Raw genomic sequence first — 72089 nt, 5'->3', positions numbered from 1 at the left:
AAAATGTTTGTTAACATTTATTTATAAGAGTGCATGTGTGTGTGTATATATATACACATATACACACACAGACGCATGTGTGTTTGAGCTTTGGTTTGAGGTGCCCACCCTAATGCAATAGGCTGCGCACGCCTATGATTGGGGCACTGTTGCTGGAGGACATCATTGTGTTCCATCTTGCTTGGTGACTGTTAATTTAGGGATGGCTTGAGATGTTATGTCATGGTTGGCATTGGATGGACAGGGGTTGGACCCAAGAATGATTCTGAGGTCGTCAAAAAATATAATTGCCTCTAAAGTTTTAGACATTTCAGTTTTGAGATTGTAATACCTTGGAAAAAGGTGAAATAGTTAACATAAAGCACTAGCTTCAATATTTACAAAAATGTAATTTTATTCAATTGAACATACAACACTGCGAATTTTAGTTTAATTATTTTGCAGCCAGCAAGTGGAGCGCCATGCTCCTTTTCACATGATATACAGTACAGGCTCCTTTGTCTTAGTGCTTGTAAATTACATATTCAGCCAGCAGGTGGACCTGTCAGCTCATTTTCACATGCATCAGAGTAGTGCAGTTCATAGCCATGTGGCTAAAAAAAAAAAACATTTAGAAAGCTCTATATAGTGCAAGTGACTGACCTCAAATATATTTTACAATCCTCATACAATATAGTGTTTCGGTTTTTAGTTAGTCAATTATTAAATTAGGCTTTTCTCTTTCACTTATTAAAAAAGATGGACACCTAAATTCCATAAATCACAGCATTACTAGTCCAGATTTCAGTGGAAGGTCCCCAAATAAATGATAGAATTCTTACTGTGCCCTAGGCCTAGGATATAGTTTTACAACCCATAGTCAATTACTGAGATTACAGTACAGGAGTGAGTGACTGACCCCTCCTTCCCGCCATATAAATTATACCATTTTTATTGTGCCGCAGGATACAATTTGGTCATTTTTGTTGCTGTCAATTATTTAGATTACTTTAGGGTTTTCTAATTCACTTACAAAGAGAAGATGGCCATCTGCTGCCACACCATGTGTTCCTTCCTGGACGCACAGCCCACACAGCCATCCAACTCAGCAGCATGGTCTCCTGCAACTTCCTGCCCAGGCTGCTTTCTATTCAGGTTGCAGATGGTACTATAGGGAGGAGATGAAGTGGTTCAACATTAATCCCTACTTTTATGTAAGGTACATTACTGCTTAGCCATGCAGGTGCAGTGGAAGATGGAGGGTAGATCACATCAAGGTGGTAGCCATCAATCCTTTAGTGGCTAGCTGAAGTTGCTGTTCACAGTGACAACTGATAGGAACAACATAGCTGGGGACCCTGGGGGGGAAATGAATGGTGCAGAGAGGCAGGCATGACATTGACAAGGATGACAGATATAATGACAGATAGAAACTAGTTATTTATGACAGACTCCTTATTTTAATGCATTTTTCATTCATATACTATGGCCCCATCAGAGGATTCTCTGGTTCTCTGGTGGACCAGTATACCACCAATTGTAGAAAGACACCAGTCCAAATGTGCCATGACTGTGGCAGTCAGACAAAAAAATTTGCTTTTACAGTGACTAACAGTCAATGGAAAAATGCACGTTTACTACAGTAGAGAATTGCATAAATGCAGTGGCAGTCCATTGTGTTATGTGCCATTGCTGTGGCAGGAAGTGTAGAAAGCACTGTTAAAGTAGACCAGTCAGGGAACAAAAAGTAACTCTGGGGAACTCTGTCACATACTGGTGATGTTGGTCGTGTCCCCAGGACATCCGGACACCCCTATTGGGAGCAAGCTGTGTCCGGGTGGGGGCAAGACCAGCCATCTCTCTCAAGTATTAATGAGTTTTCTTTCCTTTGAATGCTGTTTTTTTGAGAAATTACAAGAACACTAGACAGTTGCATAGCCAAGAATACTATGCGTAAATATGAACATAAGTGCAGGAGGAGTTTCTCTCTGCTTATGCGTAACATTAAACAATTATATAGAAATGAAGGACCATTGGTCCCAAACAATATCATATAGTTAGATAATAAATTGTCAGAGCCCTGCCTGGAGATGCAATATGTCCTGTTTTGATAAAAAAGGCCTTTTGGCTAGGGGCTCTTGAACTAGCAAGAGCAGTACAGTCGTCCATAGGACTAAAAAGCAGGGTACTGCTCCTGCTCAAGGGCAAAAAAGGGAAGCGATGCTAAGGCGGAGAGGGTCAGAAGAGAAAAATAAAAAAAGAGGAAAAGGGAGAAGAGAAGGAAGAAAGGGGTGGGGGGGAGGCCACGTCTGTCCCGGACATTCACTATGCAGATATTCACTCATAGTGTTGAATTACAGTTCTATAAAGCGTATAGGTGGTTGTGCCTGTGGGAAATAATCTAGCCAGGGCTGTCAAGTGCGAAAAATGTATTGTGTGTTTCAGTTAGTATTGCCATCAGTTTCTCATTTACCAGGGTACCGTGCACTCGACTTTTTACCTCGTCAAAGTTGAGAATTGGCGTCTTTCACGCTTTTGCAATGGTTTGCTTCGTGTCCAAAAATATATGGGTCACTAGAGTGAGCTCTCGTTTGGTAGCACCTTCTATCGGTTTGTGTAAGAGCGCCTCCCAGGGGTCTTTCTGCAGGTTTAAATGTAACACCGAATTGGCCATGTTATAGACCCTTATCCACAGTCGTTTAAAAACCTTAAGGCATGTCCACCATATATGCTTCATGACTCCTAGGTCTGTACATCCCTTAAAGCATGTAGAGGGGTAAGAAGGGAGGTATTTTGGAATTCTGTCCAGAGTAAAATACCACCGAGACAGGACTTTGAAAGAGTTTTCTAAAGCTACTAGGTGATAACTTCCAAGGCATAACTAAATCAATTTCCTAATTCGTTGCTGTCTTTATCAAGCAATGCAAAGAGAAGTGAGAATTTTCAAAAGCTTGCACTAAAAAATATCTAGTTAGTCAGTTAAAAGTATCACCTGTAACTTAATTTCTCTACTATAAAACAGACATGCAATCAAAAGAAAAAGATGGCTTTCATTGTGGTTTCAAGTGAAAAGCATGTCATCTTGTAACTATCTTTGAATTGGCGCAACTATAAAAATATTATTTTTTATTTATTCATTAAAATCATTAAGTGTATTATAAACAATTAGTATAAATATATGAAATCCTTTATTAATCTCGCCTAATCTCCTGCAACATGAAGGTGGGTAGGATTTGCAGTCCCAGCACTGAGAGATTGTTTTGTTGCACTGTAAAAAGTTTGAGATTTATATTTTCGAAGAGGCAAAGCATGTGAAGACACATATAGCAAGCTCTAACCATCAACAAGAAGTATTCACATCAAGCACAATCATTTTCTTCATATAAAGTAGTTGTATTAGTAGCACATCTATTGATTCATTTTTTTTGCTCTGCAAAATGTTACATTGTATGTACACACACATCATAATTTAGCCACACCTCTTTACCAATGACCGTTTAGACATGCCATTTTTTTTTCCCACACAAATGCACCTGCTGCTTTGTTGCTGTTTTCTTACATGTCCCTTTTTCTCATCTTCCAGTGTTGGGAGACAAGTCTGTTGAATGAATCTGCATACCTCTGTCCCAGACTCTCCTGTACCCTGGCTTTAACAAATCTACATTACCTTACCAGATATCGTGGCAAACCTTTGTGTGGTCCAGTAAGGTATGTTCTTAATATCTATTGCAAAATTGAATGTGCCATTTCACACTGATGCGCTTTTGTGCAGCTTAAATGCCATTTCACACTGATGCGCTTTTGATGTGTTTCCATTGACTTGACTTGACAATGGAAGGTGCCTTATTGGTGTGCTTTTGAAGAACTGCACCAAAGATGCATCATGCAGGACTTTTCAAAGCAGAGTGCACCTGCAGTGTGAACAGTTACTGTCAGGAAAGGCTTGCTGGGAACAGTAGTTCCACACAAAGTGGTGTGCGGCTGCGGATGCCTACGCACATGCGCGAGGGCGCACATACACGCACATGTACGGGAGAGCGTGCGTGCGATGCCCGGTGCCAGGCAGGTTATTTAAACTCAGCTGTTACACTGAAGTTTTGCTATCTGATCTACAGCATTCCCTGTGAGTTACTTGCTTATCTGATCTGTTCCTGTGATTACCCGGCTTGCCTTGTGACTATCTCCGGCCTGTCCACGACCTTGCACCTGCCTTATCCTGTGGTTCATCCCTGCCTGCCTGTTACCGATCCGGCTTGTCCAGTGACTCTGCTCCTGTCTCCTGCATCTGTTCCAGTACTGTCTGTCTGTGCATGACCCGGCTTGCCTGAACTTCCTGCGATCCAGCCCCTGAAACCTCCTCTTTGCATCCTGTGTGTGGCTTCCTAAAACGAGCCTGCTCCAGTCTTGAGCCAAGTCTGCTGTCTCCAGTCTGCTGATCCCCAGCCACAGCATCATCCGGAACTCAAGACCTACTTCCCAGCTGTTGATCCTGCCAGGCACTCATGCTACTCTGCACTCTCACGCTTTCTGTCTACTCTACCGGGGGCTGCGAGTCAGGGGCGTAAGAGAGGCCTTCCTCTGTATATCAGGCTCATCTACTAGGATATAATGAGGAATAGTTTTATTGCGCTGTTGTTGCCCAGGAAAAGCATGGCAAAAGCACACCAGTGTGAAATGGGCCTCAAGAAATGTACCCTCTGTACATAAATGTGACTAAGATGTTTGCTGAAGACGTCTGGATGTGATAAATTGTGTAGAGGTGTGACTTCCGGTAGAGACATAATTTCCACTTAGTGGGACACACGCTGGCTCTAGGGCTAGAAGGAGCAGCAGGGTTTCCCATATTTATCTAGTTAGTTGGCCATTCCAGGTGCAATAGGGGCACATCATACCGTGCGTGAATTTCTTTTATGGTCATGGCCCTAAGACTGAGACAAATGTGGATCACATAAACACGTGACAAGACTCACAACATAAATAGACCTGAAGTGTGGCTTTTGGTCGTCTGGTAGGTATGGCAAGAAAAGGGGCCATACCTAAGATAAGTGAGCGTTTTAGGTTCCTCAGAGGGGTGTCGCCCTGTGACTATATAAGGTGGCAAGAGGCATGAATCACTTAAGGAAGCTAAAAGCAATAGTTTGGATTCACACTAGTGCGAATTGGATGCAGTTTTCCAGCATCCAATTCGCAATAGCAGGAGATTGTGACTGGCTCTCTATGGAGCCGATTCACATATCTCCGCAGTGGCTCCGGTGCGATTTGCAACACTATGCGTCTTTTGGTCCGTTTCAGGTCAAAATTCAGCCAAAATTTGGGATGAAATCAGAGCTGAAATGGTGAACGAGGGTGGACTGGACTCCTGCTGTGAGTTAGTGTGTGCACATATGTGAACCCAGTAGACATGTGCACTGCCAAAAATTTTGTTCATTTTTGTTTTCGTTTTATTCATTTTTGGGGGTTTTTTTTTCGTTTTTTGGGTCATTTGTTATAATCGCAATTTGTAAATTCATACATTCGTAAATTTGTACATTTGTACATTTGTAAATTTGAAAATTCATACATTTGTACATTCGTAAAGTCAAAAATTCGGAAATTTGGAAATTCGAAAATTTGAAATAATAACTAGAAACAGAACAGATGAATAATAAATAATAATAAAACATTTTTATTATTATTATTGTTATTTATTATTATTAACTCATTACGTTTCATTTGTTTAGATACGGCATTCGTTATTTTGGATAATTTGTAACTTCGGAAAATTTTCTATTTGTTACATTCACTAACAGCCAAATTTGAAAGGAAATTCCATTACTAATAATTTAATAGTTAGTAATAGTTAAGTTATTATAAGTTAATTATTATTTCAGATTCCCAAATTTTTGAATTTAAGAATTTACGAATGTGTGAATGTATGAATGTATGAATTTACGAATGTACAAATATTTGTAAAAATTCATTAAACGGATTTTCGTTAATTTGTATATTTCCGAATTAATGATTTTGTCAAAATTTGTTAAAAAACAAATTCGGAACTAAACAAATTGCAAATGTCTAGAACCCAGCCTTAACCAGTTAAGTTGGTAAAAATACATGAATTCTGTATTTTGTCTTTGCATGAAGTTCTACATGAAAATTCTGTGCTTACATTTTGAGGTCTAATGCTGGCCATACACTATACAGAAAATCGGCCGAACACATTTTCGAAAAACGAACGTTCGACCGTGACCGCAAACGATCGTGCCATCATATAATGTCCGATAAATTGTTCAGTGGACATGAATAAATAATTTTTTGTTCGTTTTTTTACATATACCTAGTGCAGACAGTTCGGACGGGAAACACATTAACCTTGCAATTTATCGTACGTTCGGCAGAAATTTTCCAAACTTCCCGTTCGTTTTTTTCCCACAAAAACGTCACAAACGATTATCGATTTGTGCCCATTAACTTGCCGAAAAACGAACGAAGTGTCTATACGAACGATTTTTCGGCCGATTTTTCGTATAGTGTATGGCCAGCATAACATTTGAATTAACACATCCCAAAATATAGTGTGCAGTTCACCACTAAAGCCTAGTACACACTAGTAGCTTTAATTCATTTAACCCAGCTGGCTGAACAAAAAAAAAAAACTGAAGGGCTCTGGAGAATCCGCTGTACTAACGATCCAATCTTAGTACTGTGATCTCCCCCACTGATCTATTGTGTTCTGACAGGGGGGTGGCCACTCTGCCAGAACACGCCAGTCAGTGCTCTCAGCCATTGCCCAGCTTCTTTTGACCCAGCTGGCTGCACATATTGGCCGAATGTCATTCCGGTTTCTGTTGAAGCGGCCAATGCTTCCCGATTTTCGGCCCTTAACTGTATTTCTAAACATGCTAGATGGATGTGTGGGAAGTTTTCTTTTGCTGATTTAAGTAAATTCCCACCATTCAACACCATCAATACCTAATTGTCTTGACTGTGCATTGACTGGACTTCTTTAACATCACAGATGCTTATAAGGGTTTCCCATTTGCATGTTTATGTTGAAAGTCAGAATCTTAAGCTGGGTCATTAGGACCAGGCTACTACTAAAATACAGCACTAACTAACGTTATTGCAGAGTTGCGTGAGGTTGCAATTAACTATATTAGTGACTGGTAGTTGAATAAATAATCTTCTTACAGTATTATCTTTTATATAAATTTGGTTTCTAAATACGTCATAGTTTTTGTAAGCAGATTTCCACATTTTGGATAACAAACATACCTGGAAACAAAACTGTGGTGTGAATAAATTGGTGAATTTTATCTATTTCATTTTTGTGTGTGTTTCTGCTGTTACTGCCAAAGTCCCTGCATTAAAACGGCAGCTTAAAAAACACAAATACTGTACACAACAAAAATGCTTCTTGCAAGAAGCTGAATTCCTCAGGTACATTGTTAACCCCTGCTTATGGTGATTTACCATGATTGACAAGATCTGTTCTCTCTTAGGATAAAGTGGTGGCTGGCTGCTTGAGGTAAATCATTAATACAGCATGTATCTAGAATGTAGGCAGGTGCCTAATGCCATTTGTATGCTGTATTTAAGGGTTGATGTTCGATGATTGAAGGGTTAATATGCTGTGGTGTCCCTGCCATTTGGCCTGTGGCACTTCCGGTAGCAGGGGTATTTAAGTGGGAAGGGGCTGGGCCAGGAGAGGTTGTTGGTCATGGGAGTGAGAAGGACCATATACACAGAGATGAAGAGTTGCATCTAAGTGGGGTTATGCCATGGTGGAACCCTGAAGCAGGATTGCTAGTGAGCCACGTGACCAGTTAGAAACGAATACAAGCTAAAGGTATGAGACACCACAGCATAGCCTAAGTCCAGCCTAATAGTTAAAGAGTAACATCACTCTGTTTCTAACCAAGTGCAGTGCACATGTGATTGATGGAAGAACTGTAACGTGGAGATTAGGGATGAGCCGAACACCCCCCCGGTTCGGTTAGCACCAGAACCTGCGAACGGACCGAAAATTCGCACAAACGTTAGAACCCCATTGACGTCTATGGGACTCGAACGTTCGAAATCAAAAGTGCTCATTTTAAAGGCTAATTTTCATGGTATTGTCCTAAAAAGGGTTTGGGGACCCGGGTCCTGCCCCAGGGGACATGTATCAATGCAAAAAAACTTTTAAAAACGGCCGTTTTTTCGGGAGCAGTGATTTTAATGATGCTTAAAGTAAAAAAAAAGTGAAATATTCCTTTAAATATCGTACCTGGGGGGTGTCTATAGTATGCCTGTAAAGTGGCGCGTGTTTCCCGTGCTTAGAACAGTCCCTGCACAAAATGACATTTTTAAAGGAAAAAAAGTCATTTAAAACTGCTTGCAGCTTTAATGTAATGTCGGATCCTGGCAATATGGATGAAAATCAGTGAGACAAACGGCATGGGTACCCTCCAGTCCATTACCAGGCCCTTTGGGTCCTGTATGGATATTAAGGGGAACCCTGCACCCAAATTAAAAAAAGGAAAGGCGTGGGGCCCCCAGGCCCTATATACTTTGAACAGCAGTATACAGGCGGTGCAAACAAGACAGGGACTGTAGGTTTGTTATTAAGTAGAATCTGTTTGTAATTTTGAACTGGTACATTTTTAAAGTGTAGCTCCAACCAAAAAATCTGTTTTTAAGCTTTTTGGAAAACATAGGGAAGGGTTATCACCCCTGTGACATTAGTTTTTGCTGTCTGTGCTCCTCTTCAGAAGATTTCACCTCACTTTTTGTCCAAAAGACAAATGTTTTTTGAAAATTTGGGGTTTTTAGTGAAACAAGGATTGGTGATAAAGCATCAGTGGAAAGTAGAAAAGTTCTTCCCATATTAACTCTTACAGGAGAGAATTTCCCTTCCTAGGGGTAGATTTCATCTCACTTCCTGTTGTCTCCTTCCGTTTGCAAGTAGGAGTCGTTTGTAAGTTGGATGTTTGAAAGTAGGGGCCTGCCCTATATACTCAGCAGAAATTTGGGCCTTAGGTGTTGTTGTGGCCTCAACACTGTAAGCCCTCACAGGGCCCTGCTGTGAAATATTAGATCAAGAATTGTAATTACATGCCCCTGTTGAACAGGGCCAGAAAAATTGGGCCTTTGGTGATGGTGGTGCTGGTGCTGGTGCCACAACACTGTAAGTCCTCACAGTTACTCTTGGTGGGCGCTGTAACGGGCCCTGCTGTGAAATATTAGATCAAGAATTGTAATTACGTGCCCCTGTTGAACAGGGGCTGAAAAATTGGGCCTTTGGTGGTGGTGGTGGTGTTGGTGCCACAACACTGTAAGTCCTCACAGTTAATCTTGGTGGGCGCAGAAACGGGCCCTGCTGTGAAATATTAGATCAAGAATTCTAATTACATGTCCCTATTTAACAGGGGCTGAAAAATTGGGCCTTAGGCACTGGTGCTGGTGCCACAACACTGCAACCCCTCACAGATACTCTAGTTGGAACGCAGGAACGAGCCCTGCTGCAAAGTATTGCATCAAAAATTGTAATTACACGCCCCTGTTAAACAGGGGCTGAAAAATTGGGCCTTAGTCACTGGTGCTGGTGCCACAACACTGCAACCCCTCACAGATACTCTAGTTGGAGCGCAGGAACTAGCCCTGCTGCAAAGAATTGCATCAAAAATTGTAATTACATGCCCTTGTTAAACAGGCGCTTAAAAATTGGGCCTTAGGCACTGGTGGCGGCGCCCAGAACCAAAAATGTTCTTACAAGCTATCAGCATGATCATTGAGGAGAAGAGGATAATTACTCAGCATAACAGGATAGTCACTCAGCATCAGCATAGGCAGTCTTTGAAGGGATCTGACATTTAAAAAAAAATTATTCGGTTACATCAGCATCAGGTGCTTGGTAGCTGGTGGTGATCCAAGACTGATTCATTTTTATGAAGGCCAGTCGATCGACCGAGTCGGTGGACAGACGCACCCTGTGATCGGTTACAAAGCCTCCAGCAGCACTGAATGTGCGTTCCGAAAGAACGCTGGATGCAGGACAGGCCAGTAGCTCTATTGCATACTGTGCAAGCTCTGGCCAGTGATTCATCCTCAAGACCCAGTAACCCAGAGGATTTTCGGTGAGAAAGATGTCCAAGTCAGATCTTGCCCCTAGGTATTCCTGCACCATGTAAAACAGACGCTGGCGATGGTTGCTGGAACCAATCATACCTTGGGGCTGCGGACTAAAAAATTGTCTGAACGCATCGGTCAGACGGCCGCCTTCTCCACCGCTCCTTCTTTGACTGACCGAAGCCTCAGCAACACGTTGTCCAGAAACAGGAGTTTGTAACCTTCCAGTCTCTGGGAATGCATTGCACAGACCTTTCTGCAAGGCCTCCCGAAGATGTTTCATCCTCTGCTCCCTCTGCAACGGCGAGATAAGGTCCGCAACCTTACCCTTGTAACGTGGATCATGGAGGGTTGCCAGCCAGTATTGGTCCTTCTCTTTGATACCACGAATACGAGGATCCTTCCGCAGGCTTTGCAGGATCAGGGAGGCCATGCAGCGTAGGTTTGCTGGGGCATTTAGTTCGGAGTCCTCTGGGTCACTAAGGATGACATGGTCCGCAGCCACCTCCTCCCAGCCACGTACAAGTCCATGTGTTTCTTGGGACTGATCCCTTAAAGAATGCTGCTGATGCTGAGTGCCAGGCTCCACCTCCATACTGACACAATCCTCCTCCTCCTCCTGTGTGATCGGCGGGCACGCAGGAACACTGTCTGGATAAAAGGGACCTTGAGAGCTAAGGAAGTCCTCCTCTTCCTGCCTCTGTTCTGCCTCAAGTGCCCTGTCCATTATTCCACGCAGCGTGTGCTCCAACAGGTGGACAAGGGGGACAGTGTCACTGATGCATGCACTGTCACTGCTCACCATCCTTGTGGCCTCCTCAAATGGTGACACGACAGTGCATGCATCCCTGATCATGGTCCACTGGCGTGGGGAAAAAAAAAAACAAGCTCCCCTGACCCTGTCCTGGTGCCATAGTCACACAGGTACTCATTGATGGCCCCCTGCTGCATGTGTTCCACCTGGTGGGCATGTCACAGATTAGGCGGTTCTTGGGCAGGTTAAACTCCTTTTGGAGGTCTGCCAGCCGATCACTGGCATTATATGACCGGCGGAAATGCACACAGACTTTCCTGGCCTGCCTCAGGACATCCTGTAAGCCCGGGTACCTGCCCAAGAACCGCTGCACCTCCAAGTTAAGGATGTGAGCCAAACAGGGCACATGGGTCAGTTGTCCCTTTCAGAGGGCAGAGAGGAGGTTGGTGCCATTGTCGCAAACCACCATTCCTGCTTTAAGTTGGCGTGGCGTCAACCACCTCTGAACCTGCCCCTGCAGAGCTGACAGAACCTCTGCCCCAGTGTGGCTCCTGTCCCTCAAGCACACCAGCTCAAGCACCGCATGGCATCTTTTGGCCTGCGTACTTGTGTAGCACCTTGAATGCCTACAGAGCACCGCTGGTTCCGAGGACAAAGCACAGGAAGAAGCCATGGAGGAAGAAGAAGAGGAGGGGGTGGAGGAGAGAGGTGTGTCACAATCATTAGTAGTAGCATTTTGGAGGCGTGGTGGCGGAACAACCTCCAACATTACTGCACCTTGTCCTGCATCCTTCCCAGCTGCCAGCAGAGTGACCCAATGCGCCGTGAAACTTAGGTAACGTCCCTGTCCATGCCTGCTGGACCATGAGTCAGTGATAATATGCACCTTACCGCTGACCGCCCTGTCCAGCGAGGCCAAAACATTGCCTTCCACATGCCGGTAGAGAGCCGGAAATGCCTTCCGTGAGAAAAAGTGGCGTTTGGGTACCTGCCACTGAGGAACCGCACATTCCACAAACTCACAGAAGGGGGCAGAGTCTACCAACTGAAAAGGTAGCAGTTGAAGTGCTAGCAATTTTGCCAAGCTAGCAAATAACCGCTGGGCATGTGGATGGCTGAGAGCGAACTTCTTTCGGCGGAGCAGCAGCTGGGGCAGGGAAATTTGCCTGGTACAATCTGACGTTGGTGTACCGAAAGCAGATTGCCCACAAGTACTTGGCTGTGACACACCTAATTCTACACCTTCATTCCTCTCAGTGCAGGTCTCAGAGAGGACTGAAGGTATAGTGGGGTTGAAGATCTCAGCTGATGAGGAGCAAGGAGAGGGCCTCTTTGTTCTTTGGTATGGGTCTTTTAGAAACGCTTGCCAACGAACTGCATGGCAGGTCAACATATGTCTGGTCAAGCATGTGGTGCCCAAGCGGGAGATGTTTTGGCCAAGCGAGATACGCTTGAGACATATGTTGCAAATAGCAGCGGTGCGATCTGATGCACTCGTCTCAAAAAAGGCCCACACCAAAGAACTTTTAGAATAACGCACAGAGACAGCAGCGCCCTGCACATGCAGAGCTTTGCAGTATGATGCAGTCAGTGTGCTGCCCTTAGGCTGGCCCCTGGAGGGCATCCTGCCCCGTTGGTGATGTGCCTCCTCCTCCTCTCTCCTATCAGGCACCCACGTTGAGTCAGTGACCTCATCATCCCCTCCCTCCTCATCACTGGAGCAAACCTGGCAGTATGCTGCAGCAGGGGGAGCATGACTGCCAGATTGCTGTCCTTCTTGGGCACCCCCTCTGTCCGTGCTCACGTTACTGCCTTCATCTAGCTCAGTATCATCATCAGAGCCTTCTAAATGCTGGGCATCCTCCTGGAGCATGTACCCAACACTGTGGTCAAACAGTTCGAGGGACTCCTCAGGAGGACATGGTGGGGCTAGGGAAGGAGTCACTGATGCCATTGAGCCGAGGGAAGAGGCCGCGTTGGCAGCTGCTTTGCCAGACAAAGTACCCTGAACATTAGTGAGAGAGGATGAGGAGGATGAGGACGGCTTGGTCATCCACTCGACCAAGTCTTCCGCATGTTGCGGCTTAACACGGCCAGCTGCCGAAAAAAAGGCCAAGCGTGTCCCATGGCCACGTGCTGATGAGGATGCACCGTCTCCATGACTAGCACTGTTGCCTCTAGACACAGAGCCTGCTTGTCCTCTATTATTGGCTTGTGACTGTCTGCCTCTCCTTGTTGGCCTTCCAGACATACTAATGGCCTGTAGCTGCACTAAGCTGGGATATATATATATGTATATATATATATATATATATATATATATATATATACATACACACACATATACATACACATATACATACACTCTGATACTGCAGCTAGAAAAATCAACTGTCTGCCTGTAGTATGAGAACACCACCAACCTTCTACAGGTAGCTTTAGCTGAACACTGTGCAGAGGTGGCACTACACTAACGTGTAAATAATTTAGCTGCCTGCGGTAGTGATAGGATCAGGAAAACACCACCAACCTTCTACAGGTAGCTTTAGCTGAACACTGTGCAGAGCTCGCAAAAAAATAACTTGTAGCTTATTTAGCTGCCTGCGGTAGTGATAGGATCAGGAAAACACCACCAACCTTCTACAGGTAGCTTTAGCTGAATACTGTGCAGAGAACGCACTACACTAATTTGTAGTTTTAGATGAACACTGTGCAGAGGTTTCACTAAACTAACTTGTAGCTTTAACTGAACACTGTTCAGAGGATGCACTACACTAACTGTAAATAGTCTAGCTGCCTGACTGTGGTACTAATAGGATCAAAAGAACACTAGCAATTTTCTTCAGGTAGCTGTAAATACTGTAACAACAAAAGCCTGCCTGTCAGTAGCAAGATAACAGGAACGGATCTAGCTAAACTGAACACAGTGTATGTATATATATATATATATATATATATATATATATACACACACACACACACAACACACACAACACCTGGGATGCATATATATACACAATACACTGTAAGTGCAGCTAACTCACTGACTGTCCTGCCTAATCTATCTAACTTAAATCAAATGACACTGTCTCTCTGTCTATCTCTCTCTCAACGCCAGAACACACACTACACAGGGCCGCCGTGCAGGCGGCCTTATATAGTGTGGGGCGTGTACTAAGTCCCCTGAGCCATAATTGGCCAAAGCCTCCTTGGCTTTGGCCAATTACAGCTCTCTGTTCAGACGGCGCTGTGATTGGCCAAACCAAACCAGTTTGGTTTGATTGGAAAAGAGGATGAGATTAAGCTTCTACACTGAATGAGAACAGGGAACAGATGTAAACCTTTATGCTAACCTTCTGGGTGAAAGACCGTAAAAAGTAAATGGAAGGGGGAGCAGTCAGTTTAGGAGAGAAGCTAGTGGTGGCTGATGAAGGAGGTTCTGTCGGAGGGGTGGATTGATGGCTGTATGGTATACCCTTCTAAGTGGCATGGACCCTGTGTTAGAACCCACTGCACTGCAGAATCCTCCTATGGGATGAGCCTTGGCTACTGGTGTGTGAGGCCTAGCAAAGTATACAGAAGCTTCACTCCATGCCTTCGGGCTGAAGAGTAATGCCGCGTACACACGATCGGATTTTCCGACAACAAATGCTGGATGTGAGCTTGTTGGAAGAAAGTCCGAGCTTGTTGGCAGAAAGCACTTACTTCGCTGTCCCACTTTAGTCTCCTGTCACACCATCAGCACATGACTAGGCCTCACTCTGAATAAGTCCTAGTGTCCTTTCTTGATAGCCTTTTGCAGGCTGGGGTCTTCATTATCCCTCTGTGGTAGCAACCAATTTGATTTAGAAGAATAAATGTACTTGATGGACTACTGATCCCAGCAAGTCCGATTGCAAATCATGCCTGCCCTCCTGGCTGCAGTGACTTGACACATAATTCCCACGGTCTCACCCTTTGGGTCTACATCCAGCTCCCCTGGCATGTCTCTTCCAGAGCTTTCCACTCACCAACACCTGGCCTGGATCCCTCCTGGATGACTTAACTCCGGACGTGCTGACCAACTGTCCTTTCTTGCTCCTGTTACAGGACACCTCTCCATGACCGTGTAAGGAGAGGCTCCCTCCTAGCTCCCAAGCTCCCCACCTGAGGTCCACCCCCCCTCAGAAAGGGGGTTCCCTCAGACACAACAGTCTAACACTCCAGCATCCAGTTCACCCAGCTAACAACTCCTCCCCCAGCAGGCTGACCGTTATATATCTAGGAGACCTGCCCCCTGCCAATCCTAGTTGTGGATTGGTCAGGGCTCCCACATACACCCCATATCACTCCAGCTCTCTGCCCTGCCCCTTTTCCAGAACCTTCTCCCTGGAAACAGACAGGAATCAAAGTACATGTCAGTCACCTGCTGCTATACTAAACCACTCCCTGCCCCCAGATCAAAAACAAACAGCATAGGCCTGCCTAAATTTATATGCGCTGGTAGCTTACCCAAAAACCTACACTAGCACCTACCTATCCAGGTAGCGGGTGCTACATATTAAATTACTGATTTTCCTTATTAAGGTAGATCTATAAGATCTTTTTACCAGTCCCATCTCCCCCTATCCCATGTCCTCCTTCAGTCCCATCTCCTCCATACCATGTCCTCCTCCATGTCATGTCCTCCATGTCATGTCCTCCATACCATGTGCTCCTCCTCCTCCAGTCCCATCCCCCCATCCCATGTGGTCCTCCTTCTCCAGTCCCATCTCCTCCATCCCATGTCCTCCACCTCCTCCAGTCCCATCCCCCCCATCGCATGTCCTCCTCTTCCAGTCTCATCTTCCCTATCCCACATGCTACTCTTCCAGTCTCGCCTCCCCTATCCCATGTGCTCCTCTTCAATCCTCATCTCCCCATCACATGTCCTCATCCTCCCGGGCCTCTCCCATCACATGTCTTCCTACATTCCATGTCCTCATCCTCCATCCCATGTAACTCTCCTCCAGTCTCATCTCTCCGATATGTCGGTCCTCTCTCACAGTGTCCTCCCTCTGTAGTCCATATAACCCTGTGGTGCCCTCAGTACAGCCCTGATTCAGGTGATAGACCTCAGTGTACAGTCCCTCCTTGGTACTGGGGCTCACCTCATGCTCTCTCCGGACACACACCTCAATCGATCAAACTTCCATATTCAATCTTCTAGCTACAAATCTCTCACCCCACTGGAGCCTATTGGCCTGACTCAACAAAGGGGGCAGTTCCGCATGGTACACTAAGCGCGCATGATTGGACAGACTAATGCGGTGGCAGAGATTTGTGGTTGTGGGAGAGATGTTAGAGAGGGCCAGGGGAAAGAGAGAGCGGTGGGGATTGAAGGTGTAGCGGCCAGAAGAGAGAGCAGACAGGCCTGCAGCTTTTATTTCAATGACTCAGCACGGGACACAGCCATCTCAGGTCAGCTTCATTAAATTAGTGGCAACTATGTGGGCAGCGTGGGCTGAAGGGGCAGCTGCTTTGGGCTCCACAACAATGACTGGGCCCAGTGCAACTGCCCCTTTTACCCAGCGTTAAAGACGGCCCTTGTGGGGCCTGGGCCCCTTACATGTGTATGGGCTGTGCCCCCCTGATTGAGGCCCCGATTCTGGCAAATGAGAGGAGGTTTTCCAGCTGTCGCTCCCCTCACCCGCCCTTGTTGTAGGCAAATAAAAGCAACCTCTGCTCAATCCATCAAAGCCACTCCCCAATGTGTTTCATCCCACCCCCTGGCTTAATCATGGAGCTACATGATTAAGCAATGGGGGGGCGAGTCAAAACATGTTGGGTATGTGGCTTCGATGGATGTGTCATGTAACTGGCTAGTGAGCCTGACGTGAAGTGCCTGTAATAAGTCCAGTAGACTGCATGATAGCAGTTGTCAACAGGCTGATGTGGCAGCAGGATAAACTGGTGGCAGATGAGCTGGCACTGAGCTTAGCTGGTGGCAGACTGTAGATGGGCAGCAGAGAGCAGGAACCAAATGTGAGTTTGCTGGACTGAAGGAGCTATAGCAGGCTGGATGAGCAGGATGCCGGGTCAGACGAGCTGGTTCGGTAACAGTCAGGCAGATCAGGCATAAACATCAGGCAGCAGGCTAGTGGGGTCACATGCCAGCGCCAGCAATGGAGAGGCAGGTCAGATAAGAACAGGAAGCAGAAGCAGAATCCGAGGACAAGCCGACGTCAGGGCAGGTATCAGACAAGAAAGGTCTGGAGCAAGCCAGGTCAAGATCAGAGGTTAGACACAGGAATCAGGAACAAGCACACAGAAGCTGTAGACCAAACAGCAATCAGCCAATGCTGCAGCCTTGTTTATATAGCCCGCCTGGTGGTATTAGTGACAGATGTGCACATGCCTATGCCCACGTCTGTCCACTTCTGCCTGGCCCATTGCCAGCCTGCGCATGCACATACATGCGCCTGGAAACTTCATCTGTGCTATGAGCAAACCTTCCCTGAAAATTTGTCTAAAACATGGCCAAGTGAGGGGTGCGATAGCCAGGCAACCTCCTTTCATTTTCACTACATGTCTTGGGTCTTGGCGAACCAATCGTCAGCCTGTACCCTTACAAACCAGCGGCTTCCTTTTTACAGGACTTCCTAAGCCTGTGGGGACCCCGGAGCATTAACCTTGGATCCCAGTATTCTGGGTTTAATGACATGTGAGTACAGGGTATCATGGCCCTTCCCCGAGGAGGCTTCATCATGGTGCCTTTCATTTATGGTGTACTGAAGCAGAGAATGGTTGCAGACGTCATCACGCCAGCACCACTCTCTGCATCAGCATAGATTGCCTATTTCAGAGAAGGGATGAAGACACAGCAAGTGTGAAATACTTAAGATTCTCTGCAAGACAAAGACTAGATTCACTGGAATAGGTGATAGTATTATATACATTTTAAAGTGACACTGCACATGTATCCTAAAAACTTCTCTTCAAGACAAAGTAAGTACAACTAAATTAGTCACAAAGCAGAAAAAAGTAAGCCTGGCAAGTCAGCACTCTTTATTACAGAAATGAGAGATGACACCTAAATTGCATATTTTTAGCAAAGCACATTTTCATTCTTCACAAGTTTTATTAATGTTCGTCTAGTTTAGAAACAAGGAATGTGACCTAAAAGAAAATGTAGATTTTCTTTGCACATATTTTTCCTGTACTATATTGCCTGTCTGCAGTAGCAGCAGAGAATCCTGACTGTGCTCCATGCAGGTTTGAATCATAGAGCAATGTCTCGTCTGGGAGGGGTGTAAAATAACAGAGACTTTTACTGATGCACAATATGTACAAGATTGTTTTACGTTTTGTGTAGTAATATATTTGATTTTTATTATGTTGCAGTCTGGAGGTTTCTTTATTATTTCCGCCAGTAAAATATGGCTCTTATTTCCTATCCTAGATATAGTGGCAGCCAGAGCGCCGTGTGTGATTAAAATGTTGTTTTTTGATTTTGCAGAACAAACATTTCAGCATTTTAAAGACTCAATTTGTATTCTGCATGTTCTCTATACGATTAACTTTTCATCAACATCCATATCTCCAAAAAGTCAAGAGTCCTGAATCTCAGAGGTATAAATGTGTAACATGGGGGAACAGGAGTCTCAAGTTAGGACAGAAGGAATGAAAGTAAAGGACTTTACTTGGAACTAAGAGTAAACCTAGGTTCACACTAGTGCCGTGTGTTTTTCAGTGTGCTTTTGATAATTTTTTTTTAATACATATTTATGATTTGTGCAATTTTTTTGTGCAAGGAAGAAACTGGTTGTTAAAGCGGTAGTAAACTCTATTTTTAAGTTGCACCTACAGGTAAGCCTGTTTGTAAGCTTACAAACAGGCTTACCTGTAGGTATAATGAATATGTCCTAAATGTGTAGGAGATATTCACATCAGCAATAGCCGATGAGGTCACCTGTGCATGCGCAGTGATGCTTTGCAATCAGGGCATACAGTATGCCATAGTATAATGCCTTGTGGTGGACAGGGCTCCCACGTGCATGCGCAGGTGTGACATCATCACTGCTTCTGCCATTCCAAGAACCAGAGCTTACAAACCCAGAAAGAAGACCAGGTGAAGAGTGAAGCGCCAGGGAGCGGTGACAGCGATGCGCTGGAGGGCTCCATGTGCAGGTAAGTCTGTCATAATTTGCTAGAATGCGTGCATATTAGTACATTTATACTTAAACCTGCGGGGGGGCCCAATTTGTTTTATAAATATTTGCCCTATTTATTGACTGTCTAAATTTTTTTGTCATGAAATTGTTTTTCACGGTATTTTTCTGCCTCTTTTTAACATCCCCTGTGAGCTTGTAGGCAGGTGCAGTGTACATTCTGCACTGCAGGTGGCGCTCAACCGCAGCAGCATTGCAGAGAAAGACGAAGTCAAGAGAAACATTGTTCCTCCTATGGTTTCCTGGGTCACTGGGAAGATATCTGATTGGATGCTGGCACCCCATGTGTCTCTGGTGGCCACCTTGTGTAATGCAGAGTCTATTTAGGACCCTGACTAGTAGGCTTGGCACGCATTTTGAGTGTGGATAGTGCAGGGACAGGTCACCCATCTGTCAGAGACAGCAATCAGTGGCAGGGAGAATTCCAGATGAGTAGGGAAAGAGCAGGGACACGCCATTCTTCCTGGAAGCCGCCCTGTTTGGGTACAGACCAACCAGGCCACATTCCGCCTTTGGGACAGACACTGTTAGTGCACCAAAGACCTACTGCAACACCGTTCGCTGCAACATTCTGTGAGTGTGCCCAGTTTGGTTGTCTTCCTGTTGGGTAGTGCTATATTGAACTTTAACATCAATACAGTTCTGTTTCTGAAACTGGAGTTCTTATTTCCACCGCACCACCCCGCACCCGCCCCCCAAGCTTCTGAATGTTTTCTTCTCCTCCTCACTTTAATTTGTTTGGAACAAGTAATGCATGATAGTTGTGATCATGTGCCCTGCTCTACGCACACTACACTTCCCACAGTCCATAGTTCATAGTCCATGTCATAGTCAATGTCTGGGACAAACAAAAGAGGGTGGCTATGTGTCTACATAGAGTGGGACCATGGAGAATGAACTTAGCCATCCTCTAAAAGAAAGTCAGATCATAGCAACAAACAATGATTTTGAAGGTTTGGAGGAGGCTGGGAGCCTTAACAATACAGAGTTTAGTGTCACTTTAATATCTTTCAGGCACTGTGAGTTAGCCCCACAACCTCCACCCAAAAGGTGTCTCATATTTTTTATGGTACTAACCAGCCTTTCCAGTCATGATAATTGTGGTAGCAGGCCATGTTTTTAATAGTGGGGACACCCCATAAATGGGCTTGCACAGACATGAAGTTTATCTGCCAAAGACATACTTGTGGGTGACTTGATGATTGCTATCACAACCTCAAGGCTCTTGCTTGGTAGGTACTCAGTATTCTTGAGGCAGCACCCTATGCACACAAAAACAATATATGGAGCATCCATAAGAGAGTTTTTGGATTGTATTGGTTCTAAATGCATCAAAGCATGCAGAATTATCTTTTGAAGGTTTAGACGTGTTTGCCTGCTTGTCTTCCTGCTTTCTTAGAACCACACAAGGCCTCCTATCAGTAACTTTACTAGTCAGTACGGTATGCCTTGTGGTGTTCTGCTTTAGCCATATGGATTTCTATTGGTGGACATCAGTGCCAGCCCATCAATAGGGAATGCTCGGGCGCCACCCCCCAAAGCTGGACATTGAAAAAAAAGAGTGGCCCTTTAAGAGCGTCCAGTCACCAGACACTGAGCTGTCCACTAGAAGCTTGACTGCTCAGGTGATTGCAGCTGAAAAGCTTCATTGGGAGGTGTTTGGAGTGTAAACAGGGCGCAGGCCATGCGTCCTGTTTACACTCCCAGTCCCACTCTATAACGAATCATTTATGATTTCATTCCACCCTGTTGCACCTGATTGGCAGGTCCAGAGGACGGTAGGTGGGGCTTATCGTGGACCGTCACTTCCGGTTTCCTCACCACTCGGAGAACAGCACCTTCTGAGTAAATCTACCCCCAGTGATCTCCTGCACACTCGCTCTGTACCCTTCAGCCCTCCGACCCAACCCCCCCACCTCGATTTCCAGTGGCCTGCTGAGAGAAGCTAGAGCCGGAGCACAGCCTATGCTGACACTGCAGAGAGAGCGGTGAGCTGAGCTGCGGTCTGAGGAAAGTTTGTGCAGATAAGCAGGTAGCCTTTCATGTCAGGATACAGAATGGATTTGTTTGCAGGACATGAGATACCGACATGTATGATATTCAATTAACGAACGTACTTATGTACGTCCATATATGTTTGAAATTTGCTCAAGCTCCTAGGCGGAGCAAACGTCAACCTTTATCCAACAGTCTCTTCTCTGAATCAGTTAAAGACTGTTTGGATAAATTGAAAATGCCAGTTCCTATGTCCTTTTTCTTTTTGAGTGCCTGGACCCGCCTCCCCCCTCTGACTCCTCTCTTAGTTCCACAGGCTGTTTGATAGCCTGTGAATCCCTGGGAAAACCCCAATTTTGGTTATTTCTACCACCAGGGGGGCCAGAGTGTTGGAGTGGTCTTGAATGGATATACCCCTGTTGGGAGTTGCCAGAATGATAAGCCCCCGGATTCCTCTCGGGGTCATTATGCCAATACCCTCCAGTATCCGATCTATAATGTCTTGGAGTATCTAAACCAGACAAGGGAAAGAACCGATTCTGTACTGGAATTGAATTCCTGGTACCATTATTAAGGTGTCCCCAATTACTCTAGTCAAACCCTGAGTTGTAATTATGAGGACCTGGTCTCCCTGATGAGTTATTCCAAGTTGGTGGGGAAGTTTCCCAAGTTTTTTATGTTTTTAAGTTTTTTCACAGTCTATATCTATTCAGGTTTGACGTTGATTTGAGCATAGGGCTGTCTGCAATTTTTAACTTGGCCACTGGGTGGCACTTGTACCTTACTATCATGTCCCCTTTTGAATCTTTTATGGAGTTTCCGGCTTTGGTGTGGACGATGGCGGCCGCTGACATTGCCTATATTAATTTTGCTTTGTTGACGCCTGTCCTCTGTCCGGACCTCTGTTATATTTTCAGTCTGTCCCCACTATTTTCAGTAGGTGCTCAGTCATGGATTGTTTTTTCTAATTTATTTACTTTCATTTTAATTTGTATTTATTTGTAAATTATTTGTGTCATTAAGTGTTGCCTGTGTGCTCTGCAGAGAGTGACACAGGCTTACACACATTATTCACTTCTGCCCGAATGTGGCGGTGTTATGTAACGTTATTGATTGATTCTCTGTTGACATTTGTTTCCCTGTTGATCTCTATAGCTCGGCTTTTTTCAAGTGTCAGGGAAGCTTTGACTCCTTTTGATTGATGGAGCTGAGCGACCTTGACTGTGGGTTTGTTTGTGCCGTCAACTTCATTCACTGTTTACTATTTTAGGCACAATGCGCATGTCCGCCGATGCAATGGGACTCAGAGCGAGGCTTGGTTAGGATGGTACAAAGGGAGGTGACGCAGTGCGCCGCCCGTGCCCCTGGACGACGGAACTCTATTACGAAACGTGTAGGGCGGAGCGACACGCTTGCGTCACCTCTCACCACAGTTGTGGTTACCAGCAGGACGGGTTGGTCTGTGAGCGCACCGGCCAGTGCTCCAGACATTTCAGGCGCTTACTTTACAACCATCATGTGAGTGCAATTACTGTTACTTATTTTTAATAAAGGTAAATGGTTTTACACTATTGGAGCCTTTTTATTTTTCATGGTGCATCCATCCTATTGCCGGTTGGTGTCTAAAACATGCCAGTTTGAGTATCTATGCCACGGTAGCTACGTCCTTGTTGTGCCATTATCCCAAGGCTTTCGGCTCATCGGCTGTGGTCCGGAGGAGTTATCCCTTTCAAGCCTTCTCTGATCCTCTGTAGTGGGGGATCATGAGTCTCTGGTAAGTGGCCATTGTTTACTTGTGGTGGTGGATTGAGCACTATCTCTACATACAGCGGGGATCATACAGCCTTTTATGGACTTTTTACTTACTTATCACATTGGTGTTTTAGTTATATATGTGTATGGACTCATATGCATTCACTTATGTATATTAATTATTAATTTTATTTTCACTTATTTCACATTTCATTGTATCATTCAATGTGGTGTTATGTTCACATTTGTGTATCCACTTTGTACATTTGTATGCTATGCATTCAGGGATTTATTGCCGATTGGTGATCATTTATATGCATGTCAATTTTCAGCGCAATTCCAATTTTTTCCAATCTAATATCTACTGTGTTTGTGTTGCGCAGAGGAATTGCTGCTTTTCAACTTGCACAACTATTTAGTTTTGTTATTTTGTTGTTTGTTTCACCAGAGCGCAGTTTCTTTCCCCCCTTTTTTCCCAAATCTATATCTTGCACGGTATTTGCGCAGCAATTTTTCAAACGCATTTTTTTGCATTTAAAAAAAGAATAAACAGTAAAGCCCAATATTTTTGTATAATGTGAAAGATGATGTTCCATTGAGTAAATAGATACCTAACATGTCACGCGTCAAAATTGTGCACACTTGTGGAATGGCGTCAAACTTCAGCACTTGAAAATCTCCTTAGGCAACACTTAAAATTTTTTTACAGGTTACATGTTTAGAATTACAGAGGAGGTCTAGTGCTAGAATTTTTGCTCTCACTCTAACATTTGCGGTGATACCTCACATGTGTGGTTTTAACGCCGTTTACATATGTGGGTGAGACTTACGCATGCGTTCACTTCTGCGAGTAAGCACACGGGGACAGGGGCGCTTTCAATTTTTATTTTTTTTGTTAATTTTACTTTATTTTTTCTAGTTTGATGCTTTCTTTTTAAATATTTTTTATTTATTTTTTTATCACTTTTATTCCTATTACAAGAAATGTAAACATCCTTTGTAATAGGACTATGGCATGAAGGGTCCTCTTTACAAAGAGATATGGGGTCAATAAATCCCCATATCTCATCTCTAGGCTGGGAAGCCTGATAAAAAAAAAAAAAACGATCTCGGCTTTCCAGCCGAGGCGGTAGCATTTTTTCAAATGCAGAGGCTGGGCGTGACGTCATAACATCACGCCCGGCCTCCGAACAATCATAAAGACTCCAGGGATTGTATACCCTGATCTGTAATGATGAGCTTTATACCCTGATCTGTAATGCGGAGCTATATACCCTGACCTGTGAGGCTGCACTATATACTCTGTCCTGTGATGCTGAGTTGTATACTCCTGACACTATGGGTGGAAGCAAGTGGAATATAGGGGATGGAGTGGGTGGATTTTATAGGGTGTGGGCCTTATGAGAAGTGGGAGTGGTCAAAAAGGAAGGGTGGGGTCTGGCGCCCCCCCATCCTAAAATTTCACCAGCCACCACGGGTGGGCATACAGTCTGTAGTAAGCATCCTCTTCTGAAACACTTCAGACCACAGATTAATTTAACCAAACCTCAAGCATTTTTTTTATTCCGCGCTCTTTCGTTTACTACATTGCCTAAGATTGCAATTCTATCAACAATATAATCATTTTTAGCATCTGATCCCATTGCTAGGCATGTGGCCTTGCAGACTTTATTACATATGAATATGGTCACTTCTTTGCAAAACAGGACAGGCTGTAGGGAACACAGTAGGATAGACTCCACTGCAGGGTAAAAAATGGAAGCAAATACTGCGCCTATTGCTATAAACCAAAAGTGTATTCTTCCTTTGGATTTTTACTGTGACGCATATTGGTCAGTTAGAAGTAGTCTTCATTGTTCTGTCTTCCAAAGTTAAAATCTGGCTGGTCACATTCCTTGTTATGTGGTACTGCACATTGCATGAGACTATTGTTTTTTTGTCTTGAAGTGTATATAAACCCTAACAATGAACTTCTCTTATTTGCTACCTTTTGGTTGGCTAAATATTTCATCAAAATTTCCTTGGTAAATCTGTTCAATAGGTGCAAAAATAACTGTTGATTTTGGCAGTAGTCTGTGAGCTGATAACTTCCTGTGCTCTCTGCCTGAACAAAAGGAGCGGTCATGGAGATGAGAAAGGGGGAGGGGTGAATGGGGAGAGGTCTATGTTCTTTGGAAGGCCCCAGGGCATGGGGTTCTAATATTCAGCTGTGGGCAGAGGGCACAGGTGTCCCGACCAGGGCCGCTGCCCACAGTCTGTCAAACCCTATGAGAGTCTGACAGCTGCTGTGACTGGATGGGGCTGGGCGGTGCACTCAGCGGTACTTCCATTTAGGGCAGTATGCGCCCAGGGACAATGCCCAGAAAGTAGACATGTGCATGACGAAAAAAAATGTGTTTCGTTTAGATTCCTTAATCTAGTTATTTTGTTTAGGTAAATTCGGTCGATTCATTCAATGTATATTCGGGATTCGTATTCTTAATTCGTTTCTTTTTTTTTAAATTTACCGATTTTTTTTTATCCAAAGCATTCAAATCGATAAATCTAGAATCGGTCGAAACGAAAATGTTATATTTTTTTCGATTTGAATGTGGCAAAGTGAACAAAAGATAAATCTTCAAATGATTACAATGACTCTTTAAATCACCTTTGGCTTAACAAAAACAGCATTATTTGGAAATGGTACTCTAATAACACACACAGTGTTTGATTTCAGAAACATGTTTACAGTTCGAATCCAAATGGAATTCGATGTCAAATTTGATTCGAATTTCAATTTGAATTTCAGAAATTTGGATGGATCTCGTTTCATTACTCAGAGCATTCGGTAAACTTGGTTTATACTGTAATTCGGGTATTTGGATATATCCAAAACTCTGAATAATGAAAAATTTGTTTGAATATTAATTCGGAACAAAACGAACTGCACATGTCTACCAGAAAGCAGCCTGCTTGCATTCTGGGCATTCGTACATGGGCACATGCTACCTTAAACGTACATACCACTAGGCGTACTACCCTGCCCTGTCCAGCAAATGTCAGACTCTCAGTGGGGCTAGATAAGAGACCTGTGCCCTCCGCCCACTGCAAATTACCGGAACCACATGCTTTGGAATTCAAAACCAAAAATGCACTGTGTTGGTCATGTCAAAGAGGAAGGCAGGAACACAATTTATTTCTGGCACATGAAAAATTATTTTTCTGTACTTGCAGCATTTTTAAAGAGATAAGACAAGGGAATTGTGCACGAATTACAAAAATATAAAACATATGCTTTTTTTTTTAATTTGCAAAGGTTTTTTTCTGTATTGCAGCATTTTTAAAGAGAACAGATATGGGAACTGTGCATATATTGCAAAAATATTGCAAAAATATACAAAGCTTGTTGGTGGACAATTTATACAATGGCCATAGGCCTGGGAAAGGGCATCTTTTTTTTTCCCCCAAATGCCCGTGCCCAGGTCTATGCCCCCTTCCTACTCTGAATCCACATAATTTTTAGACTGGATTGCTGCTGTAAACCTATCAATAGTCATTTTTATCAGTTTCCATACTCCTCTGTGAGGAGCGGTTGCACCAATTCAGCCCAGCGGCTTCTGGGCCACCTTTTAAATGATGCCATGTTTTCTAATTCAGCCAGGCAGTCCTCAATGTGGTCGTCTGGTAGCATCGGCTGTAAAAAGTCACCAGCACAGATTCTACCTTCGTTACCACTGAGAGCAGCGCCAATCATTTCTACTATCTCAGAGGGTTCATGTCCCTCTGTGAGACACCTGCTCTCCACTGTAGGCTCACCAATAGCACTTGTTCCCCAGGTTTAGACTCCCTGACTCTGGCAGATCGGTTCGCAACCCCCCTCTGGATCCTCGCTAATGGTTTATGCCCACGTTTAAGCACTTTGCGATTTTTGGCTACCCTGTAGCATAGAGTATGATGTAAAGCAACTCGGGGAGAGCGCATATCTTCCGCAGGATGCTGTGGCTCACCACTCAACGATGTGACCTGTTCCCTGAAGGGTATCAAAGGAGAGTCTTTCCTCTGAGCACCAAAGAAATTACTTCGGGAACCCCCAAGACAAGTCAGGCCCAGAGGGAGAACTCTCTGCCTCCAATCCTACAAACACCTCCAGGGGATCTAGGTCAGGTTCACACATCTGACAGATTTCTATACTGTTTACTTCCTGCAACACAGTATTTAAAACTTCATATGGAGGTTTCTCCTTTTTAGGGGAGGCCCCTGAACCTTTGAACTTTTGTTTACACAAGTCCCAAAGTCTCGCCCAATTAGCAAATTGTGGGGTAACCCTGGGATCACCCCAACTCTCGGTGTAGCAGTTCCTGCGGTTGTGGACAGGGTTACATGGGCCATTGGATAGTCCTTGACAACCCCATGTACCGAGACCACTCCAATCTTTTTCCTGGGTATTAGATTTCCCCAAAACCTGTCCGATCGGAGCAGGGTAACCCCACTCCCTGAGTCAAGAAGTGCAACAACCTCCTGCCCATTAACCCGCATCACACTCTCAAGTGGGCTTAGATTGTTCATGGGACCAGTGGCAAAAGCAAACCTAGAGCCATGTCACATTCCATTGTCTCTTCCCGCCTTGGACACTGGGCCACCATATGACCCAGTTGTTGGCAGGACCAACAACGAACCTCACGGGGTTCCCGTTCTCCTTGCCAACTCTCAAGAGGGTTTGACTTTAGGGTGCTCCTAGCGGGAGTGTCAGGCACTCGAGCAGTTCAACCGGTGCCATCTTGGCGCTGGAAGTACTTCCTTAGAATGGGCTAGCTCTCCGGTAATAGAGGGACTCTCCTGGATGCTTTCTGCGCAACTGTAGCGCTCAACAGCAGCAGCCACCTGATACAGGGACTGAGGCTCGGACTGAGCCACCCATCAGTGCAGCTCCTTAGGAAGACCCTGCAAAAAGCGATCCAGCGCAACTCCCTCTACAATCTGAGTGGTGGTCTTCTCCTTTGGTTTCAGCCAATTCTTGAACAGGTGCATTAGACGATACCGTTGCACATGGGCAGGCTTAGCTCTGCCAAAGCGCCAGACATGAACACGGTTTGCCCTTAAAGCCACAGCCACTCCCAGCCTGGCTAGGATTTCTGCCTTAAGCAGTTTATAGTCCCGTGCTGCTTCAGAGGCCAAATTACAATAGGCCTGTTGAGGATCTGCAGTCAGGAAAGGAGCCAGCACATCCGCCCAGTCTTTCTCAAGGAGACCTTCCCTTGTTGCAATCTTTTCAAACATTGCCATATAAGCTTCCACATTATCTGTGGCTGTCATCTTTTGCAAAGTCTGCTGGACTGCCTTCCGGGGGTCACTCTTTACAGCGGGATCGCCTTTCATCATTTCAGCCTGCTCGGTCAAAGCCTTTTGCAGTCCTGCTAGCTGTTCAACCAGGAAGCGGTTTGTTTCCTGTTGCACAGCAGCTGCCTGGGCATTAGCCATTGCTAATTGTTTAATTAGCTCCTCCATGGCTTGTTCTGAAGATTTCACAGCCTGTACAGCTTTTACCCAGGACATGAGTTTGGCCTGTACCCCTCAAACTGCCCAATGCATAGCTCCACCAATTTGTAAGGGATCGGGGGGTGACAAGCCGGCTCAGACAGTTCAGTCAACTTAGAAGGCTTTATTCAGCAAAAAGCAACAGAAAATTGACAAGCCTTGTCTTTATAGGCAGTTCAAACAACACAAAAACTCTTCTTATCAGTATAAGACAGTCCTTTTAAATAATGCTCAGCATCCCAGCCACAGCATATAACATAGCAAAGTCCCAGTTCAGGCAAGCTCACCCAGCAGGATGAAGTCATAGATAACAAGGGTCCTTCCAGCTTCAAGCTCCTCTCGGCTTTGATAGCCCCATAGCCATCTCTCTCCAAACACACTTCTCCACTCTGGCATTTTCAACTCAGCTGGAAATAAGCAGGTCTGAAGGGGAAGTACCTGCCCTCTTCAATTAACCCCTTCTTAACCCTGCCCCAGCCTGACTCTCCACAATATGTTTTTTATTTTACAATGCCCTATGCTTTAAGAAGTACACTTTTACATCTTTTTTTCCTCCCACTAATAGATTTAAATTAATTCCACACATACCCATTTCCAGGCGTTAGTGTATTATACTGCCTCTATTAATGTGATTTTAGCAGTCGTGCGTGTCTAACAATGTAGACCAAGCAAAGAGCAGATCTAATGCAAGCTGTGTCTAAAAACTTGTCTGATTGCCAAACTATATGCAATCACGTGGCCTTGAAGTAATGCACTTCATGGCCATGCGGGTATGGATAAACAAAAAAATGCATATGCTGCATATATATTTCAAACCAAGACTTTTTGTGAGGAGACAAAACAGAACTTTTAAACATGAGTCAAAGCAAAATAAAAGATTTCTCTCTCGCTCTCTCTCTCTCTCGTGTTCCATTTCTATAGAAAGAACGCTGTTACATAATGCATTGAATAGAGCAGGAACTGTCAGTAACCTATAACAGATAATCAGATTTCAGCTTTCTGTAGTTCAATATGTTTGGAACAATCAAAGACATTTGTTTTTGACTGCTAAAATACTGAACATAAAGGTTCTTTATACTTGGATGATTAAAGCTGAACTCCAGGCACAAAAACTTTTATTTAAATTTATTCTTCAATAGTGACAAAGGATACAAATCCACTGTGTGTGTGCACATAATGCTTTTGTAAACTCAGATGTTACCTTTTAAATAATAGTGACATCATCACTGAGCTGCACATAGCCTATCTAGAATGTGTTGCTGTGGGAGAGACCCAAGCAGGACCTCCAGCTACAGGCTGCCGGCAGAAAACTACACAAACACTTGATCGACAGAAATCTATCAATTACCCCACCACCCCATCCATACCAAACAGGCTGGATGGACAAATTTCCTCTGCACCCCTGCACCCGTGGCTGTCAGAATACCCCACCAGTGACTGCATCTAGTTGGAAGCAGCCATCATTTTCCTAACAAATTTCCACTCGGCTCCTTCAGTTTTCAGGAATTGAAGAATGGTGGACAGGTACGGACAGGGCCACCCATGGCTTAACTTTTGGCTAATTAATCAGGAACCAACTGAAATTCACTCAAAGCATGGTTAGCATCCCTCTTACAAGCATCCTCAACCTTTTCCCTCTTTATTTATCATGGTTCTAAGTGTAGTATCTAAAAACATTTATTAAGAATCCAAAACAATTGGCCACTCACATATTGGAGGATAATAATAGGCTCATCAGTATAGTAAGAGACCTCAGTTCCGCTATGAATAGCCGAGCCGTTGTGAGGGATCTGCAAGCCAACTAGGAGAGGAGGGAAGCCACCCACTCAGTCCTCAGGGCAGCGATGAAAGGCAGACGCTCTGATGGAATGCAGTGTGGACCACAGCGCCAACAGGAAGTCATCATCAAACAGGAAGTGTGCAACGCATTTCGGAACATGAGCAAAACACAGATGGCTGTGCACGCTCCTTTGCCAAGCTATTGGCTGGAGTGTGGAAGGCTATCCCAAGACCCCCCCATCTTTTTCAAGCATATCTTGTTTTTCAGTAGACAACTGTTGTTATGCTTCTTCCTGAACAGTTCAGGGACACAGCAGAAAACCTTCATGCAGCCAAGGAAACAGTGTGCGCTGTGATTGGCTGAAATAAGTCCAACACACAGTGTTCATGGGAGTTGCAGTCCTGGTCGGCACCAGTCCACCTAGTACTCCCATGAACACAGCATGTTAGATTTATTTCAGCCTCCCCCCCTCCTCTCAAAAGTGGCTGGCTTCCCTCCTCTCCTAGATGGCTTGTGGATCCCTCACATCAGCTCAGCATTTCACAGCGGAACGATGGTCTCTTACTATATTGATGAGCCCATTATTATTCTCCATTATGTGCGTGGCCAATTATTTTGAATTCTTAATAAATGTTTTTCGATACTACACTTATGCTGCGTACACACGATCGGAATTTTTCGTCGGAAAAACCTTGGATGGTTTTTCCGACGGAATTCTGCTCAAGCTTGGCTTGCATACACACGGTCACACAAAAGTTCTCTGAACTTTCGACCGTCAAGGTACTAGAAAAGGGAAGTTCCATACGAAGCGTGCCACCCTTTGGGCTCCTTCTGATAATCTTGTGTTTATCTCGTGTTAGTAGAAGTTTGGTGAGAGACGATTCACGCTTTTTAGCCTTCATTCTTCTAGCATTATATAGAACAAAAGAATGAGCTGCACTAAAAGATCCAAAAATATACAGCGTGACAAATGTGCTATCTCCATTATGATTGCTAGTTTTACCAGACCAAGTGCTTCAGTCTCGTACTTGATTCTGAGCATGCGTGGTTTTTGCGCGTCAGAATTGCATACAGACGAATGGAATTTTCTGAACTTTTTCCGACGGAAAAATAGAGAACCTGCTCTCAATCTTTTGCTGGTGGAAATTCCGCCAGCAAAAATCCAATGGAGCATACACACGGTCGGAATTTCCGGCCAAAAGCTCACATCGGACTTTTGCTGGCAGAATTTCCAATCGTGTGTACGCGGCATTAGAGGCACTTTTTCCATTTTTTTCTGTATGTATCCACCTACAGAGTTTTCTTCAACTCCCAGGATCAGCTGCCATTAGTGGACTATCGTTTTTATCTCAGTGGATTTACTACTATGGACATTTCCAGAGATTGTGGCTGATCTGTATCTTTAGGTGCATACTATTTTATTTTTTTAAGATCTCAGAAATAGCTTTACTGATAAAAATAAACAAAACACTGGCAGTCCTAACATTTATCAAAAACTACTGGAAATGCAAGAGTTCAATGGATACACATTACTGGTTTGCTGATGTTGGTAAACCGCGGGGAGTCAGGAATTTGCAGGAGTTTGCTGAAGAGATACATGTATGAATGCGATCACTTTTCTTGTGTATACTTGTTACTCCCTCTTTCCTTGCCCTTCTGCTCCTAGTAAGCCTCATACAGATGACCATTTCTCGCTCCAGCAACTATCAGACTGGGAGATGATAGTATCCATCAGAGATTTGGTGCGATGCTGGATACTGTTCACTTCATGCAATCAAAGCAGAAAAGGTTGAGTTTATAAAATATTTACATTCCACAGTGGGAAATATGGTGTGCCTTTGTATAAAAGATCTTATACTCTTTAACTGGGTAGTCTTGATGCTCTTAAAAAAATTTTACACTACCACTAATCCTGATCTCCAAAAACTGATATTTGAGAAAAATACAGTAATAAAAATTGTGATGGCTATATAGCATTATATTAGATACTCATAGAAAAAAAAGTGTATAAAAAGCCAGCATAAATAGTCATAAGCAGGATCATGGTTTTTACTTCCTCTGGCTTGAATTTCAAATGACACCTTTGCAGTCTTTAGGTTACACCAACAACATTCTGGTAGGCTGTGTAACAGCTGCCATGCAAGTTTCTTTTATACTTGCCAACATTTTAAACCATTTCCGACAACAATGTTGCTGAACTTAGGCATCTTTTTATTGCTGTGCACTGTTCTAATTTGGAAATCCTAAAACAATCTTTGCCTAAGGCCCCTTTCATGCTACCCGATCAATGGTCTATTCATCCCTATGGACCGGTAGGTGTAAATAGATTTGTGTCTGTTTAACATCCGCCTACATCCAATCTAGTCCACTAAAAACAAACAGAAGGGGATCTGTTCAGCCACCCGCAGAGCAGGCTCTGTCCGTGTCCACTATGCGGACATGGACATGTCATCCACCGGCTTTGCTCCATGTGAAAAGGGCCTACGTTTTATATGCTTATCAATTCTGTAATATGCACAATAAAATCTTTAATTGCTTGTCATCAACATAAAAAAATCCACAAATTATAAATATCAGAAAACAAAACCTACATTTTTATTAATTCGGTCATACTGAAAACAGGGATGCTTTCGGTGACAAATATTTCCATAAATGAATCTCCAAAATTTAGGACTATGTCTTTTCAATAAGGAAAGTTGTCCATTATAGTTTGTGTGGTAAGGCTTTCTATGAGAGGCTGTTAGGCTGGAAAACTTCAAAGAGAACTAAGGACAGACATTGGGATGTGAATGACTATAAGCCGATATGCACATTTTTAAATTCTTTTAATTTCCTTCTCTAGCTAACCGAATTTTCTTCAGCTTCTGAGAACATTGCTTCAAGGAATGTAAATATGTATTGTGGGGTGAACTGCTGCTACTTTGTATTAATCAGATTACCCATAAAACATAAGACATGCACACACATTTCAAAATGGAAAAGAAAGGCAATAGAGCCAGACCATCACTTGGAAAAAGGCTCACCACCACTGAAAATTACCGAAGGTCAAACATAGGGTGTTTCATTTCTTGTCAGAGATGTACACTTGATGCCCCTCACACATGAGTTGGAGGATCACCTTTCACCCACAGATGTTGCCACATTTTGCACTGTTTTAAGATATAGGATTCTCAGCCACATACCTGAGTTTTTTCTGCCTTAAATATCTCCTTTGTTCTCCATCTACAGTACATTTCCAAATCAATGCCCTCACTGTCCTCTAATCCCACAGGTATACAAGTCTGGTGTGCCATATTCTTCTAAATCTTTCCTATGGTCACTAACACCCAACTGTCCACAATCTTATTAGCCAAATGTTTTTGCCATCCTGGAATACTCAGTACAGTAACGCAGCTCCTACCACCCACAGTGCAACCTCAAATTGCCATGGTAGGTTACATACAATAAAAGGGTTGAGTTTAAAAGGTGTCAAACCACTTCCATATTCTAACAAAGACTCTTACAGCTGAATTTCAACAAAAACTGTTTATTTAGTTTTGGATACTGATAAGAGCTTTTGCTGCCAAATGCTTATTCCTGCTACCATTGTTTAAATTGTTTCCTGGCTGTGGTGTATGCAACTTGCAGTGTACAAGCTCAGCAACTGTTAAATGCAGAGAGTTGGAGCTGGGTGCTGGAAAAATGATCATTATCAATGACCACCCAATAGCTGAAGAAACATGATGTGGGTCTGGAAGAAAGATTTTAGCTATTTGCAGAGGCAATAGAACAGGGTTTCTCAACCAAGGTTCCATGGAACCTTAGGGTTCCTCCAGAGGTTGCTTGGGGTTCCTTGAGCAATGAGCAATTTTTGCCTCTCAGATAGGTTGCCATTGACACCATTGATATTTTTAGCTATCTGTAAGGGGGTAATTCTTCTCAATGTACACACATTCTTTCCACTGAGTATCAAACTAATAGTCATAAGCTGTAGATATAGTACATGTTAGCAGGGGTTCCCTGAAAGAGGAACATGTTTTTAAAGGTTCCCATTTGTTGAAAAGGTTGAGAAAGGCAGCAAAAGAGTGACTAGAAGGAGCATGGACCCTGTAGGAGTGAAGTGAAGGACTCAAAACTGTTACACAAGTTTACAAGCATACTGCTGCCCTACACAACCTTAGTTCTGCATTTTCTATGAGACTTGTTGGTCAAAGTCACACTTGTTATACAGAAACAGGAAAGCTTGGTAGTTTTTAAAGATTTTGAATTCATATTCTTATTGCTTTCACGGAAAAGTCCATGGTTCACAGTGGTTAATGGTATAATTAAGCATTATGTACTTTGATAACACCCCATAAATATATAGTAAATAAAAATGACACATAAAAAAGTCATAAATATAGGTCGCAGGTCCTGCACACTGTGAGATTGTAAGTTAATCTTGCCCCAGGCTTTTATGTTGGATGTATCTGAGACCAACAGGGAGATTTCACAGCGGCTTCTAAGCAATAAAAAAGAATAATGATTTAGTAGTTTGATGTAAGTACTAATGTACTGACAGCGCAAGGTACAAAGGTTCTTCATGCACATGATAGGTCACTAAACCCGAATATTATTCACTTCTAAAAATGTAAGAGGCGGATAGATAGGACAGAAAACGTTTAATAACTACACACATGCTCGAAGAAAATAACACTTTCCTATACTCTCAGAAGAGCTACATGTTTGATGTGGATCCTCTAGAATGAAACTGAAATATTATTCTTTCCTGGTTATTACACAGAATATATAACTTTAGCGGGGAATACTTTCTTCTCAACAGCACTGAAATTCTTGAGGCTATTACAGTGTCTGATGGACAAGTAGACAGGCTTCATTAAAGGGCCAGTAAACAAAAAAAAAACATTTTCATGGACTAGCGTATGTAAATACAGTTTTGATAATATTCATATGCAGAGATTAACCCTTAACCACTTCAGCCCCGGAAGAGTTGGCTGCTCAGTGACCAGGCAATTTTTTGCGATACGGCATTGCATCGCTTTAACTGACAATTGCACGGTTGTGTGACGCTGTACTCAAACAAAATTGACGTCTTTTTTTCCCCACAAATAGAGCTTTCTGCTGGTGGTATTTGATCACCTCTGTGGTTTTTAGTTTTTGCGCTATAAACAAAAGAAAAGTGACAATTTTGAAAAAAACACAATATCTTTTACTTTTTTCAATAATAAATATCACACATTTTTTTTTCAGTTTAGGCCAATATGTATTCTTCTACATATTTTTGGTAAAAAAAATCGCAATAAGCGTATATCGATTGGTTTGTGCAAAAGTTATAGCGTCTACAAAATAGGGGATAGATTTATGGCATTTTTATAATTTTTTTTTTTTTTTTTTACTAGTAATGGCAGCGTAGTAATTATCGGAACTGCGATATTGCGGCGGACAAATGTGTATGTGTTTACATACACAGATCCCGGTTCTCGCTCTGTCAAGAGCGATCGCAGGTGCCCAGCGGTCATCGCATCGGCTCCGGGCACACACTGTGGGTGCACGTGCCCCTAGTGGCCAAAAGGAAAAGTGACGTAAGGTAACGTTGATTTGCCCAGCCAAGCCAACCTGCCACAGTAAAACTGCGGCGGCTTGTCCGGAAGTGGTTAAGGAGATGCTGGAATATTAGGTTCTCACTGTTGGCCTCACTGTTGGTGCACTAAATTACAGCTCAGGGGCATCTGAATGCAGTGGGCCTGTGTGTCAGAACATAAGTTCCCTTTCTCAAGAAAAGTAAATGACACTGCCACCAATGAAGCTGGGGAAAGGGGGTGTAATTAATTTTAAATTAATTTTCCCAGCTTTAATAGTGCATTGTTAATAAATATAAATAAGGATGAGCCTGCGGTTCGAGTCGAATGTAAGTTTGACTCGAACATCGGGTGTTCGTTTGCTCGCAAACGAACCGAACATATGGGTGTTCGTGGCAAATTCGGGCACCGCGGAACGCCCCATAATGCACTGCGAGATTGCAGTGCATTGACGTCTGATGATTGGCCAAAGCATGCACCTGACCTGCATGCTCTGCTGTGAGAGCCATAATTGGCCAGAGGTAGGGTGCCTTTGGCCAATCATGGCTCAGGGGGACTAAGTCCACATCCCACACTATATAAGGCTGCATACATAGTAGCAGTGTATAGTGTGTGGACGGAGATAGATTAGGCAGACAGGTTAGTTAGTGACGTGCAAGCAGTGTATTTAATATAAATATTAAAAAAAAAATATATATATATATATATATATATATACACACGCACAGTCTATAAATATTTAAGGGGAACTCCGCACCAAAGTAAAAAAAATGGCGTGGGGGTTCCCAGGCACTTCAGGTCTGGTATAGATTTTAAGGTGAATTTTAAAAAAATGGCGTGGGAGTCCCCCCCCTAAAATCCATACCAGACCCTTATCCAAGCATGCAACCTGGCAGGTCAGGATAGGGGGGACGAGCGAGTGCCCCCTCCCCCTCCTGAACCGTACCAGGCCACATGCCCTCAACATGGGGAGGGTGCTTTGGGGTCCCCCAAAACACCTTGTCCCCATGTTGATGGGGACAAGGGCCTCATCCCCACAGCCCTTGTCCGATGGTTGTGGGGTCTGCGGTCGGGACGGCTTATCAGAATCTGGAAGCCCCCTTTGACAAGGAGGCCCCCAGATCTCGTCCCCCTATGTGAATGGGTATCGGGTCACATGATGTCAGAATGGGGCAGGGTCACCCAGTTACATCACTGGGTGGCCCCGCCCTTGCCTATATAACAGCTGTCACAGCCAAGAGACAGCAGTCGGCGGAACACCTCCCATCGAGGCGGAGGGTTTTTTTTCTATTTTTTGGGTCCATCAGCGCCGTGATTGAGGATGGATGGACATCGCCTGACACTTTTTTTTTTTTTTAATAAAGGTATTGTCGTTTTTAATTTTTTGACACTTTTTTGGTGAATGGGTAGGGGTACAATGTACCTGATCCCATTCACATAGAGGGGGGTCATGATCTGGGGGCTTGTTAAAGGGGGCTTCCAGATTTTGATAAACCCCCCCGCCCACAGACCCCCACAACCACCGGGCAAGGGTTGTGGCGATGAGGCCCTTGTCCCCATCAACATGGGGACAAGGTGCTTTGGGGGGACCCCAAAGCACCCTCCCCCGTGTTGAGGCCATGTGGCCTGGTACAGTTCAGGGGGGGGGCACTCACTTGTCCCCCCTATCCTGACCTGCCAGGTTGCATGCTCGGATAAGGGTCTGTTATGGATTTTGGGGGGGACCCCACACCATTTTTTTTTATTTTGGCGCGGGGTTCTCCTTAAAATCCATTCCAGACCTGAAAGTCATTTTGCTGCGGGACTGTAATGAACATCGGAAAGATGCGCTACTTTACAGGCAGACTAAGGGGACCCCCCCCCCCCCCCGGCATGATATTTAAAGGTGTATTTCATTTTTATTGTTTCACTGTAAGCATTATTAAAATCACTGCTCCTGAAAAATCGGTTGTTTCTTTTAAATCTTTTTTTTATTTATACATATTCCTTGGGGCAGTACCCGGGTTCCCATACATTTTTGGCAATAACTTGCATATAAACCTTTAAAATGATCACTTTTGATTTTTCATTTTCGTGCCCCATAGACTTTAACGGTGTTCGCATGTTCGCACATATTTTTTTCCTGTTCTCATTTTCTGGTGCAAACCGAACCGGGGGGGGGGGGGGGGGGTTCGGCTTATCCCTAATTATAAATATTGAAGAGTCACCGATTGCCGAAGTCAAGTGAGGGCAAAATGGCCCTCACCTAGCTCTATGCCCTTGGAGGACCGGAGTGATGCCCCAACGTCACTTCCGCCTCTAGGGCTTAAAGGAATTTTTTGTTTCTTAAAGTCAAAATTACTTTTTGATTTTTGACTTTAAAGGTAAATGAGAGATCTGGGGTTTTTTTGACCCCATATCTCTCAATAAAGAGGACCTGTCATGCTTATTCCTATTAAAAAGGGATGTTTACATTCCTTGTAATAGGAATAAAAGTGATAAAAAAATATTAAAGGTACAGTGTAAGCAAATGCACACGTAAGTTGTGCCCCCATATGTAAACGGTGTTCAAACCACACATGTGAGGTATCACCATGATCGTTAGATGGAGAGAAATAATTCTAGCACAAGACATAAACAGGTAACCTGTAAAAAAAATTAAAGCTTCGCCTATGGAGATTTTTCAGTACCATAGTTGTTGCCATTCCACGAGCGTGCGCAATTTTCAAACATGACATGTTAGGTATCTATTTACTCGAAATAACATCTTTCACATTATACAAAAACATTGGGCTAACTTTACTGTTTTGTTTTTTAATTCATTAAAGTGTATTTTTTTTCAAAAGAATTGTGTTTGAAAGACTGCTGCACAAATATAGTCTAACATAAAATATTTCAACGACTGCCATTTTTTCTCTAGGGTCTCTGCTAAAAAATATATATATATATATAAAATGTTTGGCGGTCCTAAGTAATCCTCTAGCAAAAAAATACATATTTTTACCTGTAAGCAACAAATGTCAAAAAAAGGCCTGGTCTAAAAGTGGAGATAGACAGTTTAGCACTACAAACAGTGGCGGCCCGTCCATAGGGGGTGCATGGGTGCCGCCCCCCCCCCCTCCAGGCTGACAAAAAAATGCCAAAAAAAAAAAATGTAAAGTTGGCCCTGTAAAAAAAAAATACAAAAAAAAGTCCTTAAGTGTGCTGTGTTCGGACGCCGGACACAGTGCGACACCGAACACAGTGCACTTATGGGAAGCGCCATGTCTATGCAATCACGAGATTGCAGAAGCGGCGCTTCATTTGCGGGAGTTTATCCCGCTTGCGCCGCTTTCCGAAGCACTGAGTAGCTTCCGCCCGGCGCTTGTAGTATCTATTACTGCGGCCGGGTGGTTTGATTGACATCTGAGTTTGATGTCACTTCCTGTTTTCTCTCTCCCATTGCGCCCGGGAGAGAGAGAACAGGAAGCATGAGAGGAGCGGACCCCTCCATCGCCGCTGTGGAAGGAGACACCGCAGGAGAGGACAACACACAGCAAGGTAAGTACCGATGTGCTCCCGCGGAGAACGGGGGGGGGTTTGTGTTTGTGACTCAGGCTGGCTGCATTATTTGATGTGACACAGGCTGGCTGCATTATTTGATGTGACACAGGCAGGCTGCATTATTTGATGTGACACAGGCAGGCTGGCTGCATTATTTGATGTGACACAGGCAGGCTGCATTATTTGATGTGACACAGGCAGGCTGGCTGCATTATTTGATGTGACACAGGCTGGCTGCATTATTTGATGTGACACAGGCTGGCCGCATTATTTGATATGACACAGGCTGGCCGCATTATTTGATGTGACACAGGCTGGCCGCATTATTTGATGTGACACAGGCTGGCCGCATTATTTGATGTGACACAGGCTGGCCGCATTATTTGATGTGACACAGGCTGGTCGCATTATTTGATGTGACACAGGCTGGCCGCATTATTTGATGTGACACAGGCTGGCCGCATTATTTGATGTGACACAGGCTGGCTGCATTATTTGATGTGACACAGGCAGGCTGCATTATTTGATGTGACACAGGCTGGCTGCATTATTTGGTGGGACACAGGCTGGCCGCATTATTTGATGTGACACAGGCTGGCTGCATTATTTGATGTAACACAGGCTGGCTGCATTATTTGATGTGACACAGGCAGGCTGCATTATTTGATGTGACACAGGCTGGCTGCATTATTTGATGTGACACAGGCAGGCTGCATTATTTGGTGGGACACAGGCAGGCTGCATTATTTGATGTGACACAGGCTGGCTGCATTATTTGATGTGACACAGGCAGGCTGCATTGTTTGATGTGACACAGGCAGGCTGCATTGTTTGATGTGACACAGGCTGCATTATTTGACGTGACACAGGCAGGCTGCATTATTTGATGTGACACAGGCTGGCTGCATTATTTAATGTGACACAGGCAGGCTGCTTTATTTGGTGGGACACAAGCTGTATTATTTGATGTGACACGGGCAGGCTGCTTTATTTGGTGGGACACAGGCAGGCATAGGCGTGCGCAAGGGGTGTGCCAGGTGTGCCTGGGCACACCCTAATCCTAGGGTTGGCAACCTGTCAATGGTGGGCAGGTGACAGGTAAACCAAAACCCTTCCATGCCGACCCTCAGAACCAGGAGAGGTGGCGTGGGTGGAATTTAGTGGAACCGATCTGTATTTTCCTCCTGCAGCAGTTGAAAGTAGGCTTCTCCTCTGCATTTTGTCAACATTCAGTTGCCACAGGAGGAAAATATAGGGGATCGGTACTAATATATGCCACCCCCGCCACCACTTATTTCCCTGTTCCTTTTCCTTCTGTTGCCTGGGTCTCACATGTGCTCCCTTGGTCCTCCTTCTTCCCATTGTTTAGGGATGGAGAGCGGGGAAGAGGCTGGTAAATATGTCAAATGCATATGTGTTGGAGCTTTGAGGTGCACACCCTAATGCAATAGGCTGTACACACCTATGCAGGCAGGCTGCTTTATTTGGTGGGACACAGGCTGCTTTATTTGATGTGACACAGGCAGGCTTCTTTATTTGGTGGGACACAGGCTGCTTTATTTGGTGGGACACAGGCTGCTTTATTTGGTGGGACACAGGCAGCTGCATTTGGTGGGACACAGGTGACTGCATTTGGTGGGACAGAGGCGGCTGCAGTTGGTGGGACAAAGGCTGCATTTGATGGGACACAGGCTGCATTTTATTTGACACAGGCTGCATTTTATGGGATACAGGCTGCATGTAAGGAGGGACTCCGGTGGGGGCACCTGATATAAGGACGGACTCCACTGGGGACACCTGATGGCATCTGGTGGCAGGCGACGTGGCCAGTGACACACTCAGGGCTCCCACTGATTCTGCATTATGGTGAGTTGAATGATTTCATTTTATATTACAATGTAATAATAGAAATAATGCGCTTCAATCATCCTGACACCATAACAACCATGGTGCCGGGATGATTGAACTGCTAACACCAGGTGTTTGGAATATCTTTATCTGCTGATTGTTAAACTTTCTAGAATACACAGATTTCTATTGTTGTGTAGGATCTGGGCCTGCTGTCCCTCCATCCCTCTCTCCCTCTCCCTCCATCCCTCGTTCATCTCAGATGCTAACCACACCACCTTAGAGCTGCGCCCACTATTTTGCTAAAACCATGCCCATTTTCACCAAGTGGGAGGGGTCAAAAAGGAAGGATGAGGTCTGGTGTCCCCACATCCTAAAACTTCACCAGCCGCCACTGACTACAAACAAAGACAAAGGCAGAAGTGAAAATCACACAACTTCATGAATATAAATCGCATCACTCTTGTATCTAAGAGACACTCCTTCAGATCCAGCAAGTCTCTAAAATCAGGATCTTTCACTCTCAGCCAACAACTGTTCTGATGCTAAAACTTCTAAATTTCAGGCAGCCTTTGACCAAAAGAATGCAGAGATGGAAGCAGAAGCCTCAGAAGCTGCAAGCAATAAAGCACTGATGGAAGCAGAAGCTGCACACAAAAAAGCAGAGGCGGCATGCAGAGCAGAGATGGAAGCTTTTGAGAAACTTTGTGAGCACGCCACAGCCTCGGTAAAGTTAAAAGTTTTAAAGCAAGTTGTTATTAAAAGTGAAGGACATAGCAGTAGACACTCAGATGCATCATATGCAACATATTCTTCACACTTTCTCCTAAAACTTCAGTTCCTAGCCACAGCAGCCGTATCCCTCAACCAAGGTCAGTATACTTTACCTACCACCTCTCAACACAATCTGCCTACTCATTCCTCAGAACACTAGACCTTTGCACTGCAGCAAAGTGTAGGCGCTGGTATGCACATAATAGACCATACATTCTACCATGAGGCTAGTCAATCATCTCCTACAACACTGCTCCACAGCTGGAACCCAATATGGCAATTAACTCTGAGCCAAGGTCAGGTATGAACGCCTTTGCACCACCATACCTCCTAAAGTCAACCAATCTCAGCACATGAGCCAGTGCAACCGACTTTGCTCCACATGCAGCTGTGCATCCAAAGTCCAAAAACACAGACATGTCACAGTTTGTTAAATATATACTCCACAAAGAGCTAACCAAGATAGGTCTCACTATGTTTGATGACAAACCTGAAAACTACAGAGGTTTGAAATCCACCTTCAAAGCCACCGTCAGTGACCTAGATGTCACAGCTACAGAAGAACTAGATCACCTTGCTTGGTGGCCAGGTCCTCAACTGCTGAGCGTTTTAAAAGACTCAAAGCTGTTCACACTAACAACCCTGCCACAGGTCTTATTATTGCTTGGGATAGACTTGAGCATAGCTTCAGCAGCTTTATTTAACCACTTCAGCCCCGGACCATTATGCTGCATAAGGACTAGAGGACTTTTTCCAATTTGGCACTGAGTCACTTTAACTGCTAATTGCACGGTCATGCAATGCTGTACACAAACGAAATTTGCGTCCTTTTCTTCCCACAAATAGAGCTTTCTTTTGATGGTATTTGATCACCTCTGCCATTTTTATTTTTTGCGCTATAAACGGAAAAAGACCGAAAATTTTGAAAAAAAATTATATTTTCTACTTTTTGTTATAAAAAAATCCAATAAACTCAATTTTAGTCATACATTTAGGCCAAAATGTATTCGGCCACATGTCTTTAGTAAAAAAAAATGTCAATAAGTGTATATTTATTGGTTTGCGCAAAAGTTATAGCGTCTACAAACTAGGGTACATTTTCTGGAATTTACACAGCTTTTAGTTTATGACTGCCTATGTCAGTTCTTGAGGTGCTAAAATGGCAGGGCGGTACAAAACCCCCCCAAATGACCCCATTTTGGAAAGTAGACACCCCAAGGAAATTGCTGAGAGGCATATTGAGCCCATTGAATATTATTTTTTTTTGTCCCAAGTGATTGAATAATGACAAAAAAAATAAAAATTACAAAAAGTTGTCACTAAATGATATATTGCTCACACAGGCCATGGACATATGTGGAATTGCACCCCAAAATATATTCAGCTGCTTCTCCTGAGTACGGGGATACCACATGTGTGGGACTTTTTAGGAGCCAAGCCGCGTACGGGGCCCCGAAAACCAATCACCGCCTTCAGGATTTCTAAGGGCGTACATTTTTTATTTTACTCCTCACTACCTATCACAGTTTTGAAGGCCATAAAATGCCCAGATGGCACAAACCCCCCCCCCCCCCCCAATGACCCCATTTTGGAAAGTAGACACTCCAAGCTATTTGCTTTGAGGCATGTTGAGTCCATGAAATATTTTATATTTTGACACAAGTTGCGGGAAAGTGACAATTTTTTTTTTGCACAAAGTTGTCACTAAATGATATATTGCTCACACAGGCCATGGGCATATGTGGAATTGCACCCCAAAATACATTTAGCTGCTTCTCCTGAGTATGGGGATACCACATTTGTTGGACTTTTTGGGAGCCTAGCCCCGAAAACCAATCACCGCCTTCAGGATTTCTAAGGGTGTAAATTTTTGATTTCACTCTTCACTGCCTATCACAGTTTCGGAGGCCATGGAATGCCCAGATGGCACAAAACCCCCCCAAATGACCCCATTTTGGAAAGTAGACACCCCAAGCTATTTGCTGAGAGGCATGGTGAGTATTTTGCAGCTCTCATTTGTTTTTGAAAATAAAGAAACGCAAGAAAAAAAATTTTTTTTTTCTTTTTTCAATTTTCAAAACTTTGTGACAAAAAGTGGGGTCTGCAAAATACTCACTATACCTCTCAGCAAATAGCTTGGAGTGTCTACTTTCCAAAATGGGGTCATTTGGGGGGGGTTGTGCCACCTGGGCATTCCATGGCCTCCGAAACTGTGATAGGCAGTGAAGAGTGAAATCAAAAATGTACGCACTTAGAAAGCCTGAAGGCGGTGCTTGGTTTTTGGGGTCCCGTACGCGGCTAGGTTCCCAAAAAGTCTCACACATGTGGTATCCCCATACTCAGGAGAAGCAACAGAATGCATTTTGGTGTGTATTTCACATATTCCCATGGCATGTTTGAGCAATATATCATTTAGTGACAACTTTGTGCAAAAAAAAAAAAAATTTGTCTCTTTCTCGCAACTTGTGTCACAATATAAAATATTCCATGGACTCGACATGCCTCTCAGCAAATAGCTTGGGGTGTCTACTTTCCAAAATGGGGTCATTTGGGGGGGTTTTGAACTGTCCTGGCATTTTATGCACAACATTTAGAAGCTTATGTCACACATCACCCACTCTTCTAACCACTTGAACACAAAGCCCCTTCTGACACTTTTTGTTTACATGAAAAAATTATTTTTTTTTGCAAGAAAATTACTTTGAACCCCCAAACATTATATATATTTTTAAAGCAAATGCCCTACAGATTAAAATGGTGGGTGTTTCATTTTTTTTTTCACACAGTATTTGCGCAGCGATTTTTCAAATGCATTTTTTGGGGAAAAAACACACTTTTTTAAATTTTAATGCACTAAAACACACTATATTGCCAAAATGTTTGATGAAATAAAAAAGATGATCTTAGGCCGAAGTACATGGATACCAAACATGACATGCTTTAAAATTGCGCACAAACGTGCAGTGGCAACAAAATAAATACATTTTTAAAAGCCTTTAAAAGCCTTTACAGGTTACCACTTTAGATTTACAGAGGAGGTCTACTGCTAAACTTACTGCCCTCGATCTGACCTTTGTGGTGATACCTCACATGCAATTGCTGTTTACATTTGACGCCAGACCAACGCTTGCGTTCGCCTTAGCGCGAGAGCAGGGGGGGGACAGGGGTGCTTTTTTTTTTTTTTTTTTTTTCTTTATTTTTTTTTGCTTTTTTATCTTATTTTTAAACTGTTCCTTTCATTTTTTTTTTTTTAAATCATTTTTATTGTTATCTCAGGGAATGTAAATATCCCCTATGATAGCAAAAGGTAGTGACAGGTACTCTTTTTTGAAAAAATTGGGGTCTATTAGACCCTAGATCTCTCCTCTGCCCTCAAAGCATCTGACCACACCAAGATCGGTGTGATAAAATGCTTCCCCGATTTCCCAATGGCGCTGTTTACATCTGGCGAAATCTAAGTCATAAAATGCTCGTAGCTTCCGGTTTCTTAGGCCATATAGATGTTTGGAGCCACTCTGGTCTCTGATCAGCTCTATGGTCAGCTGGCTGAATCACCGGCTGCATTCCCAGGTTCCCTGTTGAGACAGGAGAGCCAGAGAAAAACACGGAAGACGGTGGGGGGGGCATGCATTCCCTCCCACTGATTGTAAAAGCAGTCTAGAGGCTAATTAGCCGCTAGGATTGCTTTTACATGAAAGCCGACCGCTGGCTGAAAAGAATGATACCAAGATGATGCCTAAACCTGCAGGCATCATTCTGGTATAACCACTCAAAGTCGTGAATGGCGTACCTGAAGACAAAAAAATGGTTAACAATAAAGCACAGTAAACAGTAAAGTATAAAAAATTGCATACCTGAAAAGCAAACATGATAAAACATAATAACAATAAAACATTGCAGATTAGAATACAGTAAAAAAGAGCAGAACAATAGAGAGAGAATAGAGAGAGAGAGAACAATAAAACGACAACTATTTTTTTTATTTTATATTTTTTTTGTGTTTTTTTTTTTTTTTTTACACTGTTTTTGTAACTGTAACTTTTATAACGGTAACCGGTTCCAGGTTCGGGTCTCTCAAAATGCAATGGCATCTTGGGAGACCCTGTGAAAGTATGCCTAGTCTGTGCAATGCTGTACCCTACGCTAATACTCAACTAGTGTATGGTAGCGTTCAAAGCATTCACCAATGCAAAGACCAGGATTGTCAGGACAGGAGGGACAATAATAGCGGGTGTCACGCCTATGCAAGTTCTCCCCAATCAGGGGAGAGAGGGGGCAGGGCCAGGCCTGAATGGATACATGGAGCTCTGACTCGGCTTGGGTGACAACCTGTAACAAGCTGCTGGCTGAGGAGCACTCAAAGGAGGGAGGGACTAGAAGCAGCAAAGAGGGACCCGAGAAGAGGAGGATCTGGGCTGTTCTGTGCAAAACCAACTGCACAGATCAGGTCATTATAACATGTTTGTTATTTAAAAAAAAAAAAAAACAAGTCTTTATAATCAGTTTAATATTGCGTACTGTATCCTTGGCTTCCTGTCTTGCCATATACATTTCAAACTCATTTTTTGTAAAATTCTCAAAAAATTCTGAGAAAGTGCTATTGGTATCATTTGGAATTTTTGTACTATTTTCGTGAGTATTGCCAATTTTATCATATTTATCCTACCCATCCAGGAAAGCAGACGGATTGATATTTTCTTTATTTCTGATATGATCTCATTAAGCAGTGGGAAATAATTTGCTTGATACATTTTATCCAAGGAGGTTGTTAATTTTATTCCAAGATATTTTAGTTCTTTCTCCACCCAAGTAAATGGAAATTCCTTCTGCAATGCTATTGCCTCCTTCTCAGTTAAACTCTGGTTCAAAATTTCTGATTTTATTGGGTTAATTTTGAAATTTGATAATTCTCCTTAAATCCTCAATTCTTTCATTAGATTTGGGAGTGATAGTCTAGGCTTAGTTATATAAAATAAAACATCATCGGCATATGCCTCTATTTTGTAGACTATTCCTCCCACCCTCCCCCCCTCTACATCACCACTGGTCCAGATGGTCGCCAGTATAGGTTCTAGCGTCAATACATATAGAAGGGGCGACAACAGGCATCCTTGTCTTGTCTTGTTAAACATCTCAAAGGGCAATGAAATATCTCCATTTATTTTAACATGCGGTAGGATGATTATATAAGCGATGGATCCAATGAGTCATTTTGGGCCCCATTCCTAGGTTTCCAAATGTTTCCATTATGAATCCCCAGTCTACCCTGTCAAGTGCTTTCTCTGCATCTATGGACAGGATTAGATCTTGGGATTACCTACCACTATCTTTTATTGACAATAATAATAATAATGTTCTTATGCCATTGTCCTTACCTCCCCTACCTGGTATAAATCCTGTTTGGTCCTCATGGATCCAATCCGGCATCAGCTTTTTTAGCCTAGTTGCTAGCACTTTGGCATACAATTTTGTATCAGCATTTATTAACAATGCTATAGGTCTATAGCTTGAGCATAATGTAGCATCTTTTCCCTCTTTAGGTATTACTGTTTTAACCGCCCTTAATGACTCTTTCCTCATCTCCTCTCCCTCCTCTAAAACATTTAGATACAGGCATACCCCACTTTTAAGTACACAAAGGGGTTTATTTACTAATGCTGGAAAATGCAAAATCAGGCTCACTTCTGCATAGAAACCAATAAGCTTCCAGGCTTTATTACCAAAGCTTCACTGAACAAGCTGGGGTTAGAAGCTCATTGGTTTTTATGCAGAAGTGAGCCAAATTTTGCACTTTCTAGCTTTAGTAAATAAACCCAATTGTGTACTAAAAAGTGGGGTATGCCTGTATTCGCATAATTTCGGGTCAGTTGTTGCTTAAACTTTTTGTAATATTTAATAGTAAATCTATCCAGTCCTAGACTGCTGCTGTGTTATTTATTGCAGTTCTAATCTCATCTTGTGTTATAGGGTCTTCTAATGATTGTAATTTTTAATATTTTATATTCATAGCTTTGGTAGATTTGCTTTTTTTAGGCATTTATTCTCTCCTTTATTTTTTAGCGTCTTGTGTCTCCTTTTCTCTTACAGAGCAGAGTGCGCTATAATAACTTTGAAATACCCTAGCAATTTCTGTAGTTTCATATACCATCTCCCCTTTGCTATTTTTCATTTTTTTCTATGTAATTTGATGATTTTTTCCGATTTAGAATTTTTGCAAGATATTTTCCTGGTTTATTTCCCCATTTGTATTAAATGAAAGAAACTCATATAAGGGAAGACAAAAAATGACTGCACACCCCGAATGAAAATATCAGAAAAAAGAAATTGTCCCCCAATAAAAGAGATAGTTAAGGATGTATCAAAAAAAGTGTCATATTGAGACTCTTTATTTATAACAAAATATCAAAAATTCAGCTTTAGACATGAGACAGGACATGAACTGTGATACACAGATGATAAAAACAAACTCACTGACATAATAATATATAAAATTAATACATCATGATCAAACACCATAAAAGACTGGTATGTAAATCTTATTATTAATACTGACGCATTTCGACCCTCACGGGTCTTCTTCAGAGGATTTGATGAGCTTTAAAAATGTTAACATGTATTAAAATTCTCCATTTGTATGTGAAAAGGAGACGAGAGAGCCCGCCGCTCATGCGACACCTTGACCCCTCATGGGGGACAATTTCCTTTTTCTGATTTACCCATTTGTATTTCTCTTTTGCTACTTTATTGAAGGCTTTTCTAGTTTCCTGTTCCATCAGTTCTTTTAAGTGGTCCCTTTTTTATTATTAATTTTTGTTGTATTTCGTCCGGACTTTTTTTATGCTTCTATATTTTGGAGTTCTTTTATTGTCCTTTCTAGATCCCTTACTCTATCCCTCTTTTTTTTTGCTCCAATAGAGATCATTATTCCCCTAATATATGCCTTATGTGATTCCCATATTGTGGCCCTTGAGACCTCTGGGGACTGATTCAATAAGAAATATTGTTCTATTTCATCTCTTATTTTCTTTTCTACTTCTATATCTTGTATCAAATCTTCATTCAGTCTCAAATTATTTATCCTTTTTTGAGTCCCCACAGATCTCAACTCCACTGTTACAGGAGTGTGGTCTGAAAGTGATGTTATTTCTATTGATGATTTAAATATCCTCTCCAATAAGCAATGTTCCTCCATGACATAATCTAACTTTGTATACGTATTATGCACCGCAGAATGGAATGTATAGTCTCTTGCCTGCTGATGTTGGGCACGCCATACATCCAATAGCTGACAAAATATTGTATATAAATTAATTGAACATTAAAATAAAAAAAATAAAAATAAAAATGGATGGATGGATGGGTGAATGAGTGAGTGAGTGAATGGATAGATGGATGGATGGATGAGTAGATAGATAAGTGAATGGATGGATAGATGGATAACTCAGAAATCCTGCATTTTCTCCCTGTCAAAGTCTCTGTAAAAACCATATGACTTGTGCTAGCAGAGAAGAATGCAGGTGTCAGAATACAGGATGGATGGATAAACGATCTTGTTCTCCTCTGGTAACCTTCCCACACTATAGAAACCAGCTTGTTCTCTCCTTGCTGGCAACAGTGCAGGCAGACACAAGTCACTGTTTCTCAGTGCTGGGGCTGAGGAATGTGTACTCCATAGAAGGCTGTGTCCTCTCCTCTCTCTCCCCTTTCCCTCCAGCTGCCGACATCTCCTCTTCTCAGAAATCAAAGCAGGCAGGTTGGGGGAAGGGGGCGGGTACAGTATTTACCATTGGCTGAGGAGGCAGCAGAGAGATGGATATCCATCTGCCTCTGAAATTAGCCTATCCAGGGTCTAGCTAAAGATCATCGGCTTCTGCAGCCATAGCTGCTGTATCCTTTCACAAGAAAAAAGAGTCCTCAGCTTCCAGGCAGCATTAGAGAAGATGCAGGCAAGGAAAAAAAAACAAAACACTAACATCTGCAAATACTACCATGTGGATTTTGGAGGTGCTATGGTGGTGCTTAAAGAATTTTGCGGAGGCTTAAGCATCCCCAAGCACCCACCTGGTGCTGCCCCTGCAGGACGGCATACATTAATGTCAGGCAGGCGGTACCTAGAATAAAATATGGATATTGTACGTGTTGAAATACAAGGTATACATAGAGGCCTAACAAAAAAACGTACCCAATAGGGATGAGCCGAACACCCCCCGGTTCGGTTCGCACCAGAACCCGCGAACGGACCGAAAGTTCGCACGAACGTTAGAACCCCATTGACGTCTATGGGACTCGAACGTTCGAAATCAAAAGTGCTCATTTTAAAGGCTAATTTGCATGGTATTGTCCTAAAAAGGGTTTGGGGACCCGGGTCCTACCCCAGGGGACATGTATCAATGCAAAAAAAACTTTTAAAAACGGCCGTTTTTTCGGGAGCAGTGATTTTAATGATGCTTAAAGTAAAAAAAAAAAAGTGAAATATTCCTTTAAATATCGTACCTGGGGGGGTGTCTATAGTATGCCTGTAAAGTGACGCGTGTTTCCCATGTTTAGAACAGTCCCTGCACCAAATGTCATTTTTAAAGGAAAAAATCTCATTTAAAACTGCTTGCGGGTTTAATGTCATGTCGGGTCATGGCAATATGGATGAAAATCAGTGAGACAAACGGCATGGGTACCCCCCAGTCCATTACCAGTCCCTTTGGGTCTTGTATGGATATTAAGGGGAACCCCGCACCCAAATTAAAATAAGGAAAGGTGTGGGGCCACCAGGCCCTATATACTCTGAACAGCAGTATACAGGCGGTGCAAACAAGACAGGGACTGTAGGTTTGTTGTTAAGTAGAATCTGTTTGTAATTTTGAACATTTTTAACGTGTTTAGCTCCAGCCAAAAAATCTTTTCTAAGCTTTTTGGAAAACATAGGGAAGGGTTATCACCCCTGTGACATTTGTTTTGCTGTCTTTCCTCCTCTTCAGAAGATTTCACCTCACTTTTTTGTCCCAATGAAAAATGTTTTTTGAAAATTTGGGTTTTTTTGTGGAACAAGGATTGGAAAGCATCAGTGGAAAGGAGAACTTGTTTTCCCATATTAACTCTTACAGGAGAGAATTTCCCTTCCTAGGGGTAGATTTCATCTCACTTCCTGTTGTCTCCTTCCGTTTGCAAGTAGGAGTCGTTTGTAAGTTAGATGTTTGAAAGTAGGGTCCTGCCCTATATACTCAGCAGAAATTTGGGCCTTAGGTGTTGCTGTGGCCACAACACTGTAAGCCCTCACAGGGCCCTGCTGTGAAATATTAGATCAAGAATTGTAATTACATGCCCCTGTTGAACAGGAGCTGAAAAATTAGGCCTTAGGCACTGGTGCTGGTGCCACAACACTGCAACCCCTCACAGACACTCTAGTTGGAACGCAGGAACGAGCCCTGCTGCAAATTATTGCTTCAAAAATTGTAATTACACGCCCCTGTTAGACAGGGGCAGAAAAATTGGGCCTTAGGCACTGGTGCTGGTGCCACAACACTGCAACCCCTCACAGACACTCTAGTTGGAATGCAGGAACGAGCCCTGCTGCAAAGTATTACATCAAAAATTGTAATTACACGCCCCTGTTAAACAGGGGCTGAAAAATTGTGCCTTAGGCACTGGTGGTGGCGCCCAGAACCAAAAATGTTCTTACAAGCTATCAGCGTGATGATTGAGGAGGAAGAGGATAATTACTCAGGGATAGTCACTCAGCATCAGCATAGGCAGTCTTTGAAGGGATCTGAGATTTCAAAAAAAATTATTCGGTTACATCAGCATCAGGTGCTTGGTAGCTGGTGGTGATCCAAGACTCATTCATTTTTATGAAGGTCAGCCGATCGACCGAGTCGGTGGACAGACGCACCCTGTGATCGGTTACCACGCCTCCAGCAGCACTGAATGTGCGTTCCGAAAGAACGCTGGATGCAGGACAGGCCAGTAGCTCAATTGCATACTGTGCAAGCTCTGGCCAGTGATCCATCCTCAAGACCCAGTAACCCAGAGGATTTTCGGTGGGAAAGGTGTCCAAGTCTGATCTTGCCCCTAGGTATTCCTGCACCATGTAAAACAGACGCTGGCGATGGTTGCTGGAACCGATCATACCTTGGGGCTGCGGACCAAAAAATTGTCTGAACGCATCGGTCAGACGGCCACCTTCTCCACCGCTCCTTCTTTGACTGACCGAAGCCTCAGCAACACGTTGTCCAGAAACAGGAGTTTGTAACCTCCCAGTCTCTGGGAACGCGTTGCACAGACCTTTCTGCAAGGCCTCCCGAAGATGTTTCATCCTCTGCTCCCTCTGCGATGGCAAGATAAGGTCCGCAACCTTACCCTTGTAACGTGGATCAAGGAGGGTTGCCAGCCAGTATTGGTCCTTCTCCTTGATACCACGAATACGAGGATCCTTACGCAGGCTTTGCAGGATCAGGGAGGCCATGCAGCGTAGGTTTGCTGAGGCATTCGGTCCGGAGTCCTCTGGGTCACTAAGAACGACATGGTCCGCAGCCACCTCCTCCCAGCCACGTACAAGTCCATGTGTTTCTTGGGACTGATCCCTTAAAGACTGCTGCTGATGCTGAGTGCCAGGCTCCACCTCCATACTGACACAATCTTCCTCCTCCTCCTCTTCCTCCTCGTCCTCTTCCTGTGTGATCGGCGGGCACGCAGGAACACTGTCTGGATAAAGGGGGCCTTGAGAGCTAAGGAAGTCCTCCTCTTCCTGCCTCTGTTCTGCCTCAAGTGCCCTGTCCATTATTCCACGCAGCGTGTGCTCCAACAGGTGGACAAGGGGGACAGTGTCACTGATGCATGCACTGTCACTGCTCACCATCCTCGTGGCCTCCTCGAATGGTGACAGGACAGTGCATGCATCCCTGATCATGGCCCACTGGCGTGGGGAAAAAAAACCAAGCTCCCCTGACCCTGTCCTGGTGCCATAGTCGCACAGGTACTCATTGATGGCCCTCTGCTGCGTGTGCAGCCGCTGCAGCATGGCCAACGTTGAGTTCCACCTGGTGGGCATGTCACAGATTAGGCGGTTCTTGGGCAGGTTAAACTCCTTTTGGAGGTCCGTCAGCCGAGCACTGGCATTATATGACCGGCGGAAATGCACACAGACTTTCCTGGCCTGCCTCAGGACATCCTGTAAGCCCGGGTACCTGCCCAAGAACCGCTGCACCACCAAGTTAAGGACGTGAGCCAAACAGGGCACATGGGTCATTTGTCCCTGTCGGAGGGCAGAGAGGAGGTTGGTGCCATTGTCGCAAACCACCATTCCTGCCTTAAGTTGGCGTGGCGTCAACCACCTCTGAACCTGCCCCTGCAGAGCTGACAGAACCTCTGCCCCAGTGTGGCTCCTGTCCCCCAAGCACACCAGCTCAAGCACCGCATGGCATCTTTTGGCCTGCGTACTTGCGTAGCCCCTTGAACGCCTACGGAGCACCGCTGGTTCCGAGGAAGAGGCCATGGAGGAAGAAGAAGAGGAGGGGGTGGAGGAGAGAGGTGTGTCACAATCAGCATTTTGGAGGCGTGGTGGCGGAACAACCTCCAACACTACTGCACCTTGTCCTGCATCCTTCCCAGCTGCCAGCAGAGTCACCCAATGCGCCGTGAAACTTAGGTAACGTCCCTGTCCATGCCTGCTGGACCATGAGTCAGCGGTAATATGCACCTTACCGCTGACCGCCCTGTCCAGCGAGGCATGGACATTGCCTTCCACATGCCGGTAGAGAGCCGGAATCGCCTTCCGTGAGAAAAAGTGGCGTTTGGGTACCTGCCACTGAGGAACCGCACATTCCACAAACTCACGGAAGGGGGCAGAGTCTACCAACTGAAAAGGCAGCAGTTGAAGTGCTAGCAATTTTGCCAAGCTAGCATTCAACCGCTGGGCATGTGGATGGCTGGGAGCAAACTTCTTTCGGCGGTGCAGCAGCTGGGGCAGGGAAATTTGCCTGGTACAATCTGACGTCGGTGTACCAAAAGCAGATTGCCCACAAGTACTTGGCTGTGACACACCTAATTCTACACCTTCATTCCTCTCACTGCAGGTCTCAGAGAGGACTGAAGGTCTAGTGGGGTTGGAAATCTCAGCTGATGAGGAGCAAGGAGAGATCCTCTTTGTTCTTTGGTGTGGGTCTTTTAGATACGCTTGCCAACGAACTGCATGGCAGGTCAACATATGTCTGGTCAAGCATGTGGTACCCAAGCGGGAGATATTTTGGCCACGCGAGATACGCTTGAGACATATGTTGCAAATAGCAGCGGTGCGATCTGATGCACTCGTCTCAAAAAAGGCCCACACCAAAGAACTTTTTGAATAACGCGCAGAGACTGCAGCGCCCTGCACATGTGGAGCTTTGGGGTGTGATGCAGTCAATGTGCTGCCCTTAGGCTGGCCCCTGGAGGGCATCCTGCCTCGTTGGTGATGTGCTGCCGCCTCCTCCTCCTCCTCCTCCTCCTCCTCCTCCTCCTCCTCCTCCTCTCTCCTATCAGGCACCCACGTTGAGTCAGTGACCTCATCATCCCCTCCCTCCTCATCACTGGAGCAAACCTGGCAGTATGCTGCAGCAGGGGGAGCATGACTGCCAGATTGCTGTCCTTCTTGGGCACCCCCTCTGTCCGCGCTCATGTTACTGCCTTCATCGAGCTCAGTATCGTCATCAGAGCCTTCCAAACGCTGGGCATCCTCCTGGAGCATGTACCCAACACTGTGGTCAAACAGTTCGAGGGAATCCTCATGAGGACATGGTGGAGCTAGGGAAGGAGTCACTGATGACATTGAGCTGAGGGAAGAGGCCGCTGCTTTGCCAGACAAAGCACCCTGGGCATGGGTGAGAGAGGATGAGGAGGATGAGGACGGCTTGGTCATCCACTCGACCAAGTCTTCCGCATGTTGCGGCTCAACATGGCCAGCTGCCGAAAAAAAGGCCAAGCGTGTCCCATGGCCACGTGCTGATGAGGATGCACCGTCTCCACGACCAGCACTAGACACAGAGCCTGCTTGCCCTCTCTTATTGGCTTGTGACTGTCTGCCTCTCCTTCTTGGCCTTCCAGACATACTAATGGCCTGTAGCTGCACTAAGCTGGGATAGAACACCTGTAATTTTCTTCAAGTAGCTTTATATACTGTAACCAGACAAGCCTGCCTGTCAGTAGGAAGATAACAGGAACGGATCTAGCTGAACACTGTGAGCAGGACGCACTGTACTAAATGTAAATAGTCTAGCTGCCTGACCGTGGTACTAATAGGATCAAATAGAACACCTGTAATTTTCTTCAGGTAGCTTTATATACTGTAACCAGACAAGCCTGCCTGTCAGTAGGAAGATAACAGGAACGGATCTAGCTGAACACTGTGAGCAGGACGCACTGTACTAAATGTAAATAGTCTAGCTGCCTGACCGTGGTACTAATAGGATCAAATAGAACACCTGTAATTTTCTTCAGGTAGCTTTATATACTGTAACCAGACAAGCCTGCCTGTCAGTAGGAAGATAACAGGAACGGATCTAGCTGTACACTGTGAGCAGGACGCACTGTACTAAATGTAAATAGTCTAGCTGCCTGACCGTGGTACTAATAGGATCAAATAGAACACCTGTAATTTTCTTCAGGTAGCTTTATATACTGTAACCAGACAAGCCTGCCTGTCAGTAGGAAGATAACAGGAACGGATCTAGCTGAACACTGTGAGCAGGACACACTGTACTAAATGTAAATAGTCTAGCTGCCTGACCGTGGTACTAATAGGATCAAATAGAACACCTGTAATTTTCTTCAGGTAGCTTTATATACTGTAACCAGACAAGCCTGCCGGTCAGTAGGAATTTAACAGGAACGGATCTAGCTGAACACTGTGAGCAGGACGCACTGCACTAAATGTAAATAGCAGGAACGGATCTAGCTGAACACTGTGAGCAGGACGCACTGCACTAAATGTAAATAGTCTAGAAGATAACAGGAACGGATCTAGCTGAACACTGTGAGCAGGACGCACTGCATTAAATGTAAATAGTCTAGATAGAAGATAACAGGAACGGATCTAGCTAAACTGAATACAGTGTATATATATATATGCAACACCTGGGATGCATATATATACACAATACACTGTAAGTGCAGCTAACTGACTGACTGTTCTGCCTAATCTATCTAACTCAAATCAAATGACACTGTCTCTCTCTCTCTCTATCTCTCAGCACACCGCACACCGGAACACACACTACACAGGGCCGCCGTGCAGGCGGCCTTATATAGTGTGGGGTGTGTACTAAATGCCCTGAGCCGTAATTGGCCAAAGCCACCCTGGCTTTGGCCAATTACAGCTCTCTCTACTGACAGCGCTGTGATTGGCCAAGCATGCGGGTCATAGTGCATGCTTGGCCAATCATCAGCCAGCAATGCACTGCGATGCCGCAGTGAATTATGGGCCGTGACGCGCCACACGAATTTAGCGCGAACGGCCCATAACGTTCGCAATTCGGCGAACGATCGAACAGCCGATGTTCGAGTCGAACATGGGTTCGACTCGAACACGAAGCTCATCCCTAGTACCCAATAACAAGCAACTGGCATCAGTACAGCATAAAGTACAAAAAAGCAACATGCATATACAGGCAAGAGGTCTCAGGAAACGCAATCAAACAGAAATCCCTCTCAGGACCACAAGGATATCATTGTACAATCCCCGAAGAAGCTTAGGAGAGATCAAACCTTTATACATAGGTAGGGCTTTATTAATTAGGTCTATCCACAGTGGCAGATGGGGAAAGCCTGGCACCTTCTATTGTAAGGCTATGTTCATACTATTCCAACACGGAAGTTGCACGACTTCTGATCCAACTTTGCCCTGCGACTTCATGTCCGACTTCCATGCGACTTCAATGAACGGGATCTGACCTTTGAGTTTGGTACCAATCTTGAGGGGGGAACCTCACGCTCCGAAAAAAAAAATGGTGTGGACCCCCCCAAGACCATTCCAGACCCTTCGACTCTGGTATGGATTTTAAGGGGAACCCCCCACACCAAAATAAATAAAAATACCAGACCCTTATCTGAGCATGCAGCCCAGCTGCTCAGGAAAGGGGGGGATGTGCGAGAACCCTCCCGACCATATAAGGCCACATGCCTCAACATAGGGGGTGGGTGCTTTGGGGCAGGGGGCTCTGCGCCCCCCACCCAAAAGCACCTTGTCCCCATGTTGATGGGCAGAAGGGCCTCTTCTCGACAACCCTGGGCGGTGGTTGTAGGAGTCTGTGGGCTGGGGGCTTATCAAAATCTGGAAACCCCCCTTAACAAGGGGGCCCCAGCTCCCAGCACCCTTCCTATGTGAATGAGTATGGGGTACATCGTACTTCTACCCATTCACCAAAAAAGTGTCAAAAATAAATAAAAACAGTACACAGGTTTTTAACAAAGTCTTTTATTAAAAATAGTTCCGGTGATCTCCCTCCACTGCTGATGTGTTCTCCCTCTGCTGCCGATGTCTTCTTCCTCCGGTTCTTCACCCTCCTCCGTTCGCTGCCAATTTCACAAGACACAACTCCATCCAGTTCAACCAATAAACATTTTTAAAAATATCATTCAATCCCATATACACAATCCTTCACCCACAGTTGATCCAGAGGAAGGCGAAAAACCCCAGCAAAGCAGGATCCAATTTGCTACAGCAGGGGAAAAAATTCCTTCTTGATCCCCGAGAGGCAATGGGATATTCCCTGGATCAACTTTATCTATGACTGTTAGTACCCAGTTATATTATTTACATTTAGGAAAGAATACAGGCCTTTTTTAAAGCAATCTACTGAGCTGGCCAGAACCACCTCTGGAGAGAGTCTATTCCACATTTTCACAACTCTTATTTTGAAGAAATATTTCCGTATTTGGAGATGAAATATTTTTTTTCCTCTAGAGGTTAAAGAGTGCACCCTTGTCCTCTGTGATGACCCTAAAGTGAATACCTCAACACCAAGTTCACTATATGGACCACTTACAGTGGGGACGGAAAGTATTCAGACCCCCTTAAATTTTTCACTCTTTGTTATATTGCAGCCATTTGCTAAAATCATTTACAGTAAGTTCATTGTTTTTCCTCATTAATGTACACACAGCACCCCATATTGACAGAAAAACACAGAATTGTTGACGTTTTTGCAGATTTATTAAAAAAGAAAAATGGAAATATCACATGGTCCTAAGTATTCAGACCCTTTGCTCAGTATTTAGTAGAAGCACCCTTTTGATCTAATACAGCCATGAGTCTTTTTGGGAAAGATGCAACAAGTTTTTCACATGTGGATTTGGGGATCCTCTGCCATTCCTCCTTCCAGATCCTCTCCAGTTCTTTCAGGTTAGATGGTAAACGTTGGTGGACAGCCATTTTTAGGTCTCTCCAGAGATGCTCAATTGGGTTTAAGTCAGGGCTCTGGCTGGGCCATTCAAGAACAGTCACAGAGTTTTTGTGAAGCCACTCCTTCGTTATTTTAGCTGTGTGCTTAGGGTCTTGTTGGAAGGTAAACCTTCGGCCCAGTCTGAGGTCCTGAGCACTCTGGAGAAGGTTTTTGTCCAGGATATCCCTGTACTTGGCTGCATTCATCTTTCCCTCAATTGCAACCAGTCGTCCTGTCCCTGCAGCTGAAAAACACCCCCATAGCATGATGCTGCCACCACCATGCTTCACTGTTGGGACTGTATTGGACAGGTGATGAGCAGTGCCTGGTTTTCTCCACACATACCGCTTAGAATTAAGGCCAAAAAAGTTCTATCTTGGTCTCATCAGACCAAAGAATCTTATTTCTCACCATCTTGGAGTCCTTCGGGTGTTTTTTAGCAAACTCCATGCGGGCTTTCATGTGTCTTGCACTGAGGAGAGGCTTCCGTCGGGCCACTCTGCCATAAAGCCCCAACTGGTGGAGGGCTGCAGTGATGGTTGACTTTTTACAACTTTCTCCCATCTCCCAACTGCATCTCTGGAGCTCAGCCACAGTGATCTTTGGGTTCTTCTTTACCTCTCTCACAAGGCACTTCTCCCCTGATAGCTCAGTTGGGCCAGACAGACAGCTCTAGGAAGGGTTCTGGTCGTCCCAAACGTCTTCCATTTAAGGATTATGGAGGCCACTGTGCTCTTAGGAACCTTAAGTGCAGCAGAAATTTTTTGTAACCTTGTCCAGATCTGTGCCTTGCCACAATTCTGTCTCTGAGCTCTTCAGGCAGTTCCTTTGACCTCATGATTCTCATTTGCTCTGACATGCACTGTGAGCTGTAAGGTCTTATATAGACAGGTGTGTGGCTTTCCTAATCAAGTCCAATCAGTATAATCAAACACAGCTGGACACAAACGAAGATGTAGAACCATCTCAAGGATGATCAGAAGAAATGGACAGCATCTGAGTTAAATATATGAGTGTCACAGCAAAGGGTCTGAATACTTAGGACCATGTGATATTTCAGTTTTTCTTTTTTAATAAATCTGCAAAAATGTCAACAATTCTGTGTTTTTCTGTCAATATGGGGTGCTGTGTGTACATTAATGAGGAAAAACAATGATGCCTATTGAAGCAGCAGTGGCTCTGAGCGCATAGCCTTCTCTCAACCTCCCTGCAAGCCCTCCTCCCTGGACGATCCCTCCCCTGTATACCGAACCTGGAAGCGGACAGATGACCTGTGACGTCACGCACGCTCCACACCGGCCCCTAGTCTCTGCCTGGTGGCCACAGAAGGAGCTCCCGGCTGGTAATCCACCTTCTGCAGCCCAGCATCCCTGCAGCGTCACCACCACAGGATCAGAGGGAACACCGAGGACCACATACCTATACAGATGAGCCTTTTATATGTTTTTATCCTGTAAGTGTGTTTTTTTAGCTGGTGTCATTAAACATCATTTGTTAATACTACACTCAGTTGGCGCTTCCTTCTCTACCCCTCTCTCATCCATCACAGAGCCAGCTCTCTGAGGACAGCAGCCGCCTAGCCTACCAGCCTACTTTAACCATTACATTACCGGTTACCACTTAACCCTTGAACTTCCAGCCTGTCCCCTATGGACTAAGTTGCTCAGCCCTTTATATCTCCTGTTATATATGGACTTGTGTGTTTGAGCTTACAGTTACCAATATTCTGTTTGCTATGTGTACATTAATGAGGAAAAAAATTAACTGAAATGATTTTAGCAAATGGCTGCAATATAACAAGGAGTGAAAAATTTAAGGGGGTCTGAATACTTTCCATCCCCACTGTATGTATTTGTACATGTTGATCATATCCCCCCTTAATCTCCTCTCTTCAAGAGAGAATAAATTCAGTTCCTCTAATCTTTCCTCATAGCTGAGCTCCTCCATGCCTTTTATCAATTTGGTTGCCCTTTTCTGTACTTTCTCCAGTTCCCCGATATCCTTTTTGAGAACTGGTGCCCAAAACGGAACTGCATATTCCAGATGGGGTCTTACTAATGATATTTGTACAGGGGCAAAATGATATCTCTCACTCTGGAGTCCATATCTCTCTTAACACAAAAAAGGACTTTGCTCGCTTTGGAAACTGCAGCTTGGTATTGCATGCTATTATTAAGCTTATGATCTACCAAAACCCCCAGATCCCTCTCCACTATGGATTCCCCCAGTTGTACTCCCCCTAGTATGTATGATGCATGCATATTCTTAGACTCCAAGTGCATAACTTTACATTTATCAACATTAAACCTCATTTGCCAAATAGTTGCCCAATTAAACAGTGCATTGAGGTTGACTTGTAAGGGTGAGACATCCTATAAGGACGTTATTCCACTGCATAGCTTGGTGTCATCTGCAAACACTGAAATTGTACTTTTAATTCCAGACCCTATATCATTTATAAAGATGTTAAAAAGTAAGGGTCCCAACACTGAACCTTGGGGTACACCACTAATAACCTTGGACCATTCAGAGTAAGAATCATTAACCACTACTCTCTGAATTTGTTTTTTTAGCCAGTTTTCTATTCATTTACAAACTGAACTTTCCAAGCCTGTAGACTTTACCTTACACATTAACCGTGTATGGGGAACTGTGTCAAACGCTTTTGCAAAACCAAGTATACTGCGTCCATAGCCAACTCTTACATAGTTACATAGTGGGTGAGGTTGAAAAAAGACACAATCCATCAAGTCCAACCTATGTGTGTGATTTTATGTCAGTATTACATTGTATATCCCTGTATGTTGCGGTCGTTAAGGTGCTTATCTAATAGTTTTTTGAAACTATCAATGCTCGCCGCTGAGACCACCACCTGTGGAAGGGAATTCCACATCCTTGCCGCTCTTACAGTAAAGAACCCTCTATGTAGTTTAGGGTTAAACCTCTTTTCTTCTAATTTTAGTGAGTGGCCACGTGTCTTGTTAAACTCCCTTCTGCGATAAAGCTTTATTCCTATTGTGGGGTCACCAGTATGGTATTTGTGAATTGAAATCATATCCCCTCTCAAGCGTCTCTTCTCCAGAGAGAATAAGTTCAGTGCTCGCAACCTTTCTTCATAACTAATGTCCTCCAGACCCTTTATCAGCTTTGTTGCCCTTCTTTGTACTTGCTCCATTTCCAGTACATCCTTCTTGAGGACTGGTGCCCAGAACTGGACAGCATACTCCAGGTGCAGCCGGACCAGAGTCTTGTAGAGTGGGAGAATTATAACTTTATCCCTGGAATTAATTCCTTTTTTAATGCATGCCAATACTCTGTTGGCTTTGTTAGCGGCAGCTTGCCATTGCTGAGCCTATCATCTGCTAGGAGCCCCTGGTCCTTTTCCATCCTTGATTCCCCCAGGGGTTCTTCCCTTGTGTATAGATTGCATTAATATTTTTGCCACCCAAATGCATTATTTTACATTTTTCTACATTAAACCTCATCTGTCATGTAGTTGCCCACCCCAATAATTTGTTCAGATTTTCTTGCAAGGTTTCCACATCCTGCGGAGAAGTTATTACCCTTCTTAGCTTAGTATCGTTCGCAAATACAGAGATCAAACTGTTTACCCCATCCTCCAGGTCGTTTATGAACAAATTAAATAGAACCCTGTGGGACCCCACTACCCACCCCTGACCATTCTGAGTATTCCCTATTTATCATCACCCTCTGAACTCGCCCTTGTAGCCAGTTTTCAATCCATGTACTCACCCTATTGTCCATGCCAATGGACCTTATTATGGGGAACCGTGTCAAATGCTTTTGCAAAATCCAGATACACCACATCTACGGGCCTTCCTTTATCTAGATGGCTGATTACTGCTAATGATACTGTTTTCATGACTAAAATCTTGTATAATGTCCCTTATCATCCCCTCCAAGAGCTTGCATACGATTGATGTTAGGTTAACTGGTCTGTAATTCCCAGGGATGTATTCTGGGCACTTTTTAAATATCTGAGCTACTTTGGCTTTTCTCCAATTCGCTGGTACCATTCCAGTCAGTAGACTGTCTGTACAGTCTACTTAGGAACAGTGGTCTGGCAATTACTTGACTGAGTTCCCTAAGTACCCTTGGGTGCAAGCCATCTGGTCCCAGTGATTTATTAATGTTAAGTTTCCCAAGTCTAATTCTAATTCTGTCCTCTGTTAGCCATGAGGGTGCTTCCTTTGATGTGTCACGGGGATAAACACTGCAGTTTTGGTTACTGAAGCCCCCCGATTCACTCGTGAAGACTGAGGATAAGAGTACATTCAATACCTTCTCCATCTCCCCATCCTTTGTAACCAGATGTCCTTCCTCATTCTTTATGGAGCCAATATAATCTGTCCTCCCTTTTTTACTGTTTACATAATTAAAGAATTTCTTGGGATTTTATTTGATCTCCTCTGCTATGTGTCTTTCGTGTTCTATCTTAGCCACCCTAATTGCACCCTTACATTTCTTGTTGCATTCTTTATAAAGTTTGAACGATGATGATCCCTCAACCTTGTATTTTTTGAAGGCCTTCTCTTTTTTTAAATTTATTACCCAATGGAATGCACTGGCTATTGCCCTTATTTAATATGCTCTTAAAGCGAACCCATCTCTCCTCCGTGTTCTTTGTTCCTAAGATTTTATCCCAATTTATATCCTCTAGCAAGGTTCGTAGTTTAGGGAAGTTGGCTCTTTTGAAATTCAGTGTCTTTGTATTTCCCTTATGTTTCCTATTTGTGTGAATTATACTGAAGCCAATTGACCTGTGATCGCTGTTTCCTAAATTTCCCCATATTTCCACATCCATGATCAGGTCTGTATTGTTGGTAATCAGTAGATGTAGTAACTCTTTATTTATAGTTGGTGTGTCTACCATCTGACCCATGAAATTGTCCTGCAAGACATTTAGGAACTGGCGAGCCTTAGACGAATGCGTGGTTCCTTCAGCCCAGTCTATGCCTGGATAATTAAAATTCCCCATTATGATAACACTTCCCATCCTTGCTGCTAATCCAAATTGTGATAGGAGGTCCGCCTCCCCCTCCTCCCTCAGGTTAGGGGGCCTATAGCATACTCTCAGTATTATTTTCACCTTAACTTCATCCCTTTGGAGCTCTACCCATAAGGATTCCACTTCCTCCCTAGCTCCCTTAGTGATGTCATCTCTCACATTCACTTGTACATTATTCTTGATATACAGGCATACCCCTACCCCTTTTCTACCCTCTCTAGCCCTGCGATAAAGGGTATACACTTGAATGGTTGCCAGACAATCATGAGAGCTGTTGAACCAAGCCTCTGAAATTCCCACAAAATCCAAATCCTCCTCGTACAACAGTATCTCTAGTTCCCTCATCTTGTCCGCCAGGCTCCTGGCATTGGTGAACATTCCACGTAGTTTCGACCGGTCACATACTATCCTCTTATAGGGTGTTCCAAGATTGCAACTAGGACTTGTTACTATACTTACCTTGGGTTTATGTACTTTAGTCAACCTACCACTAATGCCTCCAATACTACCCTCTGGACCAGGGGTATCAAACTGATGGCCCTATAGCTGTTGCAAAACTACAAGTCCCATGAGGCATTGCAAGGCTGACAGTTACAAGCATGACTCCCTCAGGCAGAGGCATGATGGGACTTGTAGTTTTGCAACAGCTGGAGGGCCACCACTTTGAGACCCCTTCTCTGGACTATGTTCTGCACTGACTATCTCTACCTCTGGACCCTCCCCCCTCTAACTTTTTGGCCATCTTTACTCCCAGCAGATCTGCACCCTCCTCATTTAGGTGCAGTCCGTCCCTTCTATAGTACTGAGAAGTCGGCTCAGTCCTCCAGGAACCAAAACCTCTCCTTACTACATCAGCTCCTCAGCCACTTGTTTACTTCCCTAATCTTCCTCTGCCTTTCTGGTGTGGGTCGATGTACCGGTAGTATTCCTGAGAATACTACCGTGGAGGTCCTTTTCTTCAATTTAGCTCCTAGGTCCCTAAAATCATGCTTTAGGACACTCCATCTGCCTCTGATTTTGTCATTTGTGCCAATGTGCACCATGACAGCCGGGTCTTCCCCAGCCCCTCTCAGTAATCTGTCCACCAGGTCCGTGATGTACCGAACCCGAGCGCCCGGTAGACAGCATACAGTTCAGCCTTTCAGGTCTTTGTCCCAGATTACTCTCCCTGTCCTTCTAAGAGTAGAGTCCCCTACCACCAGAAACTGTCTATCCATTCCCTTCGCTTCCCCCCCACTCTCACCGGAGGAGTTCTTCCCCTGGCAGTTAGGAGAGTCCCTCAGCTCCAGCAGTGCTTGTCCCTGACTGGTTTCACCAATGTCACTCAATGGAGCGTACTTATTGGGATGCTCCAACCCAGGATCGGCCTCCCTGGCACTCCCCCCTCTATCGGACCTTCAGCTGACTTTTCCAGTCAAAAATCTGACGGATTTTAGATTTGAAACATGCTTCAAATCTTTCCGACGGACTCGAGTCGAAAAATCCGCTCGTCTGTATGCTAGTCCGACAGATGAAAACCAATGCTAGGGCAGCTATTGGCTACGGGCTATCAACTTCCTTATTTTAGTCCGGTCATACGTCATCACGTACAAATCCGTCGGACCTTGATGTGATCGTGTGTAGGCAAGTCCGTTCGTTCAAAAGTCCGTCGAAAGTCCGTCGAAAAGTCCATCGGACCAGTCCGGTCGAAAAGTCCACCCGTGTGTACACGGTATTAGAGTGATAATTCTCAAACAACTAGGTCTCAAGTTTAGAAGGTTGGAGCGAAACTTCCTGTAATCCAAATTGTGCAGATACTGCATGTCTGAGTTGCCAATGAAAGAAGAAATAAGTGCATGGGATGCCAAATTCTGCCCTCATAATGGAGATGGATTTAAATGCCTTGGTAGAAAATAGTTAATAGGCATATTTAAGCCCAAACCGTGCCCGATGCTGTACATCAGGGAATGTAAAGAGCTCTCCCAGATTTAGATTGTACTACAAGTGAGCATTGGTGGAGATATTCAGGGAGGTTCCATTAGTCCTTTGATTACAAATATGGAAAATGTTATAGGAAAGCCTCAGAATACCAGCACCCCCAGTAGGATAAGGTCAGTTCATGTAAAATAAATTAATCAGCGCCTCATAAGAGTGCATTAGGGCAGCTTGAGCGTCACCAAGGCATTGTGCAAATCTGGGAAAAAACACCCATGAATATGGATCACCTGGACTGTTAAATAGCATTGTAATTTGGGGAAAGCCAAACCTCCTCCTTGAACCGGCAGTCAGAGGTGTATTTAGGTTTTGTGCTGCCCTAGGCCTGACTAAACTTGTGCACCCCCTAATTTAAATACGACCCACCCTTTCCTGTCAATGCCATGCCCCTTCCTGTTTAAGACCCGCCCTGTCATCTCTAAACCACACCCTTTCCTCTTTAGGCTCCACCTTTTCTTCTTAGAGCTCCACCTCTTTCTCTCTGTGCATTAACCACCTCCCACCCAGCCACTGCACATAAACGGCCGGGTGGTCAATTCCTTGTTCTGAGTGGACGTTCAGGATTGTCCCTCAGAGCGAATGCTCGCAGCACGGCCACAAGGCACGCTGCGGCTTGATCCTGTGATCATTATGATCGCAGAATCCAGCTGAGCTGAATCGGGATATGGATGCTGTGATCGGCCCTCCCAAACACGTGACGGCTGTGTCCAATCGCAGCCGTCACAATGTAAAGAGAGATGCATGTCTCTGTGACAGTTCTCCTCACCGAGCTCAGTGCGGTGGGGGGGGGGGGGGGAATCTGCAGATCTGTGACAGCTCTCTGTGTGTGGATGATTTTACACAGAGAGCTGTTACAGATCGCCCCACAAACAGTACACCAAGCACCACTGTCACCCCTATCCCCATACACATGTCTGTGTCCCCATAAAACATCTGTCTGTCCCCCATCACTGCCAACACCAAATAAACACTGATTTAGGTTATTTTTACCAAAGAAATGTAGCAGCATCATTTTTGGTCAAAATTTATCAAAAGAAAATACATATTTGCAAAATTTTATAACAGAAACTAAGAAAAATGCTTTCTTTTTTTGAAAATGTTCAGTCTTTTTTTATTTGTAGCGTAAAAAATAAAAATCCCAGCGGTGATTAAATACCACCAAAAAAAAGCTCTATTTGTGTGAAAAAAACCATAAAAATTTTATTTGAGTACAGTGTTGCATAACCGCGCAATTGTCATTCAAAAAGTGACAGTGCTGAAAGCTAAAAATTGGTCTGGGAAGGAGGGGGGTGAAAGTGCCCAGTATTGAAGTGGTTAAAAGTGGGTACCAAGTGCAGCCTCATCAGTGCCCATCAAAGCAGCCTCGTCAGTGCCCATCAATGCAGCCTCGTCAGTGCCCATCAATGCAGCCTCGTCAGTGCCCATCAATGCAGCCTCATCAGTGCAGCCTCGTCAGTGCCTATCAATGCAGCCTCATCAGTGCCCAGCAATGCAGCCTCATCAGTGCCCATCAATGCAGCCTCGTCAGTGCCCATCAATGCAGCCTCGTCAGTGCCCATCAATGCAGCCTTATCAGTGCAGCCTCGTCAGTGCCCATCAATGCAGCCTCATCAGTGCAGCCTCGTCAGTGCCCATCAATGCAGCCTCATCAGTGCCCAGCAATGCAGCCTCATCAGTGCCCATCAAAGCAGCCTGATCAGTGCCCATCAAAGCAGCTTGATCAGTGCCCATCAAAGCTGCCTCATCAGTGCCCATCAAACCTGCCTCATTAGTGCTCATCAGTGCAGCCTCGTCAGTGCCCATCAAAGCAGCCTCATTAGTGCCTATCAGTGCAGCCTCGTCAGTGCCTATCAATGCAGCCTCATCAGTGCCCATCAAAGCAGCCTCATTAGTGCTCATCAGTGCAGCCTCGTCAGTGCCCATCAGTGCAGCCTCGTCAGTGCCCATCAATGCAGCCTCGTCAGTGCCCATCAATGCAGCCTCGTCAGTGCCATCAAAGCTTCCTCATCAGTGCCCATCAAAGCTGCCTCATCAGTGCCCATCAAAGCCAGTGTGAACTGAGCCTAAGCCTAGGTTCACATTGGAGCAATTTGTCATGCGATTTGAGAGATCAAATCGCATGAAAAGTCGCAGGCTATTGGACGCAATGGCACTGTTCCAATCGGTGCGACACTGATTTTGCAGCATCGCACTGATTTGCAAAAGTAGTTTCTGTACTACTTTTGCCGATTTCAGGGGCGCCTTCAATAGACCTCTGTGAATGAAGCCACACAAATGTCTATCAAGTAGCACCTGAAATCGCACTGTTAGGGGCAACTTTTAAATAAGTTGCTTTAAGTTTATATTGCTTTGTCTAATTATTGCTTCATATAAGAAAGATGACACGGAGTCAGGTATGTCTGTATCACAGTTCTCAGCATAAAGGACTGCTGCCTTTACTTCTTTCAAAGGCCTTTTATACAAACAATAGCATTAGCACAACCCCCCCACACAGGGCAAGGGTAAACAACAACAGGAGTCACCTGGGCTACGAACACAAGCTTCAACACCATGGCAATATAGTTACAAGAAAACAAAAGCAGCTTCAATTGAGTTCAACAGCCAAAAAGTTAAAAACAGATTTACATGTAGGCATCATATTAACTGAGAACTCTAAATTAAATCCCTGACCTTATCAATTTCCCCCTTTGACATCATCCTCTCCTTCCCCCTGGGTCCTCATGAATAAGTTCTAGTCAGTTTTTCCCCAGAGTCCTTTCCCTGACCGGGAGTTGTCAGAGAGGTAGAACCCATCTCCCTAGGTATTACTAACATCTTAAATTCAAGAAGAGGAGTTTAGCAGGAGTGGGTGATGTCAATACACATTGATCAGTATGCCCTGTCTATTCTCCTAATTTTCCTATTTATTTTCCTGTATACACATATATTCGTGATTGTACCTGTGTCCTTTAACAGTGTAATTACCTACATCATAATACTTATTCATCTCATATCCTGAATCATTTGCTACTTTAGGATCATCTACAACCCATTTAAAATTTGCTGTTTCCTCTACCTCTATTACATTAATACCAGGAGTCCATGCATGTATTTGTAAAACAACAATCTGCAACAAACAATATGTAAGTAGATATTTCATCATGTTGTTTTCTCGGGTTGTTTCTTGCAGTGTGATGCGTGTATCCAGGTAGGCTTTCCTTCCAGCTTTACTGAAGTGGCTGTGGTCAGAAGCACTTGATAAGGACCTTCAAACCTTGGCTCCAATGTCTTTCTGGTGTGTTTCTTTACATATACATAATCCCCTGGTAGCAGCGTATGTGTACCTGTTATTGAATTAGGGTCTGGAAGAGAAGAATACACACTTTTGTGGATCTTAGTTAGACGTTGTTGTAATTGTATTACATATGCAGTCAAACTATCACATTGCAATTGCATACTCTGTGGAAAGTATAAACCTAATCTAGGTGCACTACCAAAAAGTATTTCGTATGGGGATAATCCCGTTTTCCCTGTAGGGGTGTACCTTATAGAGAATAAAGCCAAAGGCAAACATTCAGGCCATGGCTTGTTTAACTCCTGCATGGCTTTTTGTATTTTTAACTTTATTGTCCCATTTACTCTCTCCACCGATCCCGAACTCTGTGGGTGGTAAGGGGTGTGAAAACTTTGTTGAACCCCTAACATGGTCATTACATTCTGCATGATTTCTCCTGTAAAGTGTGTCCCCCTATCTGATTCTATGGTTTCAGGAAGACCAAACCTAGGTATTAACTCAGTGATCAGTTTCTTAGCTGTGGCTTTTGCTGTAGCTGTTTTTACTGGATAACTTTCAGGCCAACCTGAGAATAAATCGATACACAAGAGAACAAATTCAAAGGGGCCGCTCTTGGGCATTTGTATGTAGTCAATTTGCAGTCTCTGGAAGGGGTATTGGGCCCGGACCTGGTGTTTTCGTGGGGTTTTTACTCTCTGTCCTGGATTATTCAGGAGACAGATTTGGCAGGCTGCACAGTAGTTTCTCACAGTACTACTGAATCCAGGGGCGAGCCATCCTTGGTTCACAATCCTATACATGGAATTGGAACTGACGTGTGTGGGTAGGTGAACTGCCGCTGCCATTGCTGGGTACAGAGAGGCAGGCAGGCATATTTTGCCCCCTTCCCTCCATACATTGTCAAGGTCTGGTGCTGCTCCCATTCTGACCCACTTATCTTTCTCGCTCTCCCCTGCTTGCTCCTGTAATTTACTCAGCTGCTGCCATGTTGGTTCTGGGATACTCACCTCTACCGCTGCTAAGGTCTCAGGGCTTCCTTCCCCTAGAGCTGCCTGTTTTGCAGTCAAATCTGAAAATGCATTTCCTTTTGCCTCAATTGTTTTTGCGCTCGTGTGTGCCGCTATTTTCATGATGGCCACTCGTTTAACCTTTTGAAGATTGTTCAGGACTCTCTTAATCCCTTCTCCATGTTTTACAGGTGTACCTGCTGCTGTCAGATAACCTCTAGCCTTCCATATGTGGCCATAATCATGCGCTACGCCATAAGCGTAGGCAGAGTCAGTGTAAATATTCCCTTCTCGTCCTTTTAAGTATTCTAGGGCTTGTTCTAAAGCTTTTAATTCTGCCTCTTGTGCTGACATGTGGGCTGGTAAGGGCTGTGCGTCAATTACCTGTGTATCAGTCACTACGGCATAACCTGTGTGATATTTACCCTTGTCATCAGCAAACCTGCTACCATCTATGTACAAAGTGTGCTCAGCGTTTAAAATTGGTGTATCTATAACATGTGGGAATCCCATTGTCTCCTGTTCCATGAACTGAAAACAATCGTGTTCATTTACTTCCTCAAACAGAAGAGTGTCAGTGTCCTCATCTCCTTCCTTATTAGCACTATTATTCCCCCTTGCCAAATCTGATGACTGAAGAGGCAAAAAGGTAGCCAAATTTAAGGTTGTACAGCGCTGAAAAGTGACATTTGGAGGTAAAAGTAAAGTACACTGTAACCTTAATTGCCTAGCCATGGAAATGTGTTTGGGCTGAACTTGAGACAAGATTGCATGTATGTCATGTGTGGTATGCACTACAACTGGATTGTCTAGAACAATTTCTGATGATTTATCTATGATAATTGACACTGCAGCTACCACCCGTACACAGGACGGTGAACCTCTGGACACTGGATCTAATGCTGCTGAAAAGTAAGCGATTGGTCTTTGTTTTACATGTGCCTGTGTCAGAACACCTGTGGCGTGTCCAGTGATCTCAGCAATGTACAGATTAAATATCTTAGTATAATCTAAAATGATAAACGACTCATAAGCTACTTCTGTAAGCATATACGGAACAATTTTTAAACAATCGTATAATGGCTGCATCAAAGCGCTAGCATGTGGTATCCACTGTCTACAGTATGACACGATACCTAAAAACATACGCAATTGTTTGAAATTCCGTGGGGGTAACATTCCCTTTATCACTTGAACCCTCTCCTCAGTGGGATGTCTTGTACCTTGTGATATACAATGTCCCAAAAAGATAACTTTTTCCTGACACACTTGTAACTTTTTCTTATTAACCTTGCAACCTTTTTCTGCCAAAAATCGCAACAAATTAAGGGTGGTGTGCAAGCTTTCAGTCTTTCACTTATCTGTGGAATTAATCCTTCCATAAACTGTCTATTGAAGGCTCAGATCGTGACTGGCAGCTCTAAATCCATTCTCTCATCTGCCATCATACTTTCCATAGACAAGTAAAATTCTGATACAGTCTGTCCTGGCATTTGTTTCATGGGTGATATTGACCCCCTCTCTTGTTGTTTTGCCTGACAGAAAGCTTCTAATCTAACAATAAAAGGAGCCCTTGAGTCTATGTGTCTGTCTGTCTCCAGTATTGCCATCCCCCTCAGCTCGGTCTGCAGGTCAGTCATAAACTGGTTAAACAGGGTCAGAGTCATTTTATGTCTGCATAAATCCTCCCCATCCTGCCAGGTTGCTTCATGTGTATTCATTAACTGTGTCACAAATCTACAGAAAACAGCTGGCTTTACTATAATGCATGTATCAGTGCGTACGGGAGCTACAGTTTCTGAATGAAATTCTTATACTCCACAAACCTGAAAAAAAAAAAAAAAAAAACATTCTCTACCCTTAAGTACAGGATATATCTTGTGTGGTTTACGTTCTATGTCAGTATATGGGGGTGGGATGGTTGAACTAAGATTATTTAAAATTTCAACATTTTTTGTTCTTCTGTCTTTCATATCCCAACCATCACAATCTGGATTATATTTCCACCCCCCTTCTTTTTTCTCTATTTGAAACCTTAATTAAGCATTGAACCTGACTCATCCATTGCTTCTCTAACACCTCTCCTTGTCTGTCCCTTTTTATTTCACTTTTTTTTTTTTTCACTATTTCACTCCATACATCCGGGTCTAAACCCGCTGCTCCTTTCACCTTAAATTTACGAAGGACATCCTTTAAGTCCCGCGCTTCATCTTCCCCACAGATGTTTTTAATTATCTGTGGCACCGTGTAATGTGCTACAATTCCCTGACGGGGTTTTGTGTTCCTCTGGCCCATTCTGACAGTCCAGCCTAGGTGGCGTGTGGGACACTTAGTGTACAATATAAAACACTTAACCAAGTTACACTAGTTCCTCGTTGCCTTTTCCTCCTAGGATGCCAGAATACTAAAAACCTCTCCTAAATGAGATTCTTGAAACCGAATTACTTTATATGCTAGTCAACTGACAAAATATTGTGATCAGACTGACGACTACAACATATACAAGCATTCCTTGAAGTGACCAGGTATCCGACTAGATCTCCGGGCTTTATAGAGACCTCATTCCCCTCCCGTATCTGGGAATCCCTCTCATACACTCTTATCCCTGCTTTATGGAGCAGACAGGGCTTATACTCTCAACCCGT

Source organism: Aquarana catesbeiana, linkage group LG07 (assembly GCF_042186555.1).
Source record: "Aquarana catesbeiana isolate 2022-GZ linkage group LG07, ASM4218655v1, whole genome shotgun sequence".
In the NCBI taxonomy this organism is placed as follows: domain Eukaryota; kingdom Metazoa; phylum Chordata; class Amphibia; order Anura; family Ranidae; genus Aquarana; species Aquarana catesbeiana.
This window is presented reverse-complemented; position numbering follows the sequence as displayed.